This window comes from Amblyomma mixtum, chromosome 4 (assembly GCF_055824585.1).
Source record: "Amblyomma mixtum isolate Tamu chromosome 4, ASM5582458v1, whole genome shotgun sequence".
Taxonomy (NCBI): Eukaryota; Metazoa; Arthropoda; class Arachnida; order Ixodida; family Ixodidae; genus Amblyomma; species Amblyomma mixtum.
In genome coordinates this window covers 102,595,013-102,660,919 of record NC_143015.1, presented here as the reverse complement: position 1 = coordinate 102,660,919, position 65,907 = coordinate 102,595,013, and the positions used below count along the sequence as shown (strand labels likewise).

Sequence of the window (65,907 nt, the reverse complement as noted above, 5' to 3'; positions counted from 1 at the left end):
GCCATGTGGGCCGGACAAAAATATTATGGACGGAGAAACAGCCATGGAGGCGGAGGAATTGGGCGCTTCTGAGACTGATATCTGTGGTTATCTATGTGGTAAACTGTGGTATCTCTTGGATAGCTCGCCATACATGTCTCCCTATCATATTGTTACGTGGCGGCCAGCCGAAGATTGAGATGTGGTGAACCATGAGCAAGAGATGATGTAATGGCTGCTGGCATAGCGCGAGCGCTCCGTCTCGCGCCACTGCCAGCTTCGTCTTCGTCACACTACCCGGGGCCTCCGAGCGATCGTCCCGATCGGTGACGAACAGACGGCGAAATGGCGATGGTCTTGAGTGGGGGGGGGGGGGGGTTGAATAGTATGTAAAAGATGGTGCAGTGCTGGCCACCACGATGAGAAAGATGAGAGAATGAGTCCCGGTCCACGAAGCATCCGGGCCGTAGGGTACCAGGAGCTGACTGCCGAGGCCCTTGGATGCACCGAACGGCAGGGGCAGGGGGGCGATGTCCTCATGTGTGGGCAGGGTCTTGGGTCGGTCGGGTCTCGGGTCGGTCGGGTCTTGGGTCGTCGTGTCTTGTGGTCCGGGCGGGGGACGGGGCGCGTATTCGCCAACTGCAGCCTGTACAGCCACAAGGCTTGAAACCACGGTGAATTGATCACGGTGACTAAAGATTGTCACAACGGCTTACCTAAAAGGGATAATTATTCCCTAAATAATGCTTAAAAGTCTATACCAACCTATTGTTACTAACCATGTAATATTTAGTTTAAATTCAAAACTGATATTCCAGCGCTGTGAATAATCTGTGTAAAAGTATGCAGAAAATGTTTTGAAAATCTTAAACGGCGTTATATGTCACTAACCATCACGATTTGCGACCTAAAAGGGAAAGAAATTAAGAAATGAAATAAAGAAAACAATAAAATTACAGTACAGAGAGCGGAGTCGAACGGCCGACCTTCCATACGTAACACGTGCCTCTAATCTACTGCGCCATAGCGGCGACGTGAAGCCGTCGTTCTGAATGAATATTTATAACCAGCCTTAATGGTGGCTGCTACCTGCCGGTGGGCGGCGCTGTCATCGCTGGCTGTACCGGCTGCATTTGGCGAACACGCGTCCGGGGCTGGGGGGGAGCGGCGAGGTCGGTTCAGGTCAGGCGGGCTGGGGCACGGCCGGGCGGCGCGGACCAGGCACTCACGGCCGACGTCCACGGCTGGCGCAGGACACCGAAGCTCCGGGACCAGGATGGCGATGAAGGGACTCCGGCACCTCACACCAAATGTTCATCGTGGGGTCCCACCTGTTGTGTGTGCTCAGACGCTCGTACAGCGAGAGCCAGTCTTCGACGTCCACGTCATCGGTACCGCAGAATGTGCCCGGGTCTCGAGGGTGGGCTAGGACGACAGTTGGCGTGGCAGGCGCGTCGGTAGCTATCTCGACGGATCAGCTCGTCGGCTCGTCGGGTCAGCGGCATGGTGGCTCGAACCCGCGACCTCCACCAAGAGATGTTACGTAAATGTAGGCACACAAGGAGTAGTCACTGAGGGATGATGACAGCAGCTCAGTCGAACCACTCTCGGCCAACGGCGCACAGATCACACTTCGTTCTCTTCGCGCTCCGTGCACGAGCCCAGCACTGTCTTCTGCGTTGTCCACTGACAATATCTTAGGTCCTAGGGCACTAGAAAAAAGTAAGGGGGTTTTATTGGTAGAAGTGAGGGAAATTTTACTTTTAGTGCTTGACAGCTGAATCTTCAACTCAGCAGTCCGAGCAATGAGGTTGTGTAAGCAAGGGAAGATGTAGGAGGATGCATGTGTATGCCTTTAATGTCTATGGTAGCCAAGCAGAATGATAGGAACATTATAGGAGAGTGTCACGCCAGTGTGTTCACAGGGACAGTGCGACACTGTCGCTGTGAACAAATCACAATTTTGCAGATACCCAGCTCACATTCACAGTTGTTCTTTTGCTGGCAGCCTGCAGTTTAGAGGAATCACTTGAGGCAGTTCCTGTTCGTAATTGTGGATTATGTTTGCTGATCTTCCGCACCAAGGTCGCATCTTCTTTTACATCCGTGTTGTGAAATTAGTGTTATTTTATAAAAAGAAGCTGTCAGTAACTAGAGCAACACGATCTCTCGAGGCAGTGTTTCTTTATTTCTTTAAAATTAGTCGCAGTATAAGGACAACAGTGACGTAAACAGTACTTTGAAATCGCTATACATCTACTTCATTTTGTTGTGAAGTTAGCCTTTCTGTCACCGTCACTAATCGTTTTTTTTTGTTTTTTATTTCAATACGCAATCATGCAGCACCACCGGTAGCCGAGACACTGACCCCCTCTGGAGGTGAGCCATTAAACGAAATATGCGCTTTTTCCCGGGCGTAGGACACATGCCGCCTCCTGTAGTTTTCCCTATTTTCGAGTTTCCTCGAAGGAGATCGGACTTGAACTCTGTTGCGCGTTTGCTGCAGAAAGGAAACGCAGCAGTGGCTGCATTAGAATTACATATCTTCATTTTGATATATTGTACTACTTTTTTTCTCACCAGCTGTTTCGTCGGTTGCGTAGTGAAAATATGGTGCAATACTTCTAAGATGCTCCTTCAAAGATCGAAGATGAATCTGCACAATATATCGGCATTCGGAAGCTTGCAAAGGTGGAAGAGCGGGCTAGTTGGTAGTTCATCTTGGGGGAAAAACACAGCGCACTCCTGAGACACGGACAAAGAAAGGCAATACGATACAGCGCTGACTTCAACTTAAAGTGCCCCTCCGGTTCCTGCGAGCCTTTCCTTCGTGATTGCTGGGTCATCGCGAGAAATCCGCATCAAACAACACGCGAAATTATAGAAGCCGCCCACATTCTTAATTGTGTTAGCACACCCTCGATAGCGCTAACGAAACATGAGTTAGATTATTTGAGCCAGGCACAGAACAACTTTAATGTATAGGATTACGGAATACGTCTGCTAGCCTTTTTTACCTTTTGGACAAGGTTGTTTTCTGTCTTCTGCTTTTTGGTGGTCTTTTTGGCCTTTTGGTGCATTTTGTTCACTTGTTGTCATCTCCTAGTGTCTTTTTGTCTCTTTTACTGCCTGTTCGCGTCATCCTTTTAAGCATTATCCTTTTAAACGTCATCCGTTTATCGCCCCTCCACTTGTCATCTTGTTTAGTTTTCTTTTTTCGTTGCCTCCAAGGATCACCCTTGCCCTCATGTGTCTTTGCAATTTTAGTTTGGTATCTTTCGGTCGCGTGCAAATGCAGCAGCTGTTACCTATGTCCTCCCGCCCACTTTTCGAACGTATATACATGTTGCTCCACAATAAAATAATCAGTTGAAGTCAGCGCTGTATCGTTTTGCCTTTCTTTGTCCGTGTCTCAGGAGTGCGCTGTGTTTTCCCCCAAGATTCGCAAGCTCTTTGCAGTGACCAAAACTGCCTCAGTGTAGTGGCTGAGCCCGTTCTCCTGCGGGAAAGTGCAATAATGCGATGGCATTAAAAGCCTCTTCAGGAAACGAAATGTGCGGGCGGTCATAAAGTTTGCCCACTTCCTGGAGAGAAGTGACGTCACCACAACGGAACATTCGCATTGGCTGTAGGTCAGTGATGTCACCAGACCGAAAAATTCTCATTGGCTGGAGGAAAGTCACGTCACCAGGCCGGAAGGGGGGTCCCTTTCGGTAAATACAATAACAGCTTCCACTGCTATCGAATTTTCATAACTTAACGTATATAGGTGCCTGAATTCTTTGGTCAAGTAGGGAAGCTTTGTATATACTAAAGCCACACATTGGCCTCGAGTGACCCCACTATCCCTCTAAATTAAAAAGTCGCGTTCTAAATTATGTAAAACAGATGCTTGGGCAAGTTGGTAACTCATTTTCACCGGAACAGCGCGCTCTAAGACACGGACACGAAGGGGGACACGAAAAACACGAGCGCTGACTTTCAACTGGTGTTTATTGTTTGGAACGAGCCATATATACAGTTCCAACAACACAAGGAAAACAAACCATCCATTCATAGATTCATAGTTAATTCATGCATGTCACACTGAACAAGGACGATAATAACATCATCATTTTCCCTTCGCTAAAAACGCCAATTCTTTAGAACCGATTGATAAAGAGGGGCTACTGACGCATGCGTCTTTAGACCAGGCGATGTGCGCTGCTTCGATTATTTCGCGTGTTAATTGGTCACTGTGTTTACTTTAAATTTGTTGGCGAGTGAAGTCAGGGCGGCAAGTTTTGTTTCACAGTCTACAATGGATCCCGAGATGCCCTTTTACTGTGTTATGCACGTTATTATTGTGCTCCTTCAGGCGTTCACTGAGGCATCACCCCGTCTGACCCACATACAGCTCGCCGCATGACAAGAGAATGGCATACAGTACATCTTCTTCACATGACACGAATCGATTTTCATGCTTGATGTCGCAATCTCTGGGAACGAAATCAGTGTTAACAATTTTAAGGCGGAAGCCTTTAATGCCTCATCGTTGTAAGCAGGAGCTGTCGACAGAAATGTCACGCTTTTCAATTGGTCGAAACGGTTGTGACGTCACAGTGCGCGAATTTCAAACGGGGCCAATTGTACTTTCGCTACTGACCATGCAACCAATTAAAGGGATCGTATAGTGATGCTCCAAGTAAGTTTGACTGAGTTTAGTTAATTGCTTACTTAACGAATTAGTCTAATTAACCATTATAGTCACACCAGATAAATAAACAAAACCGAGTAAGAAATTCGCCGAGCTTAGGAATCGAACCCCGGTCTCCGGAGTGCGTCAAGTACGCTACCACTCCGCCATGCCAGCTCAATGTTTGGAATGAACAAAGGTGCGTCTAGTGAATACGGTGTCTTCGTTCACTCCCATCTTCCTCCCTTCCAGTTACGGCGAGGTTTAGGTGTCCACCGAGATATGAGAGAGAGCTACATTTCCTTTCCTCAAAAACCAATTCACCGACGATCAAGGCGTATTTGTCCGCGTTTCAGATTGATTCAAATTGTCGTGACGTCACCGCGCGCGAATTTTGACGGGTGTCCACCGAAATATGTGAGACAGTTACTGCGCAACTTCCTTTCCTCAAATACAATTTTCGACTAGTGTCTACTGAGATATGTGAGGCAGTTAATGCGTAATTTCCTTTCCTCAAATACAATTTTCCTTTTCTACATTACGGCCCCTCTTTCTTCTTTCACTCACACTTCCTCCTTTCCTGTAGGGTGAGATCAGGTGTCCACCGAGATGACAGAGAATTACAGCCCCATTTCCTTTCCTCAAAAAGCGTTGCGTTCAAAGGGCAACGCATCGCGCCGAACGGGTGGTGGCCTTCCTTACACTCCGTGGCAGCGCTACAGCACGCTGTCACGTTCCACTCCTAAAGGCGAAGCTTAAGCGTCATTAATTGGCAGTTAATTAATGCACCAACAAAATGTGCAGTGAACAATCGCGTAGCAGAATGCAGCACTCAGGCTTTCGCCTTTCACCACTTTAGCCGCTAAAGTTCCTCGTAATTTTTGCACATCTTCCCAAGCTTATCCGGAGCCGAAAACATAACCTTAACACGTGCTCTATTCGCTATCTTTTTTAGTCTGTGGGAGAAATGATGAATGTAAGGCACAACAGTAGTTTTTTCTTTTTCCTTCCGCGTCACTGAATCTGCCTTCCCCCCTTTTCCATTTTTGCTCAAGCTACTGAGAATAGATTCGGACACTGATACTAGTAGCTGCTTGGGATAACCAGCCTTAACGAGCCGATCAGTTTGGAGAAGGAAACTATCTTGCATGGAGTGCATTCAAGATTTGTTAAGCGCGTTGTGATAGCATTACTTCGCCACGGCACGTTTTACCAGCTTAGAATGAGATGACGTAAAAGAGAGCAATGGCTTTCTGCTTCGTGGCTGGTAAGACCAACACATGTGACGGTGCATTAATCTGAACTTTAGAACTACTTCAAGTGTATTTAACTTCTACCTTCATTTCCTGGGATGGTGAGTTTTACCTGCAAAAACGAGGAGTTTGCATCGGGTCATGCATAGCTCCCGTGCTTAGTGACTTCTTGTTAGCACAAAAGGGTAGAAGGCTTCAAGAAAAATTGAAAGGGTCAAAGGTTGTACAATGTTTTCGCTATGTTGATGACTTTCTTGTTCTTATAGACTCTAATGTGGAAGAATTTGACGCAGGCTTTACGCAGATCAAAGCTAACTTTGTTGAGTGCCTTCATCCCCTTATACTAACTACTGAAGTGCCAGAAAACAATGTCATCCAATTTTTAGACCTCAAATTCAGATTAATGCACCATCACATGTGTTGGCCTTACCAGCCACGAAGCAGAAAGCCATTGCTCTCTTTTACGTCATCTCATTCTAAGCTGGTAAAACGTGCCGTGGCCAAGTCATCCTATCACAACGCGCTTAACAAACCTTGCATGCACTCCATGCAAGATAGTTTCCTTCTTCAAACTGATCGGCTCGTTAAGGCTGGTTATCCCAAGCAGCTACTAGTATCAGTGTCCGAATCTATTCTCAGTAGCTTGAGCAAAAATGAAAAAGGGGATCAGGCTGATTCAGTGACGCGGAAGGAAAAAGAAAAAACTACTGTTGTGTCTTACATTCATCATTTCTCCCACAGACTAAAAAAAAATAGCGAATAGAGCACGTGTTAAGGTTATGTTTTCGGCTCCAGATAAGCTTGGGAAGATGTGCAAAATGGTTAACACTGATTTCGTTCCCAGAGATTGCCACATCAAGCAAGAAAATAGATTCGTGTCATGTGAAGAAGATGTAGTGTATGCCATTCTCTTGTCATGCGGCAAGCTGTATGTGGGTCAGACGGGGTGATGCCTCAATGAACGCCTGAAGGAGCACAATAACGTGCATAACACAGTAAAAGGGCATCTCGGGATCCATTGTAGAGACTGTGAAAGCAAAACTTGCCACCCTTACTTCACTCGCCAACAAATTTAAAGTAAACACAGTGACCAATTAACACGCGAAATAATCGAAGCAGCGCACATCGCCTGGTCTAAAGACGCATGCGTCAGTAGCCCCTCTTTATCGATCGGTTCTAAAGAATTGGCATTTTTAGGGAGGGGAAAATGAAAATGTTGTTATCGTCTTTGTTCAGTGCGACATGCATGAATTGACTATGAATCTATGAATGTATGGTTTGTTTTCCTTGTTTTGTTGGAACTGTATATATGCCTCGTTCCAAACAATAAACACCAGTTGAAAGTCAGCGCTCGTGTGTGTCGTGTCTCTCTTCGTGTCCGTGTCTTAGTGAGCGCTGTTCCTGACTAAATTATGTAGCAATGGCAAAGTTATGAAACGTAGACTTTCTTTATAATCATGGACGATGCCAAAAATGCACATAAAAAAATATGCACCCTCCAGGATGATTAACTCTGCACTTTCGGGCTTTCATAGCCCTCATCGTGCCTGAACACAATTTTCGTGGCTTGTTGTGCTCCTTTAGATGCATACCTGCCGCAAGAAGTTGCGAAAAGATATCTGTTGATATTTTCCACTTCAATGTACTTTAGAAAATTTTGAAGCGCTTATTCTTGCCAATTAAGAATACATACTCACCGGTGTCCATCTTCATTTCAGCGCCAGGCTTAAGATCTTCTATGCAACACTTTCAATATTTCAGCTCACTTTCATTCAAACCACGTTTTCGAACATTGCGTGTATGGAGTGTTAAATATTGTTTAGGTGGTGTTCATGAATGTCTCGGCACATGTCCAGCAATTTCGGGCCAAAATCTACAAAACTGAAATTTAGAATACTTTTACTGAAATATTGAAGGTAGTGGTCCGTTATCCTCATATGCAGCAAAATATTTTATTTCCATCGGTCGCGTCGAACCGTTAAGGCTCCCATCGAAAACCAAGGACGAACAGCTTTGACGATAGCAATAACATTAACAGAAGAAAAATTCAAGACTGCCACCGGGTGATCTGCGGATATAATAAATGTTATAGTGAAATCTTACATTATACGAAAAAACTGCGTTCATGAAAGCTTTCCGGCTCGAAAATGCTTTTGTTCAAAATTGCTGATTATGCAGAAGTGTTAGAAAATCAAAATGTTGAACGCAGTCTCCATCATACGTCCCTACTACCTGCTATACATTATTCCACGTAACTATTTAATGACAGAACGTTGGCGTTTCCGTTTGTCTTGCTTCAGTGACCAGCCCCGGGCCTCAACCAATCACAGCTCCAGAAACAAGCACAATGTCAGCAAGCCAAAGCGAATGGTCCAGCACTACCTTGAGCTCGAGCGTTCCTGCAACGTTCAGCACCGAAAGCTCATCGACGACGTCTACAACTCCGTCCACAAGTGCAAGTACGTCCCCGGTCACGGCTCCTCCGACACCTCCCCCTACAACGAAGTCTACCCGGCGTCCGGTGCCGCCGACGACAGCATCGACGGCTTCGACAACAGTGACGACGACTACGTCGACAGCGAGAACCACGACGTCGACCACCAGGAGCACAACACGGAGCACGACGCGTTCGACGACGACGACGAAGTCGACGACGACAACTAGCACGACTACCACGGCGACGACCACCACGACGAGTACAACCACGAGTACCACAACGACCACGACAACGACCAGTACAACGACTACCACAACGACGACGACAACGACGACCAGCACGACGACCAGTACAACAACCACGGCCCCACCGGCCACGACGCCTGGTTACGACTTCAGTAAGTACAAACATAAGCTGAACTGCCTCGACGCACTAAGAATCTGGGCACAACTCAAAGTGCACGTCAGAATCGCAATGAACCCTAGGTTCTCGAAATTTCCGGAGCCCTTCACAACGGCGTCCCTCATAGCCAGAGTCGCTTTGGGGCGTTTAATCTCCACAACCCCTTGTTCCATTGGTACATTAAAACGAAAGGACAATGTGTTTTTCTTGTAGGTGTGAATGGTGTGTGGAAAACAAAAGCTGGTAAGGTTGTGTGCTGTTCAATATCCTGATGCTGCACGGAGACTAGGAGGAGTGCTGTAGCGAAGGAACCCGGGTTAATTTCGTCCGTGTCTAGTTCATAACAAGGCTCCTGACCACCTCCTTCCTGAAAACTCGATATTCTCCGGTAGCTGCCAGGCATATTCGGAACGAAGACCAGAAAATATTTATAGATATATTACCGGCAGAACTACAGGTTCCAAAATGGGTATTTCGAAATTTCCTGTCGCCGTGGCTTCTCAGAGTCGGCTCCTCTCACAGATGCTGGCGAAAACCTTTGGCAAGCGAATTTTACGCCCTCCGTAGGGCCCCACGGAGTACACCCGGCCAAATCTTTAATTGGCTAGGGTGTTGCATCGCTAAATGCACCTTGTAAAGGTTCTTTTCAGCCACAGCGCTGGCATATTCATGCTGTAATTTGACGCGTGAGGTGGCATTTCGTGTTTGTTTTTGTTCCTACAATGCTTTAGTGGAATACTTGCGTGTTTGGCTCGAAGTTATCAGAAATATTCATCGTCTGCCACTACGAAGAGCCGAAACAAGCGGCATACGCGGCAATGTATCTGGTTTGATATGGCCTTCTCCTCTGGGTAAACTACCACTCCTTTCATGGCGGACAAGACATTTACCCAGAGTAAGAGCAAATGTGCCACCAGAACCATCGCTGCGTATTCCACTCGTCGTAGTTTCAAACGATGAATATTTGTTATAACTTTGATCTAAACACGCAAGTACTATACTCAAACATTATATGAACAAAAATAAACCACGAAATTCCATCTCACGCATCCGATTACACCACACATATGCCACCGGTGTAGCCGAAAAGAACCTTTTACAAGGTGCATTTAGCGATGCAACACCCAAGCTAGTTAAAAATTTGGTCCGGTGTACGTCAGACGCCTATAGCCTCGCCTCGCCAGTTACCTTTGGCTGCTCTTTCATTCCCGCTGCATTTATAGTGGCGCTTCGGGACGCTATAACCGATGTGCTCCTGGCGTTTGAGACACCGCCTCATTGCAAATACGCCTGCGCGTCAGGCACGATTATCGATGAATAAGCGCAACCTCCTGAATTCGCATAAGTACTCCCACTTCAAAGTTTCCAGTCTGTCACTAAACTCATGGCTTGAACCGGCGAACCCCACCAAGAGATGATAGGGTAAAAATGAAGCTTGAAAACCTCCTATTGATACGTGTTAATTAAAGCCAGTCGGAAATTGGAGTGATTCGCTTAACCGCAGCACCACTGTGCCAAGATTTGAATGATGAATACCAGCGATTTGTGAATGTAAGCAGAGAATGGTCAGTTCTGCATAATAACCAATAACCGATCAACGCTATCGTGCCATACCCTTAGGCAGACCGTAAGCGTCCCCCCAGATTTTCGTTTCACTTAAGCAGCCAACCGACGCTTCTACGGCTCTGATAGTCTTTAAAAAATGAAACATATATAGCCCGCACATATGTATCCCGTACCGCGCGAATGTTAGTTTTTAAACATGTATATACCACCGAATATAATCAGGGAAAATCGGTATTCTAAACTAATCCCGAGCCCTGCAGTACACTCTATCTCCGTGGAGCTTTGGGATGTTGAACTGCAGATCCATACCATATAGCATATCGTCATCAGTGATAGCGTGCGGAAAATGACTAGCGCTGTAAGCGATCACTGCGTTAAAGACAGCAGGAAAACCATCATTGAATCTGAGCTGTGAAATCTCCCCTCCGAACTAGTCGTGTACCGGCATGCACTGTGAACAACCTGCTTTTTTGAGTCCTCGACCCTTTCTCTCCGAGACTTTTGTCCTTCGCGTGGTCATTTGTTTCGATGACATTGCTATAACTACTTTTCATAGCGCATGATCGACATCTGTTCCTATTCACCTGTTAATTGAGAAGAGAAGCGCTGCATGAACATCCGCTCACCACGTGCTGCGTGCCGCTATTGCGCATGCACATAAGCTCTTGATGCGGACGGTGTTACCTCAGCTGGTCGGCATCTGCTGGCGCCCTCAGGGCCCACTACGCATGCTCAGTGGCGACGAGCTTTCAGCAGTAAGCGCTAGTTGTCATAGAGCGCACTTCGCTAAGTATGCCTAATCCTCTGCTAAAGCTCTGATGTTCATTCCTCTAAGTCAAGCACATCTTTTCTCATTTCTTACAGCCCCTACACCTGGGAAGCCAAACCGTAAGCGCACATTCTGATGTCCTGTTGCATTGTCTATCAGTCCTAGAGCTTTTTCAATAGGTTTTCACGCCGAAAGACTCCCCAAGGCGTCCTGACGGTATTTTTGTCATGGTAAAAGCTTGTGTAAGAAGCAGAAGCATCTTTTCATGCAGAGAAAGTTTATTAGCCTCTCAACAAGGGCAGGTCCAACGTCTTTTTTTTCTGTAGGAACACCGCTGTGGGCGCATGGCAATTTATAGGTGTAGCTTCGAGTATAGTAGCAGCAGTAGTAGTAATAGTAATAGTAGCATAGTAGTAGTAGTAGTAATAATAGTAGTAATAGTGTTGGTAGGAGTAGTAGTGGTGGTAGAAGTGGTAGTGTAAGTGGTAGTGGGTAGTGGCTGTGTAGTATTAGGAGGAGGAGCAGTAGTAGGTAGTAGTAGTAGTAATATAGTAGTAGTAGTAGTAGCAGTAGTAATAGTAGTAATAGTGTTGGTAGGAGTATTGGTGGTGGTAGAACTGGAATGTAAGGGGTAGTGGGTAGTAGTGGTTGTAGTAGAAATAGTGGTGGTGGTAGTAGTAGTAGTAGTTGTAGTAGTAGTAGTTCTAGTAGTAGTAGTAGTAGAAGCAGTTGTAGTAGTAGAAGTGGTGTTCACTTTATTTACGCAGCAAATTGAGCGCCGGCTTGGCACACCGAGGCCAGTTCATCCTGCTTGGTAGAAGATCCAACCGGGGACGCAGTGATAAGGGGAAGGGTGGAGATTACATAAGCGAGGATTAAATAACAACGGGGTAAAGTGGATTACAATGCTTACGGACATCACCGAGGGAGGCAGAGGAACGGCAAGAGAGATGGAGACGAGTGTGATAGAGGTAGCTAAGCGCCAGGGCTCTGAGGTTATTTGCTTCAACATTGCGAAATACGCGGGATAAGAGGGCAATGAGTGAGAGGTACGGCGCCTGGAGGCGGTTGAAACCCTCTCGAAACTGCTTTCAGGACCACTACAAGCTGTGTTTTTGGGCGCGCGACTGGTCACTGGTGGGTGCGCTGAATGAACGGATTACCGGGACCCGCTGGTGAAAACTGAGTTCAAGGTTCACCCTACTTTCGTCCTCGCGGCCGAAATGCATTCCAGCTCAAATAATATGCATCGCATGTTTGCATCCACGAATCTGATACAAGAAAATGCCATGATTCCCTACAGTTTATTGTGAACAAAAATCCCTGGCACATAGTGTTTCTTTAATATTTATGTTTCACACATACAGTAAGATAAACTCAAACAGTTTAGAGTCCTTTTTGCTGTGCAAGTATTGGCATCGAAATTGTAAAGATATCCTACTGTAAGCTGCTACTGACAATTAGTGGTCTCCTGTATGTCGGAGAAGCTTCCCAAGAAGCCTGACAAATACAAGGTAAAAAGTTGGCGGTACAGGACGCGCACGCACAAGACATAGAGCGCAAAGCGTTGTCGTCCATGCGTCGTCTTCGCCGTGCATTCCTTGCTTTGTGCATGCGTCCAATATCGTTGGTACTGTACCTTGTGTCATACATACTTCAACTGGCCCAACTAGCTACGTTTCTTCAATACCAGCCTTACAGAGGTCCACGAAACCATTCCGTTAATTTATACAGAAAAATAGCAAAGCGCTCAGGCAGCGTAGGCCTATGGAGTGTTAGCAATACCGATCGAATATTGCGTCATTAGCTGTCTTCACTATATCCGATACAAATTTTTGTTACATCCAGATATCTACTTTTTTTATGCCAACGCATACATCGTAACGAGAAAATTGTTTGACATCACTTCGAATGCAGTACGCTAATTAGTTTGGCTGTAATGGACGTTTGAAGTTTAAAGAAGTCACGGTTTGTGGAACACACAGGTCGTCGGCGCGAATCCTTATATTGAGCTGCGCTTTGATTCGACTAGCAATGTTATGCTCCGTACCGCGCTGAATCGTTTAATACCACTCCGAACATTTTACACCGATTAGGTGGTCCACAATCTGTGTACCAGTGGTACCACCCACTGGTCCCACTTCAGCGACCTTGAGTAGTGCCAGTATTACAGCTAACGCTCTAAAACAAGCTGAGCTTGTACAGATGTAATAAATACCATTCCGCGCCCTGTCCTCGTTTAGAAACGATTAGCAGGGCACACTGGGCTCTCGGTTCTTTGCTTTGAACTTGTAGAGCAGACTTAGTCCTTCCCCCCCCCCCCCCCCCCCGTTCTTGCACTGTTCTACTTACTGCTTTTGTGTATGGAGCGCACAGCATTTCGTGTTCTGGCCTGAAAGATCCCTTAGGGGACGTCATGTTTGTACTGTACTTGTTAGTTTCAGTACACAATAAATTCTCTTTGTGTGACGCTTTGAGTATAAAACTGCATAGGACGTAAGATAATGTGCATGCCCTGTCCTCGCAGGTAACTTCACACTCATATGCGTCTTCGAGTACATCAAGCGCCAGAAATTCATCTGGCCCAAGATTCACCAGTGCACGGACTATGTCTACATACGGGCGTTTACATACTTCAACGACAAGACAATCAACCACGAGCCGCTCGTGTTTACTACGAAGACAAAAAAAGGTAAGGTGCCATACCCGACCATTCTGGACAGCAGGATTTTTGAACGGGAAAGGGCTTATCAACGAAATTCTGTAGCATGTTTTAACATTTCATTATAACAATCAATGCATCCGCAGATCTCTCGTCGGCAGGCATATATTTTTATGCTAGCAACGTTTTTGTTATCGTCACAAATGGCACAAATGCAATTTTAACAGCTAACGGAGTTCAAGATTCTTGACCACTGGCCGCGGCGAACATCGGCGGTAAGGGCCTGCCAGGCCCTCCTAACCTAACCTAACCTAACCTAACCTAACCTAAGAGTGTCGGGCATGCACGCAGGCTGCAACTTTGCCGAAGCATTTTGGTCTTCTGCTTTGTGTTATCTCCCTTTTCTGTCTCACCTTTATATCCCCTCATCCATTTCCCCCAGTCAGGTTAGTAAATTGGTTTAATCTACTGCTTAACATCCCCGCCTTTCCTCATCCTCTTCCTACTCCTCCTGAACTGCTCGATTCGAGTGATGGAAACTCTCTAAAAGAAAGATTTTCTTTACATCGGTATAATCGGCCATTACCTTCTATATTTCCATAACAACTTACAATATCCCTAAATTCCAAATTTTGTCCAAGAATTTAGGACGCGTTCCACAAACACTCTCCGTTTCGGCTATGGCTGCCAGTAATATTAGGCATGAAATTCGTCCAGCTGCCCTTCTCCACGAACTAAAGCGAACATTCTCCGAAACCTCTAACGACCCTGAGGCAGAGCATTAGGCTTGCATGACTGAAGAAAGGGCCAAACGCTGAGACAGCATATGAGTATGAAACTTTAGCAATATCGAATGAATATTCCTTCATCAGACATATTCGCCATATCCAGTACAAATTTTTCGTTCTATCGGGATATCTACTTTTTTGATGCCAACGTATACAGCGCAAGAAGACAAATCGCTTAGCATCATTTATAATGTCGTACTGCAGTTATTTTGGCCGTAATGCATGTTTGAGGTTTCAGGAAGTTACGGTTTGGGAAAACAAAGGTCGTCGGTGCGCATCCCTGTGAAACGCTACGCTTTTCTTCGACTAATACTCTGATGTTACGTAAAGCGCTGAATCTTTTGGTGCCACTCCAAACATTCTACGCCAATTAGGTGTTCCACAACCTGTCTACCAATGGCACCGCTCACTGGTCCCACCTGAATCACCTTGTGTTTCATACTAACGCGTGTTTCATGTCATGAGTATTGGCGCTAACGCTGCAGATTTCTTGAAGTGTTCCACGAGGTGTATCCGGTGAAAATAAAAAAATTACCCTACCACAGCATTGGTGTGTCTGGTATCCGGACACGGGAAACGAACACGCGCACAAGCAGCTCGGCGTATACATTTTCCGGCAATGGGTGTGGGTTCCGGAGAAAAAAGAGAAGCGCTGATGATGATCGTACAGGCTGTAGGGAAAACGAAACTGAAACTTAGGCGCGGTACAACAAGCACGAACTCGGATTCGATACACCGCCGGTGCACACACAACTGCTTCGCTTTCCGGAGCATTAAGCAAGTGCAAAATATTTTGGAGAATTTGAGCTGGCGAAGGCCCTATATTTCTCGGATTCCTTTTCTTAGTTTTGGGGAATCAATTTCGAAAGCAATGGACGGAATTGGATACCAGTAAAAAGCAGGAAGCAGAAACCAAAACTCTGTTTCGACCAACGTATGTCAAAGAAGACCAAGATACGAACTCAAGGACACTGCGCAAGCAGCACATGTAATCGGCCCAATTATTGCCTTAATCGCGTCCATAAAATGAAAACAATTGAACGAAATTTTCGCCGAAAGAAAACACAGCTGGAGTGCGCGATTTTGTCCACAGAAATTTAATGGTCGGTTGTATAAAGTCCCGGGAAGGGAGCTGGACGCGGGGACACTTAAAGCCCCCACAAAGAGTCGGAAGTCGGAAACCTGTCCAGCTAAGAAAAGCAGCTTAGGTGGAGGTTGCCAGGCTGACTATGTTGGCTACCTAGCTTCATTAGAGACGGTCGCGTTCAGCACTCGAAGGAGCTCATTTCGTCATTATGGTGTCCCTGTGATAAGAAGCCAAAACAAACCAATACAAAGGTGAGGCAGAACCTCCCCAGCATGACTTTCACGTGCTCAAACCAATCAAAACTAAACGGGTGGGGGTTGGGGGGGGGGGGGGGGGGGGGGGGGGGGGGGGGCTAAAAAAAACTCGACAGGAAATTACGCAAGCTATTAAACAAAGGGCCACGTGATGCCAGTCGCGGAAGGACCAAGCGGAGGCCGGAGGGACGTGCAGAAGGTGTCATTTGTGCTTGGTGCCATGCAAAAAGAAAACAAAACATGTAAAATAAGGCTCTGAACATCCGGAAAGGCGACGAAAGTTTGAGTATGATAAGGAAAAAACGATCACGTCGATGTAGAAAATGAACGTAACGCCCTCCGAGTAGGGTCTATTGGTTTTCTAGCATTGTACCAATAGCCTCACAGAGTGGTGAGAAAGGCGGTTATGTAGCAGTATGAAAAGAAAACTAGAAAAAAAATTCTACGCGGGCAGTGCCAGTGATGAAGCGGAGTATGTAGTGTTCCACGTGGACGGAGCAGCTGCTGCAGACCGTGTGAGCGGGTGACGTGATCGAGTTCGTCAATCACGTGTGACATCCCACTCCCTGTCCACTCTCCTCACCCGCTCCAGCAATCTATGGTACACGCCATTTCCTTTTGAAACTTTCCCTCACCCGTAGCCTCCAACCCTTTCTTCGTCTTCTCTCTCCCCCCTTTTTGTCGCCCTTCCCCTCTATTCTGTAAATAAAAAGAACCGCGTTTCCCTCCTTCAACTTTGCTCCTGCTAAACCAGGCTTCCCAGGGATAGACGTAAGGTGTTTTTCCGACATTAGCGTTCGAATTCTAACGCGTCTAAACACCTTTATGATATATTAGTGATTATAAGCGCGGCGAGAGTTAGAGAATGCTCTAGTCACGACTTCTATCATTTCTTTAATCAGGGCGCATGTGCACGTGAATTTCTTAGGAGTTGCAAAGTCTTTCAGCCAGAATACGGAGATGGAGTGAATGGATTTATAGCAGTATGTGACGTTAGAGAAAGAATGCAAAAAGAATGAGGAATTCCAAGAATGATGGACAACAGGAACAATACCATGGCCGGTTATGAAATAAGGGTTTCGGAGCAGGGGAGGAAGATGGAACGTGGGTGGCATCAGGAACTCAGTGGTTCAGCTCTATGCCACTGTGAGATGATTGCCATCGTGCATACCATTGCGCAAGCCAGATTAGCATCTTACATAGCGTAGCTAAATATTTAAACATGGATAAAATGGTCAAGTAACCTACTTCGGCTAAACAGGTCAATTTTGGATCTATACAGCTAAAATCTGCATTGCAAAAAAAAAGTTCGGCACGACGGCGGCCCTTTAGGGCTATAATTCAGCAAATACATGCAACTCATATTCACTTCCGAACGAGTGCTATTTTTTCAAACTTTTATAGCCACACAGGAAGAATTTCTCAGAATTATCGGCGTTAAAACGGTTGGTTTATGGGGCTTAACGTCCCAATGCGACTCAGGCTATGAGAGACACCGTAGGGAAGGACTCTGGAAACTTCGACCACCTGGGATTCCTTAACGTGCACTGACATAGCACAGTACACGGGCCTGTAGAATTTTGCCTCCACAGAAATTCGACCGCTGCGGCCGGGATGGAGCCCGCGTCAAAATGTATGCGATCAACTTTTATGTCTGTTCTCCAGAATTCTATTTCCGATAGCACGAGACAGATTGCAAATCTTATCAACTGCAAACAAGCAACCTGTAGCAGTACCTATCTAAGAGATTTATAGCAAAATTTTGCGTTGAATGTAATTACTGCGCAATCAGTGATAAAAACTCTGGGACGAAGTGCTGCAATGTATTTGTAATGTCGTTTCATTGCTATCTAACATTTTTGCAACCTTAACAAGGATTGTATATTATTGTTCCGTGCTTCCTTGTCAGTACATTAACTCCCTTTCCTTCGTTTCTCTCTATTTCGCTTCCAGTGGGGGGTATCGACCAGTACTTGGATTCGAGCAACGAATACTGGCAAAATGTAAATGACGCCGACAGCGCCGTTCGCCAGGTGACTTATAGAGCATGGTACAAACACGCCGACTGGTACCTCGGCATGTGGGGATGCACCTATTTGCGGCTCCTGTGAGTTTGCCACTTCCTCTACGACCGCTTGCTCGCGTTGGCCTGCGCTACGGGCCTGCGTATGTGCTTTCGCCGACTACAGGAAGACTCCCGACACCTGGTGTCCTTTAAAACCATTAGAACTGTTCGTGCTTCTCGTTAATGCAGGCGATCGCTTTCAGGAGCAGCTAACATTACCATGAATAACGGAGGAGACGTTCTAGACCACTTGACATCCAACACATGACTGTCACGTTCAAAAATAGCACGATGGAATCGCCAGCGGCGTAACAACAAATGACATCCAGTTGGCATTAAAATTCCCAAAAACATCTTTACCACCACCTCAGGATGTCCATAACAGTTCCAGTGCACCTTGGGCAGTGACCGAGGGTGTGCAGAACAGCAGGTGATGGGCAGCAAGTCTTAGCAGCACAGGCTGGGCACTGTCCCTGTAATGCGGCGTTTTACGATAAAGCGGTATCTGAGACTTTCCTCAAGAGAGGGGCGAAACTTTAACCGCTATCTCGTGACAACTCTCAAGTGTCTCCCACTACCCTCGTCGCCTTCTTTAGAGTCGGAGCTCACCATTGATACCGTGACCACCCCCGCATGGACTCCAAGTGTTTCTTAGAACGTTTCCCTTCATCCTGTGAGAGGCGCAGTCGTAAAAAAACGCAGCAGGGAGCCAAGGGGAGCCCTCGAACACGCGGTGAATTAAGAGCGAGAACATGCGCACGAGATATCTATATATGTACACACTCAATTAGCATTAAAACTCTCAAAAACGTCTTTAGGACGTCTTCAGGTCGTCGATAAGAGTTAAAGCGCACATTGGGCAGTGACCGAGTGGGTGCAGTAGAGAAGTTGATGGTCAGCTAGTCTTTTGTGTGTGTATATATATATATATATATATATATATATATATATATATATAAGGGATAACAGAATCTTCAAGGACACTGATTAAAGATATAATAAGTTGGGGAAGTCACATTGAAAAACTTAACAGATTTATTCAACGTTTCGACCAGGGACTGGTCTTTTTCAAGAATGATCATACAGTGCATGGAAGGGTCTTCTTATAGCAGTGAACATGGCACACACAGGGCTTGAAAAAGAAAAATGAGAAAAAATCAAAGGGGAAAGAGGAAGACAGCCGAGACACGAAAAGTTGCGCCAGCAAAGGCGCCGCCGTGAAAGAGGTGAAAGAGGGTGGTGGGCCTGGGCGGGCACGCGACTAGTTAAGGGGGAAAAAAAAGAGCGTAGGGGTGGTTAACAAAAGAAGGCAAGTGCCTGCCAATTGTGTGCGTAAGTATCGCCTCTAGCCACCTCTGTGTGGCCCCGCGCGACTCCAGAAGAAAGCACGAGAACGCACAGGTTGCGGTTGAGCTAAGTGTCTCCACGGGTGGCACGCGGACCCCCAAAACCAGATGAGGTTGCATATGAAGACCATATGGAAAGCTCCTTGTTTACAGAAGTAGAAAAAAAGAATAAGTAAAGACAAAAAATGGCACTGCGATGGCCGAAGGAAGCAAAACCACTTGAGGGTCGCACGTGAGAACCACATGGATAGGCTCCTTCTTTACAGGAGTGGGAAAAAAAAGTATAAATAAAGCAGAAAATGGCACTGCGATGGCCGAAAGGAACAAAAACACACACACGCAGAGGCGACATGAATACACAGAATATACACAAAATTGTGTCACTTTTGTAGCATTCTTTAGCAGAGGATATGTGGGGAAATGCGTAAAAGCCCACAAATTATGTTAAAGGCAGCGCCAGAGTGTTAGAAAGTGTACCAAAAAGGCAAATTTCATTACAGGAAACACAGCTTAGGAATAACACAACAACAATATTAGAATAAATACAAATGGCACGCGAGATAATACAGGCGCCCAAAATAATAGAGTTCAAGAGTGTGAAAAATTGTCCCAAGAAACAAAGTTTACCCAAACGCCGTGATCAGCACCAACAAAATGATAATAATGCGGTGAATACACATGAGACGAGCGTCACAGAATTCGTGCTTAACCACAACAAAAATAATGTCAGTACCTAGACTAGAAATGAAAGTGTTAAATACGTAACAAATCGTTATGCAACTGTCATCATAGTAGATTTAAGAAACAATATTTTCGATGCAAAAGAGCTCACAAGGAAAAGAAAAACAAACAAACAAAACATTGCAGGAAGATTTAGCCAGAAAGGCAGGAGAGTTTGCCAGGGCTTTCATTAATGCCAGCAGACAAGGTGTTAAATTTAAATATTAGATATGATTCACAGGCTTCCCTGTCGTAATGTGTCTGGAAGCCAGATTGGAGTATGGTGGCCTTGAAATTTCCAAATGAATGGCCTTTTGTCGTTACGTGTCTTGAAAGAGGCAGATCTGGCAGTGATCTTATGTGTGCTCTGTGGTTATTTATTCTCAATCGGAAAGGAGTTTCAGTTTGCCCGATATACTGAGCACGGCACACACCGCACTCGAGGAGGTAGACTACGTTGCTGGTGTCACGGTTGAAATCTCCTCGAATTTTGAATGAGAAAGACGACGCTGTGCTGCGAGCTTCTGTGACCTTATTCATCATTGGACAAAGTTTACAGCGCGGTTTATTGCAAGGTGTGCACCCTGAGACTTCACCGTTGTCTAGTTTCGAGGAGGTTACGGCATCTTTGATATTTCTTGCCCTCCGATATACGACACGGGGTGGTTCGGGAAGCAAGCGCTTCATTTTGTCGCTCTGAAGGAGAATGTTGTGATGCTTTCTGAGAATAGCGTTAACATTCGGTGCTGTTGGAGAGTATGTTAATATCAGATTAGTTGGGTAGTTCGTCTGCGCAGTCTTGGTGTTATTTAGCATTGTACGGCGGTCTTGTACTGCAGCTTTTTCCAAGGCATCGTCGATGATAGGCTTCGGGTAGCGCTGTCGGACCAAATCCTTGCGGAGTGTCTCACAGTTAGAAGCGAAGTCCTCTTCACGGGAGCAAATGCGTTTAAATCTGAGAGCCTGGCTATATGGTATTCCTTTCTTGCAATGATTTACGTGGCTACTTTTAAAATGCAAGTATTGGTGCCTGTCCGTTGGCTTCCTAAACACGTGGGTGACAAGCTTGTTTTGCGAGATCTGAAGTTTGACATCCAGAAAGCTGATCGTAGTGGTTGAGTAGGTGTGGGAAAAAGAGATGCTTCTGTGAGCATTATTAAAGTTAGCGATGAATTTGAGTAGCTCTTCTTCACCATGGCACCATATAAGAAATATGTCATCTATAAACCTTCTATAAAAAAGGGGTCTTAAAGGGCCTGTGCCCACCCCAGCGCAGCAGACACTCTCTACCTCTCTTTGAGCGAGCCTCCTCTCCTTCCATTCCCTCCTCGAAATTCTTCTCTCCCGCTCCTCGTCGAGTAGGCTCGGCAAGGCAAAATCACCCCTTCTTTCTCCGGTGTAAGCCGGAGGCGTGGTGAATGTGGAGTGCGTCACAGGGCGACGTCATGGCCCCGCCTTCAATAGAATTCTTTTCTTGGTTTTTGCATTTTCTCCGCACACTGAACGATCGAGAGGCGCGATCGGCTCGACCACCTAGACTTGTTAGCGAGCGCATCCTTTCATACATCTGTTTGTCATTCCCAGTTAACGAGCCACCTTTTCATTTTCTTTTAGGCCTCCCCACCGTTTCACGAGCGGAGGGGCGGAAGTCGGTTGTGTTCGAAACACACGGCGAAGCGCGGACCCGGCAACCGCCCGTTTGCTTTTCTCCATGCGTGTTTGTGTTCTGTGTGTTTGTGTCTTTTCTCCGCTCCAAAGCATATGTCATTCATTGGAGCCAAGGCGTACGCAAGATGCACGAAAGATAAGCGGTGTGTGTGCGGAGCAGTCAAGTGGGCGAGCGAGGGAAAGGCTCTGCTGCACTACTAATTAAAACCTTGTTTTGGGGGGCTCGCATAGAAGAAAAGAAACTGAGAAGGGAGCGCGCACGCAGAGCGTCTCGTGACGTGATCGCGGGGGGGGGGGGACGAACCAACTCCCTCAGTTTTACTATTTTTTTACTTTTTATGGCTAGGGTTCAAAGCTGTCGCCGCACGCTCCCTCCGCAGTTTTTTTTTTGTTCCTTCATGCGGGTTTGTAGGCATGAGCCAGAACAGAAGGCGCTGCGGAAAGCCTTGTGCAGACGACGCGACGCCAAGGCTACGCCCAACCTTCTCCCGTCAGTCAGAACGATGCACCAATGGAGTGCCTTTAGCGAAAGTAGCCCCCCTTGACGTCAGCGGGGAGCAGAGTAGTGGGCCGGGCCCGTTTTTGAAGGAAGGAAAGAACGAATGGGCTTTGATTTGAATTTTCGCAGCTTTTCGGGGCGCGCATGGCTCTAGTATTTTGCAGAGGTTATCTTCGATGCCTCATCTATGCAGTGGGCTTGTTTTTCAAAAATGTCCGGACCCTGGTCAGTGGCCCTTTAAGAGACAGCTCTCTAGGTATTCAGTTTCCAGAATGCCCATAAATATATTGGCATAATTAGGACCTACTTTTGTCCCCATAGATGTGCCACTAATTTGCACATAGTGGTCGCCATCAAATTCAAAGTTATTATATTTCCAGAACCAAATGCAGAAGTCTTTCGAGGGTCGTGCCATCCACTGGTCTTTCCAGCTCTGAACCTCTGTAAGCTTTAGCGACCGCCCTGATCCCATCCGAGTGGGGTATGTTGGTGTATAGGGACGCGACATCGAGGGTAACGAGTGTGCTGTTTTCTGGAATGAACAGATCAATTATGTCAGAAAGAAAATGAGTTGTGTCTTTGACAAACGAAGGAATAGTTGGTGGTATGTCTCTGATTAAGCTGTCGACAAAACTGGAAATTTTTTCCGACGCGGTTCCTATTCCGGAAATAATTGGTCGTCCTGGATTATTTTCCTTATGTATTTTTGGCAGAAGGTAGAACCTACCGGGGATGGGAGACAACGGAAGCAAAGACTTGGCGATTTTATCAGTTATTTTGTTCTCCTTTACGAGGTCTTCTAGAGTGGTTTGGACCAGATGTTTGAAATGTGAAGTTGGGTCGGAAGCTACAGGTTTGTAAAAAGATTTGTTTCTCAGCTGCCGCTCTGCCTCATTCTTGTAGTCTGTGGTATTCATGACGACAATTGCACCACCTTTATCTGCGGGCTTTATAATTATGTCGGACCGTGTGGCGAGAGACTTCAAGGCAATTTGTTCCTTGTGTGAAAGATTTTTTCGGCAATATGAGCGCCTTTTATATTCGGACAGTATATCACTGTGCACGGCCTTTATGTAGAGATCGAGACATTTTTCGCGCTGTGGAGGTGGAGTCCAGTGCATAGTTGATGGAAGAGATGGCCCAGCGTCTTTGTTTTGAGACTTATTATCATAGTACTCTAAGAGCCTAAGGCGACGGGCAAAATTATCTAAGTCTTTGTAAAACTGGAGCTCATTTAAGTTTCCGCTGGCAGGGCAAAAGCTCAGGCCTTTCGATAGGATGCTCCGCTCTTCGTTGGATAGGTCTGAATCTGATAGATTAACTATAGAGACACCTTTCCATGCTTGTTCACCATCAGATATATGTTCACTGTTAGCAGGATCTTCGGCTATTTTTATTATTTCTCGACTCTCGGTAGGAACAGCAATACCGTCGCGGCTGAGTTTGTTTTGTTTTTTGGCAAATAATAGGCCACTTTTTTCGGCTTTGAAGTCTTCCAAAGTGAGCAGCTCCTTGTCTGTCAGAAAATTACATTCAAAAAATTCTTTTTCTTGTTGCAGCAAACGATTAAGGCAAGATTCATCATGTTCAATCACAACAGTCAAAAGCCCAATAGATGCGTCATTCAAAATCTCCCTCCATTTTGCCACGTGGCTTGGTGACAGTTCTGACACGGCTGGTTTCACATATATCCTTAAACCTTTTGGTACAACATTATGTCTCTTGTAAGAAGTTAAAGTGCTAACGTGGTGCTGATATCTTATTCTTTTTTCAACAATTTTGCGACCCTTTAAAAACGTTCTAGAAAGTTCAGAGCTGGAAAGTTCACCTGGGAGCACACAATGGCGTCAATTTGCAGCACCCTGGCGGGTAACGTCCGAGTATGACCTGCTAAGCAGGTCGTAGCGGCGCTCCGCTGCTGGCGGCGGCGGAGGGGGAACGTCCGGAGTCGGGCATCTTGGCGTCGTATTGCTCGATGGTTCGCACGAAGCCTGGTCCAGCCACCGTGCCTGGCTCCGTGCCGAGTCTCGTAGGATTATGTGCTGCAGATGGCCCGCAATTAGGGCGACGCCTTCAAAACTCGGATGAAGGCCGTCCGCAGCAAGAACCCGGCCAGTCGGAATCCATTGGAGCCCATGGTCGATATGCCTTCATCCGACGGCCTTCATCCGAGTTTTGAAGGCGTCGCCCTAATTGCGGGCCATCTGCAGCACATAATCCTACGAGACTCGGCACGGAGCCAGGTACGGTGGCTGGACCACGCTTCGTGCGAACCATCGAGCAATACGACGCCAAGATGCCCGACTCCGGACGTTCCCCCTCCGCCGCCGCCAGCAGCGGAGCGCCGCTACGACCTGCGTAGCAGGTCATACTCGGACGTTACCCGCCAGGGTGCTGCAAATTGACGCCATTGTGTGCTCCCAGGGGAAATTTCCAGCTCTGAACTTTCTAGAACGTTTTTAAAGGGTCGCAAAATTGTTGAAAAAAGAATAAGATATCAGCACCACGTTAGCACTTTAACTTCTTACAAGAGACATAATGTTGTACCAAAGGGTTTAAGGATATATGTGAAACCAACCGTGTCAGAACTGTCACCAAGCCACGTGGCAAAATGGAGGGAGATTTTGAATGACGCATCTATTGGGCTTTTGACTGTTGTGATTGAACATGATGAATCTTGCCTTAATCGTTTGCTGCAACAAGAAAAAAGATTTTTTTGAATGTAATTTTCTGACAGACAACGAGCTGCGCACTTTGGAAGAATTCAAAGCCGAAAAAAGTGGCCTATTATTTGCCAAAAAAACAAAACAAACTCAGCCGCGACGGTATTGCTGTTCCTACCGAGAGTCGAGAAATAATAAAAATAGCCGAAGATCCTGCTAACAGTGAACATATATCTGATGGTGAACAAGCATGGAAAGGTGTCTCTATAGTTAATCTATCAGATTCAGACCTATCCAACGAAGAGCGGAGCATCCTATCGAAAGGCCTGAGCTTTTGCCCTGCCAGCGGAAACTTAAATGAGCTCCAGTTTTGCAAAGACTTAGATAATTTTGCCCGTCGCCTTAGGCTCTTAGAGTACTATGATAATAAGTCTCAAAACAAAGACGCTGGGCCATCTCTTCCATCAACTATGCACTGGACTCCACCTCCACAGCGCGAAAAATGTCTCGATCTCTACATAAAGGCCGTGCACAGTGATATACTGTCCGAATATAAAAGGCCCTCATATGGCCGAAAAAATCTTTCACACAAGGAACAAATTGCCTTGAAGTCTCTCGCCACACGGTCCGACATAATTATAAAGCCCGCAGATAAAGGTGGTGCAATTGTCGTCATGAATACCACAGACTACAAGAATGAGGCAGAGCGGCAGCTGAGAAACAAATCTTTTTACAAACCTGTAGCTTCCGACCCAACTTCACATTTCAAACATCTGGTCCAAACCACTCTAGAAGACCTCGTAAAGGAGAACAAAATAACTGATAAAATCGCCAAGTCTTTGCTTCCGTTGTCTCCCATCCCCGGTAGGTTCTACCTTCTGCCAAAAATACATAAGGAAAATAATCCAGGACGACCAATTATTTCCGGAATAGGAACCGCGTCGGAAAAAATTTCCAGTTTTGTCGACAGCTTAATCAGAGACATACCACCAACTATTCCTTCGTTTGTCAAAGACACAACTCATTTTCTTTCTGACATAATTGATCTGTTCATTCCAGAAAACAGCATACTCGTTACCCTCGATGTCGCGTCCCTATACACCAACATACCCCACTCGGATGGGATCAGGGCGGTCGCTAAAGCTTACAGAGGTTCAGAGCTGGAAAGACCAGTGAGTGGTTGGCACGACCCTCGAAAGACTTCTGCATTTGGTTCTGGAAATGAATAACTTTGAATTTGATGGCGACCACTATGTGCAAATTAGTGGCACATCAATGGGGACAAAAGTAGGTCCTAATTATGCCAATATATTTATGGGCATTCTGGAAACTGAATACCTAGAGAGCTGTCTCTTATGACCCCTTTTTTATAGAAGGTTTATAGATGACATATTTCTTATATGGTGCCATGGTGAAGAAGAGCTACTCAAATTCATCGCTAACTTTAATAATGCTCACAGAAGCATCTCTTTTTCCCACACCTACTCAACCACTACGATCAGCTTTCTGGATGTCAAACTTCAGATCTCGCAAAACAAGCTTGTCACCTCCGTGTTTAGGAAGCCAACGGACAGGCACCAATACTTGCATTTTAAAAGTAGCCACGTAAATCATTGCAAGAAAGGAATACCATATAGCCAGGCTCTCAGATTTAAACGCATTTGCTATCGTGAAGACGACTTCGCTTCTAACTGTGAGACACTCCGCAAGGATTTGGTCCGACAGCGCTACCCGAAGCCTATCATCGACGATGCCTTGGAAAAAGCTGCAGTACAAGACCGCCGTACAATGCTAAATAACACCAAGACTGCGCAGACGAACTACCCAACTAATCTGATATTAACATACTCTCCAACAGCACCGAATGTTAACGCTATTCTCAGAAAGCATCACAACATTCTCCTTCAGAGCGACAAAATGAAGCGCTTGCTTCCCGAACTTCCCCGTGTCGTATATCGGAGGGCAAGAAATATCAAAGATGCCGTAACCTCCTCGAAACTAGACAACGGTGAAGTCTCAGGGTGCACACCTTGCAATAAACCGCGCTGTAAACTTTGTCCAATGATGAATAAGGTCACAGAAGCTCGCAGCACAGCGTCGTCTTTCTCATTCAAAATTCGAGGAGATTTCAACTGTGACACCAGCAACGTATTCTACCTCCTCGAGTGCGGTGTGTGCCGTGCTCAGTATATCTGGCAAACTGAAACTCCTTTCCGATTGAGAATAAATAACCACAGAGCACACATAAGATCACTGCCAGATCTGCCTCTTTCAAGACACGTAACGACAAAAGGCCATTCATTTGGAAATTTCAAGGCCACCATACTCCAATCTGGCTTCCAGACACATTACGACAGGGAAGCCTGTGAATCATATCTAATATTTAAATTTAACACCTTGTCTGCTGGCATTAATGAAAGCCCTGGCAAACTCTCCTGCCTTTCTGGCTAAATCTTCCTGCAATGTTTTGTTTGTTTGTTTTTCTTTTCCTTGTGAACTCTTTTGCATCGAAAATATTGTTTCTTAAATCTACTATGATGACAGTTGCATAACGATTTGTTACGTATTTAACACTTTCATTTCTAGTCGAGGTACTGACATTATTTTTGTTGTGGTTAAGCACGAATTCTGTGACGCTCGTCTCATGTGTATTCACCGCATTATTATCATTTTGTTGGTGCTGATCACGGCGTTTGGGTAAACTTTGTTTCTTGGGACAATTTTTCACACTCTTGAACTCTATTATTATGGGCGCCTGTATTATCTCGCGTGCCATTTGTATTTATTCTAATATTGTTGTTGTGTTATTCCTAAGCGGTGTTTCCTGTAATGAAATTTGCCTTTTTGGTACACTTTCTAACACTCTGGCGCTGCCTTTAACATAATTTGTGGGCTTTTACGCATTTCCCCACATATCCTCTGCTAAAGAATGCTACAAAAGTGACACAATTTTGTGTATATTCTGTGTATTCATGTCGCCTCTGCGTGTGTGTGTTTTTGTTCCTTTCGGCCATCGCAGTGCCATTTTCTGCTTTATTTATACTTTTTTCCCACTCCTGTAAAGAAGGAGCCTATCCATGTGGTTCTCACGAGCGACCGTCATGTGGTTTTGCTTTCTTCGGCCATCGCAGTGCCATTTTTTGTCTTTACTTATTCTTTTTTTTTACTCCTGTAAAGAAGGAGCTTTCCATATGGTCTTCATATGCAACCTCATCTGGTTTTGGGGGTCCGCGTGCCACCCGTGGAGACACTTAGCTCAACCGCAACCTGTGCGTTCTCGTGCTTTCTTCTGGAGTCGCGCGGGGCCACACAGAGGTGGCTAGAGGCGATACATACGCACACAATTGGCAGGCACTTGCCTTCTTTTGTTAACCACCCCTACGCTCTTTTTTTTTCCCCTTAACTAGTCGCGTGCCCGCCCAGGCCCACCACCCTCTTTCACCTCTTTCACGGCGGCGCCTTTGCTGGCGCAACTTTTCGTGTCTCGGCTGTCTTCCTCTTTCCCCTTTGATTTTTTCTCATTTTTCTTTTTCAAGCCCTGTGTGTGCCATGTTCACTGCTATAAGAAGACCCTTCCATGCACTGTATGATCATTCTTGAAAAAGACCAGTCCCTGGTCGAAACGTTTAATAAATCTGTTAAGTTTTTCAATGTGACTTCCCCAACTTATATATATATATATATATATATATATATATATATATATATATATATATATATATATATGGTTTAACGTAAACTGGGTAGACGTGCGCAAGCGTGTGCTTAGCCTGATTAGCTCATGGTTTCGCTTTGCTGGGTCGTCGGCACGCCTGGCATATTAGACTCAGGCTAAGCTCCTCCGATCAAGGTTCAAGTGCTCTCACGCACTTGAGCTTAACCTTCATCAAGTGCTCTCACGCAGCGGCCTGTGAAGCTGATCTGTTCGCGCCGCTGTGGATTCGACACCCATTCGTGGATATTGGTGTGATTTCTTTTTTAACTTACCGTTGTGTCGATCTTGCTAGGCAACCGCACATGATCCAAAGATCCCAATATTCTTGGTCGGCGTTGCCGAGCGTGTGAGTGCTTTCACAACAAACGCGCCGTGAAACATCCCCAAATATCTGGCCACGCATTGCACAAAAAAAAATTGCAATGTCTTGCAGCAAGGCTTTGTAATATTAGGCGGAACGCAGCAGTATCGCTTCTAAACTTCTCTGAAGCTTCAAACTCGATCCCTGTGAAGAGGGCCCCCGCTGTTCCCAAGCTGCGCTCGTATATAGGGCTTGTTAGTAGTAATAGCGTAAGTGCGACAGCGATCTTTGGTCTTTGGTCTCCGGGATCCTACCCTGCACCAAGAGATTAAGGAGGCGTGAGAGGAGTCGAGGCTTAAACGATCAAGAACGCTTGCCTTTCCTGAATATCGCGATTTTGATAAGCCGCGTTTAACTCACCTTTCTGGTTAATATTGATTTCTGTGCTTGTAGTTTAGCAAATAGTTTTATTGCTTCTGACTGGTCGTCTGTTTTGTTCATTCCATATTCGTGTTTGTATATGCATGATGGTGGCATGTTGTCTTCACTATTTGTCACATTATTTTCTTCGTTGCTTTTTTCTCTCTATGTCTTTTTATATGTTGATGTGCCTGCTTCCTTTTTGTTTGTTGGTTTCGTTCGTTTCAGGCTTTTATTTTGTTTTTCGCGTACCTGCCTGCCTGCTTTTGTGCTTCCTGTGCACTTTGTGTAGTTGTATGATCATTGGTCTGGTTTGGACTGTTTCTACACAAGCATGCTTGTTTTTTTCTCTTCGGTCTTCTGAACCCTTACTTGTTGGTTTTATTCGTTTCCTTTTCACTATTTTATGGACCTTTCTTGACTTCATGCTTATGACAGAATACAAATAATATCGCTGGTGAACGAAGTGAAGAGAAAATAGGAGCGAATTTCTTCTGCGACAGCATATACAATGTGGAATAAGAGCAGCCAGGTGAATTAAAGTGACATATAAAACGGTTGCATTTTAACCGATGAAGATAGCACCAAACAATGCCATAATGGTAATATTGACCAGTCTCGGTAAAGTATTCAAATGGGACAAGTGACCACGTAGGGCGAACAAAAAAAACAATTCCCCGAGTGTCTGATATATATTTACGCCATCAATTTTTTAGTTCAATTTACTTCTGATTTTCAACGCTTAGTTCACATTTCACGCACGCCTGCGATTAAAATCTGCATCAGCATAGGGCACTGATTTGGTCCAAAATAAGGTACTTTTCTGATGGACGGTGGATCACATTATTAGACGTGCACAGTTGGGGAGACAATGGTGAAAAATGCATGTAAACCTAAGAAGGTGTTTCACCTAAGATTTCACGTTATTTCTAAAAAAAAGGCTTTTTGGTCTGAAGACCACTATTTTCTTCTAGTATTGTCAGCGACGTCAGCGAACATAAGAATACAGCTAAGACGTACTAACGAGCAGGCCCTTTACCTAATATTGAATAGGTATCATTTTAGCTTGAGAAAAAACAGCGCAGGAACAGGGACACAAGAAAAGAAAACGACGGGAAATTTTAGCTATTACTGTTAAACTCATTAATTTTTGAGAGGCGTGTAGATCACCGTATTTAATATCCATATCAGTATTTATAATGTAGAAAATACGTTTACCTTTGGCGCTGTAGTCCAACAAATTTTAGCAGCATCGCACAAAAATACCTGTGCTTTCGAGAAGCTTCCAGTCAAAGGAACCTCTCCGGTGCACGTAACTCGTGGAAATAGCCAAAATTTGCTGGGCCACAGCACTGAGTGTAACAGAGCTTTTGAAGTTCTAAAAATTGATATTGATACTACTTACGGTGGGTTACACGCATCTTAGTAATTAAGGAACCTAAGAGTAATAGTTGGAAAGTTAACTATGTAATATCAGTTAATGATCATGCCAGTTACCACTTCTTATCTGTATTTTGATGTACTATGCACTTCTGTCAATGCTATGCCGAGAAAAGCGCTCTGCTAACTAAGAAAGCTTATTTTTAAAAATTGTGTAGTCTTAGGCGAAACAACCTGTATATTGTCGGTAGCATGTAAACATAATAAGCAATGCTGTCACGCTAAGGTCTCATTTTCAGTGGCCTTTATACAAATCAGACATTCCGCAATAAACCTTCTCTAGTATTTTGCGCCTAAGAGCCAATTTGTCCACGGCGTCCCCCATAACCTGAATCGCTCTAGGACGTTAAACCGTTTAAAAATAGCGGTTTACATCGAAAAGGTCCTTATTAGAGGCGAAGTTTTTAGACTATTGCACGAGACATTGTGGGATCACTCGTAATTAATAGTTTATATTTTATACATTTCATTTTATCTACATATATATTTTTTCCTTGCAGTGCGAGCTTCTGGGAACCCCTAAAAATACGCGACAGCCTACATAACTTTGTACGCCAGCCATTATTAGGATCGCTCAATACTTCTGTCTTTAACGGATTCGCTATCATCAATACAATAATTAGGGACACCAGAGCAGACCATCAGGCCGGCCTGACCTACAACGCAAGTATCTGGCTCGTATTTTTTCCACGCAGCGACGATAAACGTTGCCGATTTTCAAGGCAACCTTTTTTTTTGTTGCGCTATCACTATATGCCTCGCTGGCGTAAAAGCAGTCTTCTCTGCGGTTGAAGCCGTTCGCTTGCCAGCTGCCAGGGTAGGTATGTGGACTCCGCTAGCACTAGATGGGCCACTAGAGAAAACGGCGTCGTGTTTGCCGTGATTGGCAGGTCGCTTGTGGAGAGATGTTTATCCTGCTTCACATTTAGAGGAAATGGAAGAGCAAATAAGAAACGCAAAGGGGAGAGCGGGAAATCTCACTAGCGAAAAAGCCGTTATGTGTGTCATGGTGGAATTGTAAAACGTGCTTCGAGGCAGCCATGTCAAAAAAAAAAAATACCGAAGACACTTTGGAAATTCTAAAGTGTTCTTGGCGAAAGCCTTGCGGTCAACCTACTACTGCTTCCCCGAACCGCTTAGCGCAGAATCACTGGGCCGCTTCGGAGCCACGCGTCTCACTCACTCGACTGCAACGAGATGTCTGGCGAAGGAGCGGCGGTGCTCTGCCATCGACGACGCGCGCGGGCTCGTTCTACCGCTGTGTGACGTCACGGCTGCTATGCACAGCTGCGCCCCCACCGGCGCGCCGGTTGCTAAGGAGGGGATGAGGTTGCGCCGCTGTGCGGAGGAGAGGCCACAGTTGGCACGATTCCAGCGCACGGACGGACACCGCGAGCATGAGCCATTAAAAAACCTTAAAAGAAACCGGTGCACGCCAGCTCCAGCAATGTAGAACGGAGGTTAGCGCGCCTGCTGCAGCCTAGTGGAAAGGAGTCAAACCGGTTTCGCGGCACTTGCACCCAAGTGGAAAGGCAGAAACTGCGTCGCGCCACCTGCCGTTTACATCGTCTGTGAAACTGCCATGAGTAAGGCCCGCACGTATTTCGCATGCGCACCTACGTCGCAGTCAGTTTTAAAAAGTAAATCGGTGGTTGTTTGACGTTCAGATTTGTGTTCCCCGGCTTCCATGGCTCCTTAAAATGCGTACACTGTACGTGAATGTAAACATAGGAAGGGGCCTGTGTACTGTATATAATATGCGTAACTTAGAGCACTGGAATTAGGCGTGAAAAATAACTTGTATGACAATTCTACCAGTGCTTTGATTATCACAACGCCAACCAGGAGTTTCATATGAAAGAAATATCATCATAAAAGCATTCGGGTAAAAAAACCACTGCCTACGCACGATGCTCGCATCAGGTTAGCTGATGGTCGATCCAAATTTTTATTTTCATTCTTTACAAGTTTGTACCTTTTTGTCCGTAATACGGCTGGAAACAGCGTTGATATTATCAGTTGGAAAAGGATGGTTACCGAACACGAACTAGAATTATAAGCCTAGAAACAACTCCATATTCCGGAATGTTTCCTTTGCTTTCACTGAGTGAATCCGCGCGGTAAAATGGACCAAAATAATTTTATAAACAAGCTTCGTTACGTGCGATTTCAGCAAGGCATTTACAACAAGAATCGCTAAAAAAATAAATGCGACCGAGACTTCAGTGAATGGGAGGACCGCAATGGCTTCCCTAAAGCACGCAACATTAAATCCAATCAACACCATTATTAAGATGATCAATTATTAGAGTATAATCCGTTATATGTAGCTTTCATAGCTTGAAAGAATGACTCAGTTCAAAGATGAGCGGTTATTTGCGCACTGAGTGAGGAGGTTGTGAAGAGTGAAGAGGCATATGTAAAGTTTAGAGCGGCTGCAGCGCAACTATAGGCTTTGATGGGGAAAGTTATAAACTCCCTGTGAGGAAAGGTGCGAAGCGGGAAAACATGATTTCACTTTTATCGACCCCATGCTGACAAGAATGTCTAGATCTTCATGTTAATATGAATAAATATATAATCGCCAATAGTCCCGGGAAACCTGAATAGCTTACTGTAGTCAGACGCTTTGGAAGTTGTCCGAGACTGCATCTACTTAGGGCGTGTAGTAACCACTAAATCCAGCCACTGGAGAAATATAACAAGAAAAAGAATGGATTGGAGTGCACTGATAGCGCTCTCCGGTCATGAATAGCAGCTTACCAGTATCTTCCAAGAAGAAAGTATACAACAGCTGTATCTTGCCAGCACTTCGGCTAAAAGGCGCAAACCTTGACGTAACGACGAGGCTTCAAATGCAGTTAAAGACAGCGCGGCCGAGCTGCGCAATAAATGATAGGTGCGAGGTTCATAGACAGGAAGAGAGAAGACTCCAGGTCGAAAACGCAACGTAAGATTTCTGCTGTCGCTACAGATTTTCCGCGAAGTTTTTGACTGAAATTTGTAGCAAGAACAAAAATTTTTATAGAAACAGCAGAATTTTGTGTACTTACTGCAGAAATGTACTATGGAACTACAGTCGACAGAAAAGTGTCACAGAAAAGGAATTACTGGGCTACAAAAGATACAGCAAAACAAAAACAAAATTTATCGTTGTGACCAAACAGCAAAATATTCTGTCTCATTTCTGACCCGGTTCTTTCGTTTTTTCGACTGGGATGGATCAGGAAACAAACATGACTTAATGATATCCTAATAAGGGAGTAACTACTCATTGGCGTCTATCCGACCACCGCAATGCGGCTTCAAAAGCAAGCTATACTGCTTCTACAGAAACTTTGTAGCTAAATAAAAATTCGTCCTAGTTAGTGTTTCGATGTCGGGCGCACCGCTTCACTGGAGCAGTCGCTCCATGTTCAACAATTTCGGACAAAAATTTCGAAAATTGAAAAGTAGGATACTTCTGCGGTAACATTCAAGGCAATGGTCCATTCTTCTTACATTGCGCAAATATTTTTTTTAAAGTGTTTTCTCGATGGTATTGGACAGTTAACACAACGATAGAAAACCAACGAGGAACGTTTTTGACGACAGAAAAAACGCTAATGGAAAAAAATTCAAGACTGCCGTTGGGTCATTTGCGGATGTATTGATTGCTGTAGTGGAACCTTTCATGATGTGAAAAAAAATTGTGCTCAATAAAAGGTTTCCCGATCAAAAGTGCTTTTGTCCAGAATTGTTGGATATGCTACCATGAGCTATGCGGGACGTCCAGCAACTACAGGGTGTCTGTAGAAGCTCTATATAGCTTTCCTTTCAAGCCGTATGGGTGCGCTTGGGTGTATGCCAGTGAATAAGTACTCCTTTTTTAGAAATCTACTCCACCTTGGAAGGTTGCCATGTACGTTTGACCATTAATGATATCGTAGTTGAAATCAATAAGAGGAAATGACCATGAGGGGAGCATGTACTGCGAAGACAAGGTAACGGATAACAGGCAAGATAAAAAGATAAGGCAAGCGTTGCACGGAGCGGCAGAAAGTTGGGTGGTTGCGTGAGATTGGGATGTTACGGCGATAATGTGGACGGAGCAAGCGCAGGAGAGGGGAATTGGAAGGATATGGGGCAGACCTTTGTCTTGCAGTGGGCTTTTCTTGGTTGTTGATGATGATGATGATGGAGAAAAGTTCTTGCAAATGCGAGTAGAAGCAGGGTGACGCTGAAACTGGCGTGAAAATGCGCACACGCTCCTTGCATTTCACTTTTTCATTTTCTTCGTCTCTTTCAGTGGACCATATTTCGTGGCAAACAAAATCCCATCGTACCACCAGATTGGCGGTTCCTACACACAGCTGCCGTCTGGCCCGTAGGCCCTCGAGGTATACCAGAGTTACACGTCAAGAACTTCATTGGGTGAGATGTTGCAACCTGTCTGTTTCGTCCTTTGCGGTGTCAGTGCACGTTAAGAGCTCCTCGTGGAGATCTTACGCGAGTTCCGTTCTCGCGTAGATTTTTATCTCTTTCAGATGAATAAAACTTAGACAATGCTTAACCTACCCTCAAGAGTACCATGCGATAGTATCATAGCTTCGTACCGTACAAGTACTGTTCTTTCAAAGATTCAAAGATCGCATCGAGTCCTTATACCACAACTGGCGCAGTGGGGAAGCTGTTTAGCGATACGCCGCTGCACGGTAGGTGGATGCTCCAAACAAAGCCAGCAGTTGGGCTTGATAGACCGAGGCCCATAACCCGTCGCCCACCTGCCCACCGTGACAGGTGCGTCACCTGCCTTTTTGTGACAAGGAACGGATGAACGCCGGCTTTTCATGCGAACGGGGCCTGTGAACCTATCGCATTGGTAAATAATGCAGAAGAGGTTGCCTGGGTAAAAATCCCTTGCATGTGCAACTTGGATAGGCCAATGCAACCCAATAAAAGGAGCAGCTCTGTCGTCCAAACTGGCGAAGAAAAATTAAAAAAGTTAGCAATATGAAACCGCTTCTAAGGAGCAGTAAAAAGCCTCAGCAGTCACAAATCACAAAAAGAATTGAAAATGATCCTTAGCTTATGTTTATTTAGTTTAGAAGCTCATGCTCAATACATAGCAATTTGTTTTTAGCCCGGGCCGGAAGTGGGATGGACCCGAATTAATCAGCAGCATTCCACTATTGCGTTCTTCTTAACCCACGTGCACCGGCAAGACGCTGAAACTGACATAAGTCATGTGATTACGCTTCAACGGGTTATCGAACCTGACCATGGGAACAAATCGTTCGAGCTTACTTGTTTTTGACCGTAAACCGTCTTAACCAAACAGCATAATATGCCACTTCTGCAGCAGTGATTGGATCCGCTCTGAACCAATGGAAAATTCTTGCAGCTACAAAAGACTTGTTGTGGCTATTTGACTTCACTGTCGTCCAAAAGACGTTGCTCACTCCACTGCTAGGTTTTAGGGCGATATAAAGTCGCATTCCCTGAGAGCAGCTTGAGTTTAAGGACACATGTGAGCTGGCGCATTGTGGACATCAACATACCTGCCAGGAATTTCCATGAAGATTCTCGTTGAATGCCTCACGTAATGCGGTAAATGTTAAGAATGTGTCTCCAAAGTATAATGCTCTAAATGCCCGCCCTAAATATTACAATGTTGGGGACCAAGTGCCATGCTTACTTTTCATGTACTCCTTCATTGGTCTCCGGATCATGGTGGTACGCAGGTTTCGCAGCATTCATTAATTCCAGAATAAAGCTCTGCTCTATGTGTCCTAAGCATGAGTATACTAAATTTTCAGAACTGTTAGCGGAATGTTTTTAATTTAGCAATAACAAGTATAGGCACTTACCAGGAACTGCCGTTTGGCCTCAAAAAACCCTAATGAACGATTCTGATAACGACACCAGCCTCAATATGTGATTCCTGTACCAGTTCCCCAGCTGTACCAGTGATTTTTTCCCAATGACGTTAACGCCTCGTTTCATCTAAAAGTGCTTCCTTGGGTCGCCCTGAATTACACACTTTCAGTTGATTGCTCACCCTATTAAGCCAGTTGGCCCAAACCTGTGCTTTATAGTAGGAAGGCGCGTCATCACTTCACCAGCCATCATGATCTCATCGATTTCTTCAGGCTGCCTTCTTTCCTTTGCCCACATTTATTCACGAAACAAAGCTCGAAGTCTTTCACTTTTTTTTATAGCCACACCGTACTGCGCTTGCCACCCTGCGACGTTCGGTTCACACTACAGATTCAAATTCCACTGCAATGTTGCGCCGGAAAAGACATGACCAACTCGCACTGGCTGAACATACTTAGGTAGAAAACCAATTGAGTACCCTTTCTACCAGCTACCATGCTTCTATACGGCATTTTTTGTGCTTCTGATCAGACTGCGGCGCAGGTCAGGAGCATGCAACAGTCAGACAAAAAGAAGACACATAACTGCATGGCCCTTACGTTTGGTCTTTTTTGTAACAACCTGCGACACCAAGCTGGCAGTGTTTGGCTCGTGACAGCGGTGTCGTGATTACTTTTCTACACCATTAATAGTGCAGCCTTAACTTTAATGGCTTTTGTACTCGATTATGGGACTACTCATTGGTTGGCCATCGTCCGCAGAGTTGCCGACATCGTGGGACTGAGCACGAGTAACACGACGGACGAGCCCAACCGAGTCCAGCAGACCCTTTATGCCCCCGGATTATACTGGACTTCCCCACCAAACCCGATTCGGCCGCCCAACGACAACATGCGAGGAATGGTGAGTTCCCACGGTGGCGTTATGAATAAGTACAGGCTTTGGCAACTCCGAAAAACGCGCAGTCCTTCTGGAAAATTATATTGGGGGGCCGAGGGAGAGTTTGTTAGTACGTCTCGGAGTATTGTGAACCTATAGCTCTGTATCCTCCTCCACACGCTTCACATTTATGAAGGACAATACACCTGGTGCTTGAACTTTTCTACGTAATTATTCTTTTAGTATCTGGGGAACATATGCCCGTATTTTCTATGCCGATGGATTGCACAGGAAGGCAGACATTACGTGCGTCGAAGTACAATTAAAAAATGATTAGTTCCATAAAATTTGAAGCGAACCACGACGGATGCGCCTTATGTTGTCCAGGCCGATGGAGATGAGAACGATTAAGCGGCTCTGCGTTGCCGTGGCCGCCCGCGCTTGGACTGGCTGTCCTTTAAGCTGCCCGTTGCTGGACACTGCGAATTACATCCGCCGTTTTCTTCATTACGAACACTGAAAATTGCTTGAGGGACCGGAATGCTCCCGTTCGCAAACTTTCCCGCCGATGCTCCTGGCAATAACCATGCCTGAAGACTCAGGGCCACAGCCCCGGTGTCTAGCTGCCGCCCATCCTCTGCGCTGGAGCTTCGTGCCTTGGGTGAGCACCCGTAAAAAGCGGATGATTACCCTAAATTGAGCACTGTTTTCAATATTACGGACGTGGCGGACATGGCCGATATAGCATTTGGGTGGTCTTCGAGAAGAGCGTTTTCGACGTCTTCGACCGCACTGCCATCTGCAAGCTGCGCGCGGAGGAACTTTCACAGTCATACCGAAGAGGTCGTGTACCTCTACAAGCGCCTGCAAGCTATGCCAGAGAGCGCCAAGATCAACAACATCCTAAATGACATTGACCATGATAAGTTCCAATCGGTCCTGGACAAAACTTCAAAGACCATTGTCGATGTTATCAGTCAATGCTAGAGCTAGAATGAACTCCGCCAAAGACGCTTTGCTCAGTCGTTCTCCGCTCTCGCAGCCGGAGCCTCTTGCGGCCCTGACGTTTCACTCCGAACTGACGCCACTACTAAACCATATCAAGCAGTCCGTTCGGGAGGAAGTTGCACGTCCGGTCTCTGTAGTGCCCTGGCATCTCGACTCTATTTTTCCTCTGGTGTCGTTGCAGCAGGTCTTCCGAGCCAAAGTCGCTGAAGCCCTTCCAGCTGCCTGTCAAACTCCTTAAGTCGCTCTCCTTAACCTACACTGAAGCTGCTTCCAGGTGTCACCACGCCCTACAATCGTCGTCTCCTTGACATACGCAGAAATGTTAGCAGACTCAGTGTTCCGGTTTTTCCAACCAGTGAGCCTCTCCCGTGAACAGGACTGTTTCTACGAATGGCTCCGGTTCCTCCCCCCCTCCCCCCCCCCCCCACACACACATACACAAACACACTTCCGCATTTTTGCAACCCTTGGCACAGATCGGACACCCTGTTTGTTTGCCCTGTCGATTCCGAGGGCATGTGGCCCGCCACTGTCATCGCCGTACGGCCAAATGTTCCGACGCTTCGCCCCCTGTCTGCCCACCTCAGCTGCTGCGTTCTGCTTGTCCATCCTCGTATTTAAATCCACACACAACCACGATCCGTTCATCCCCTTTCTCTCGTCGCCGCTCATTGTCACCAAAACGCTCTCAACCTATCTCCATTGAGGAAGGAAACCAGGGGTGGTATACTGTAGGTGTCGCCTCGGTAGCGATGTCTGTTTCTGTCCGGACTGATTCGCTGTACTGAGGCGAGAGGCGTCGGCCTGGGAGCTGCCTTGGCTCGGCAAAAACACCGTTTTGGAGAATGCGTCCTTACGTATGCGAGTAGCGTGCTAACGGAAGTTAATGCAACTACTACATTAAGGAGAAGTAGGGCTCAGCTATTGTCGGAGAGACCAAAATTTCGACTCTCTAAATTGGGCGGCCAGTTTGGAGTCGCCTCTCCGTATGGCCTCTCCGCATTCGGAAGTTTGAAATTCGCGTAATCTATCAATTTGGTCGCAAGCACATGGAAGCCAGTTCACATGCAAGCCGATGCAAACACATGGATGTCATGGTTGCCAAGGACTTTCGTGGCAACTTCATGAAAGTTACGGCGTGCAGGGGCGCCTCATCGGTTCCTGATATGCAGCTCTGTGGACATGACAAGGGATCCATGTGTCGGGCTTCACATAAGTAAATCGGTCGGAAGGAGAGTTGGTAGCCGCTGTACCCCTCCACGGTAGTCTTTCAAAGCAGTCAATAGCGCCAAACAATGTCGCCCCGCTCACTTGTGCGGCCATTGATAACCGGGAACAGAGTACAGGGAGACGATATTGCTAACGGTTAAAAAAAAAAAGCAGCGTCTGCTTAAGATAAACAAAGGTTATATTGGTATGTGCAGCTTAAGAACCAGATGTCGCCGCACGCCGATGATATAAAATACTTCGATAGGTTCAAGGGTGCGGGAGGACTACTTCTTCGGGAGTAGATGCGGAACACAAACTATTTTGTGAACTATTTTTCAGCGACCTATGAGAGTATACCGTTTCGGCGTCCATATTAAATCACTCTTTTTGCACCGCCACGAACTTCTTCCCCTGCTGTCGAAGATTACAATCTCCACTCAATAGTTAATCAGTGTTGGTAGAGGCCTTTGTAAGGAAACCGCCACATTGGCGTTAATGTTGTTTTTGCGCTTTTTGTAGTCTCTAGACAGCACTATCAGCGCTGTTCTGTCCCTGTTTCCACTTGCGGAGTTTCTGCTAGTACCGCGGCATTTGCATAGACACGTCTGCTTTCATACTTTCTGCAAATGATGGGTGCAGACTGCAAGCAGACCAGGAGGCGCCCGGGAACGCGCCGACATTTTTGCGCCCCCGTGACTGGTTATCGTATATAGATTATCATACTGTAAAATATTGAGTGAAAGTTTTGATGCACTTGATCGCCCGCAGGTGGTCTTTCCTAAACAATTTTCGCTTTAAAACTTAAAACTGCTTTGCAAGGCTTTCACTCAAAACCTGAAAGCTTGGGCGGACTTGCATGCTTGTATACAAAAGCATACAACAACAGTATCTTACCGGTACTCACCTATGTGGCAGAAGCGTGGAGGCTAAGAGAGTTCAGCTTAAGTTATGTACAACGCAGCGAGCTATGGAAAGAAAAATAATAGGTGTAGCGTTAAGAGATCGGAAGAGGGCGGAGTGGTTGAGGGCACACACGCGGGTTAACGATATCCTAGTTGAAATAAAGAGAAAGAAATGGGCTTGGGCAGGGCATGTAATGCGAAGGCAATCTAACCGCTAGGCCTTAAGGGTAACGGAGAGGATTCCAAGAGAATGCAAACGTATTAAAGGACGGCAGAAAGTTAGGTGCGCGGATGAGATTAAGAAGTTTGCGGGGATACAGTGGCCGCAACTGGCAAAGGACAGGGTTAATTGGAGAAACATGGGAGAGGCAGGCTGATGGTGATGATGATGATGGTCAACTACCGCCACTGTTTTGTTCTGTGTTCTAACAGCCGAAAGCAGGCAGAAATGTTTCAGCGAGGCCACCTTCTGTTCCCTTATTCTTTTCCCTTAACGCAGAGAGCACATTAATAGTTGTAAATTGGAGCTTGAAAATAACGGAGAAGCTTGAAAATATTCTGACGACAGCCCGGCGAGGTACGGATTCATAGTTGTAACGTTAATACCCAGGTAGCACACGACGGCGGGCCAATATTGGAAATCCACTGGCAAAGCGTGGCCCTAACTAGGCCCAGAGTTGCCAGTGAGCATCCGATATTGGTTGTGCCACTCCTTAGCACATCCAACAATGGCCCTGGTTGTCCGTCGCTTTACCAGTATTGGCTGAGCCCTCATTAGATCCTGGCTATCATGGGCCAGGTTAGCCAGGATTGCCCCACTGTTTGCCATTGCTGGCTGTGCCATCATCGAATCATGGCTATCATGGGCCATGTTAGCCAGTGTTGTTCCACTCTTTGCCAGAATTGGCTATGCCATTTCCGGGAGCTGGCTATATTGGCCTAGGATTACCACCGCTTATCCAGTGTTCAAAGTATACTGGCAAACGTTGGTAAACATTGTGTCATCCATTAAAATGGGTTCAAAATTAATTTTATTGTCGAGTACCATATCGGCAGTTCATAATTTTCGAACGCGCTAAAACATGCGAGTTCAAAGATTTGGTTTTATTTATTATTATATTTTAAGCGAACACTTTTGCAGTTTGTGAGCAAAGCTACCCATGATTCCGTTGGAAAAACTGCACTCTGGTTGCGCAGTGAGCAGCAATAATACGTTTAGAATTGCGATCGAAGTCCTGTTGATCAGAATTAACGTTCTGATTACACCCGAGACGCCTTCAACAAAAATTGTGAACAGGTGCCTTCAACAAAAATCAAATAAGTTTCATTTTATTAAATTTTTGGAATAAAAAAATCAGTTTTTTTTATTCGCTCTAGGAATTCACTGCCGCAGTGCGCAGCTGGTGTCTGCTTCAGGGAGATCGCGATACAAACGTAATAGATTAGCGCAAGTGCATTCGCTAAACCGAAATTGTGCTCAGTTTTGGCAACGTCCAGAAACGAAGCAGTCGCCTCGTAATTTCGAATTATGCGTTGCGCTCGTGAAATATTAGGCGGGTGCTTCATAAACGAACGCGGACACGTGCTAAGCGGTTCCTACGCTTCCCTACGTCGTGCCCTGTGATTGCGCCTTTCCCGTATTTTCTGATTTGCTATTTCCTTCCTTTTCTGCAAATCGTTGTGTTGGAAATTGTTGTTTTTGACCATTTTATTCTTCTGTTGCGTAATTTGCATTGGGGGCAATATAGCTCTTGCTCACGTCCTTGCATATTTACTCGCAAGTTTTTTTTTTCTTTCGAACATGACCTTTATTGATGAAAACCGTCGAAAGTAGTTGCGAACCACAATTCAACATGCCTTTGTTTGTTTTTGCTTTTTTGCGCGAAACTTCCACACCAACAAACAATTTGAGGATTCTTCGACGACCACTGAATAAATGGACTGACAACTGGCGTTAGACGCATGTTAACCTAGCTTGTTTGGCGCATGTACGGTACATGAAACTATGAAAGAGCGCGCATTCTGCTTGGATATTTTTTTTTGCTTTATATTTTTGTTATTATGTGGTAACATTTTAAGCTATCTTGAACTAACAGAAGCCACATCATACGGCCCCACAAAATACGCGAGTGTCTCAAGTCGTTTTGGCGAAATGCATCTTGAAGCTCCAAGTTTTTCACTTCAAAATTTTCAGGCTTTTGCTGCAGCTTTGTAGCAATACTTTGACGCTTCCGTGTTTCCCATCCACTTGTCTCTTGTAGATATTGCTTTCTGTACTGCCTGTGGCCATGTGACTCATTCTCCAAAAATTCCAAACCCTTTTCACGTGTTTTGGCCTCTTTCCCTCTCTCTTTCAAGTCTTCAAGTCCAATATCTCCCCACCTGTTCTCCCGGCCGTGCCCTTTTCCAGGTAGCGGGCTAACCCCCCACCCCGCGAAGCGCTATTTTTTCTTTTTGGTTGTCACTTTCTCAAACCTGTTTTCCCTCGCGCGCAGCTACGCGCTTCGCTGTTCCTCCACCTCCCTGTCTCCACCTTTCAGCTCGAGGACTTTTCTCGGAACCACAAAACCTGTGTAAAGGAAAATTCCTCTCTCCCCTCCAGCCAACCCCCCACACACCATCGTCTCCACTGCTCGTCTTGGAACCGCGCGACTCATCACAATAAGACATTCTTGACTGCACGGCGGAGCTCAACCACGTGCAAACCAACGCGACGAAAATGCATGCACACTCGAGCTAGCACCGTTCATAGTCTGCGCACGCGAAAAGCCACACTCATATATTAGGAGAGCTCCGACGCGGTTCGTACCGCCTGCAAGATCTTTTGTAAGTACTAAAACTCTTTTATCTTGATATACGTCTGGAAGTTAAAGTGGTTTTTGTAGTAAATGTTGCTTTGACTACACGCGCCTTTATTTTTTCGGCAGGAGAAGAGAGCGAGCCAAAAAGCACGAGGACGACTTCTGTGTACCCACTCTCATTGCGAAATGGCTTGCTTGACGTCGTGCGCAGTGGAATTGTGGCCGAATGGTGAGAATTTAATTTTTCGTCTTTGGTGAGATGAACTCACTAAAGATTCACTACTTTGGCTAACAGCGGGTTTGAACTCATAAGAATTGAGATAGGATGCATTCGGGAATATGTCCTTTACCGCTTATGCACGACGGAAATCAGAACCGCTTAATTAATTTTCCACTGCAGACTAGTTGGTAAGGATATGTGTAATACTTCCGTAGTGTTTCTTTTTGCCTTCTACTCTTGCAGACTCAATAGAAAATCCGCAATTACTGGTTAAAGCTTTTGCCCAAGTTCTCTCGCAATGAAAAAGGGCATTACTCTAGACTATCAGACTAGTATTTTTGTGCGGTTTTCAAGTTGCAGTTTCGAATCCAACTATAGCATGCATGCGAAGCAACTAAGGTAAAACAAAGGTGCCCTGAGTTCCTTGCGTTCAGCGTATTTCGTCAAAAGTCGCAAGCCGCATTTTTGACCCCATTAAATAAAACTAATCAAAAATGTTGTTTTGACGTCCATGTGGAAGAGACGCTACAACCTGTGCATATTTACTGGAATAAAAAATTACCTCGCAATTTAGAGACACTAGTTATGATATTAAAACAAAATAATACATTAATCTGTTTTCAATATCACATTAATTTCCTTATCTCGCATTGAATATATTTACTGGGAGTGCGACACGACGCATTAAACTAAATTAAACCATTTGGTGTAAGGGAAGTTTAGTAAATTAAATTCCACTTTGTGCAACTAATGTGGGGCTGGTTCTTAAGAATAAATTAAAAATTATCCTGTAAAATATGTTGCTAGTATCTTCACGATTACTGTGTTTCACAAAATTCGGTGTTATCTTTGTTATGTTTGTTTTTGTTCTGTGATGGCCATAATTCAACTTACCATGACATCATGCATCTCTTTGCAGGCTTGGCACTTCGTGAGGCCATCGTGCAAGAACTGGACGAGGAATTTGTTTGAATGCAGTCCAGCAGCCCCCTTGCAAGTGGAGTGCAACGATTACTTCGGATATGACTGATCAGTTCACTGGAGGACAGCTCCGCTGAGCGCTTTTTGGATGCCTTAGCCGTGCCGCAGCAGCTTGCCGAGATGCTTTGTCCAACCAGATCGGCACTCACCAAACTTGAAAATAAATTGTTTTCCCACAGCCTCGGCCACCATGCTCTTGGGCCCCTTTTCTTTACTCCCCAGGGTGGCTGGTGGTAGCGCAAACCATCCTGTGTGCGCTAGAAGCGTGATTCTTGTAACTCAAAGCAATAAACGGGTCTTTTTTCTTGAATTCTTTCGCACCCTCATTTATGAATATTTGCTAGGTAGAATGTTATGTATGTACATCTATCCACAGTGCCGGTCATTGGCGAGTGGGTTAATTGCATGTGCCAGCGTTCGAAAGCTGGATGCCATTATTCGAAAGCTGGAAACCATTATTCGAAAGCTGGATGCCAATATTCGAAAGCTGGAAACCATTATTCGAAAGCTGGCTACCAATGTTTGAAAGTTGGCTACCAATGTTTGAAAGTTGGATGCCAGTATGAGACCTTTGCTGGTCCATGCTGCAGAACGAACATCGGGACTGCGTTGGCCGCTTGATCGGCCGAGCGTTGGCCCAAAACTGGCATGAAAGTAAGGCCAATGTGTGAAGTGGTAGCGCTCGGCCCAAATGCCAGTGTAGGACCGATGTTCGTGCCAAGTTTTGCCAACACTTGCGCGACGTTCGGCCAATGTTGTTGTGCTGCCTGGGTAGGAACACCGCATAGTGGGTCAGGGAACAAACGAGAGTTGATGATATCCATGGTGAAATCGATAATAAAGCTTGGGCAGCACATATTAAGCAAGGAAAGATGACTAAACGCTTCTTTAAAGTAGCGGAAGCGGCAGTATTCGTATGTGGAGAGAACATAAAATCAGTTGCGTGGATGAGATCCGAAACTTGTGGGATTAAGGTAGACCTGGTTAGTGGGACCTCATCAATAGTAGAGGCTCCTCAATCAATAGTAGACATGCACTGAAGAGCAATCTTAACTCATATTTTGCCGCGGGAACTCGGTCTACATGTTCCCAGCACGCTTAGAATCTTCGACGTATTGCCCTGTGCGGCTAAGTTCCCTAATTAGATAGCATTAATGTCCGGTTCCCGCCTTTTTTTTAATTCCCCGCATACGGTGGGAGGAGTCGACCAACGCATGAAGTGCATTTTAGCAGTCGTGTGGCCACTTTGCTTTTATTTTGTTTCTTTTAAGTTTCCGGGAATAAATACGTCTAGTCAGAGACTACATAGGTGGCAATTAGGCGCACGGAAACAAAAAAAATAGGCGTGGACTCTTTGCTTTCACCGATCACTACGTATCACTGCGCCGATGGCAGAGCGGCAAGCAGTCACGGGTCTGGGTGAAAGGTTGGTCGACTCTTCCCACCGGAGCCCGACGTTTATCTGATTTAAGTTAGGGAAATCGGTAGGCCACACAGGGCAATAATTCGAAGTTTTCAAGAACGCTCGGAGCGTGTAGGTCGAGTGCCAGCGGTAAAAATCCGCGTTCAGATTCCACTTCAGTGCACCTTAAAGGACGTAGTTAACCAAGGGGTAATGGTACCTGTGCCGACTGATAATGGAAAATGCTCGAGGTGTACAACTTTTCTTCCTATACTCTATGACGAAATTCAAATTGCTAACGGGTGCAAGGACATGCACGCATGCGCCCCTGATTTTGCCTGTCAATGGCCTCACTCCTCGACGCGTGCGGCTATTTTGCACAGCTTGACATCCTGCAGGAGTTTCCTCACTGGAAGACTGTGCTTAACCGCAGCAGGATCTGCTTCTCCGTCTCTACGGCGATAAACTTCGCCACAAGCAGCTACATAGACATCGACTTCATAACGGAGCTGCCAATCGCATTTCCAGACCGCGTCCAGCGCTACAATCGCATCAGGGTAAGCAGCCAGACGACAGCACTTCCTCTCGGGCAGTCTATGCAGTGTGAAGCAAAACATGCATTATGGCCTGATCGTCGCAAATAGCGTGGTTCTATGCAGCCACGTCTGCAAACTGTCATTAGCAACTTGGACGTTGAGGGCGTCCCATTCAGCCTGCAGTTCATCATCATCATGGCCTGCTGTGTGGTACTTGAGTAGTGTGCTAAGGTTTCTCTGCTTTGTCCCCACAGTGTTTAATCATTGAACATTCGTAATGAAATGAGCTGTAATGGCAGCTTTTTCTCTACTTAAAAAATAAATAAAAGATACACTATGCATACGAGCGACATCTGGCATCTTCGCGATTTTCCGATAGCAGTCATAAAGGCTCACATTCATCTTGCAAAAGTGCACTTAATTTTGGAAAATGAGGTAGTCATAAACTTTAGCTCTTTATTGAACCACGAGTGCCATTCATTCCGTTGCGTAATTCGCACCAGAGTTGCCGCATTAGGATCGATTACTGCTTGGATAGATCATAAACACATGTTTGAATTTGAGTGGTGGAGGAGGCCACTTTTCTGAATTGGCATATACCGGTTGTTCCCCGTAACATGTTCTGCAATTCTTCTTCAAAATAGGCTTCATGAGTTAGAAGAGCACTTTTTCGACATAGCATTGTCAGCGGTGTAGCGCATCAGGATGCAGCTAAGACATGCTAACTAGCAAGCTGGTTAACGTTTTACCTTCTGAAGTTAATCTCCTTATCGATATTATTTATGGTATTCTACACTCCCCTGAATACATGCAATTTAGAAAACGCAGTGCAGCGGGACTCTTAAGCACATTTGACGTCTTAAACTTTCGAGGGTTGAGTACCTATGTTGAGATTAGGGTCCCTGAGTATGCAAGAGCTGCCGCGGTGGCTCAGTAGTTATGACGCTCGGCTGCTGCCCCGAAAGACGCTGGTTCGATCTTGGCCGCGGCGGTTGAATTTCTGTGGAGGCGAAATTCTAGAGGCTCTGTGCGATGTCAGTGCACGTTAGAGAACCCCCGGGTGGTTGAAATTCCCGGTGCCCTTCACTACGGCGTCCCCCATAGCCTGAGTCGCTTACGGACCTTAAACACCATAAACGAAGAGCACGAAGAGGAGCAACGCTGCAAGGCTCAGAAGCAGATCTCTTTGATATATACTTCTCACAAAGACTGCTACTTATTCTCACATGTGAAATTGGTGCCCTATTTGTAGAGATCTCGTGAGAACACGCATCCACGACTTAACTGCGATATTCCTAGTCCAGTATATCGCACAATAATAGCCTTTCTTTAACCTATACGACGCGCCCGTCCTATTCAGTGGTTAAAGAGAAAGCCACTGTCTTTGCACGGCCAATTCATAGTAGGTTCACTTGCTTGCACCCGCGTGAACTCCTTGCTGGTTCTAGAGGCCCGTGTGCTGTGCGATGTCAGTGCACGTTAAAGAACCCCAGGTGGTCGAAATTTCCGGAGCCCTTCACTACGGCGTCTCTCATAGCCTCAGTCGCTTTGGGACGTTAAACCCCAATCAACCAATAAACCAATCTTTGCTGTAGTAATGCCCAATCCGGCGTGATGAGGAAACAGCGGTCAAGCCATGGCACCGACAGAACAGTCCGACGCCACAGAAGCAGTAGCCTTTTAATGTCACAGAAAAGGAGCGCTTGTCACGAGCTAACGCGGATTCGTGCTCATTAGTGGCTTGTCGAGGGTATAGCGAGTGAAGTCCTTCATCGTGGCGGCGGCAACGTGTTTTAGCCGCCTGCATTTAGGAACAGCACATCCGCTTAACGTATTCTGAGGACTCCGCACACTGGCGTGTGGTATAAACCACCACAATGCAGCGTAACTAGTGACGCCCAGCGGTCGCAGCGCGATCATTCATGTCATAATCATCGTGAGCGCCACATCTTTTCTGCTCTGGGGCGCAATGGAATGGCAGGCGCTCTGTAAACCTTTAGTTAATTTGGTTCACAGGCTGTTTTACGTAAGTGCCTTTATTATACCCCAGAACAACAGCTTTTATTTTATATATTTATTTCGAAATTTTACATATTCTTTCTCATTTGGTACACAGTTTTCATGTTTTGTTCTATCATTTGTTATGTTGCGGCTGGGTGTCCAGAGCAGTGCAAAAATTGCAAATTACGAGGTTAGTTGGTGCACTGATATGCTTTTTAAACGTGCCGCCGAAGAAAACATTGCAATGAGGCAAAGTCCTGCTAACAACGTTGGCAGCAAACACAAGTACGTGCTTTGGATAGTGTATCGCTGCCGCGGAATTTATATGGCCGGCGAATCTACCAACACGTGTTCATGAACGCCGCTTGACGCCTGTTCTTGTTGCGGAAAGCTGTCACGCCCAGCCAACACAGCATCATCCTGTCTTGCTTCCCTCCTGCTCTTTTTTGTCTATTTGTGCGAAAGCACTTCTTGTTGCGTTCTCGGCGAAACCCGTGGCATGAGTAAAGCTTCCTGGCGGGTCACGTGGCTCAATTTGTAGCGGCTGTGAAACGGCTGTGAAGAGGTTCAGTAATCGCCCTGAAGGTTGACGATGGGATTATGGCATTCCCTGAAGTAGTCTGTGCCAAAGTAAGGGCATAGACCACCCGATCTTTGCCGTTGAAATGACTTTTGTCGAATCGGAATGGCGGTGAATCTTGGTGTGCTCGGGTGGAAGGCAGGCTTGAACCTGTCTCATTATGAAATTGCCCCACAATCAAAAATTGGCTCGGCCCTTACCCCCAAAAATTAGAGAACTGATTTGACCCACATGAGGAACCGACCTGGGACATCCCCAGCCTGGGTTTAGCCGACCCCCAAAATTTAATCCGCTTTAAAAATTTGGGAACCCCACCCCTGAAAAGCAGAAAATTGACCCATGTGCGAAAACGACCTGGGACATTCCAGGAATGTGGCCGACCCCAAACATTTGTGTCCCACCCCAGAAATTTGAGTGTCCCACCGTGCCTTCGCACAATATTTTGTGCATAGCAATAATAAACCATGCGCCATTATTTTCCTTGCTGTGAGAAGCTGCTGGAAAACAATTTGGTCTGGCAACTCGCTGACGTGTTGTTTGCGAACAGCTTTTGCTGGTGCTAGTCTAGGATTTCCGTCGCTTTAAAAGTACTTCAGGTGCGCCGCACTCATTGCCTCAGTGTCAGAACTGAGAAATAGGAATGGCAAACGCGTTCAATACAAAGTTCACGAAAGTTCGTTCAAAGGAACTACCGCGTTTTATTGACGAAAAAGCTGCGTACACTCAACTGAAGCATCAATAGCTCTGAAAAATTGAAAGAAAACAAATTAAATACTGACACAAGACGTTTTTGTCAGAAAATTTTAGCAACGTCAATGCAGTCTTTCGCGGATTCGAGCGCCAATAATATACACTGCCATTCACTGTCAATCGGTACCTCTTGAATTTGACATGCCGCGGTTCCACCCAGGGGCAGCGAAAAGTGTTCTGCATTCGCCTATACTGTTTTAATTAATGTCGATTTCTTTCGATGCCGAACAGCAGCAAATCCGGAATGAACCATATGATCGATTTTTGCAAAGAGGAAAAGATGAATATAACATTTCCAGGGCGTCCCTTATCGCTGTCGACAGAAGGTTGCCATCATAGGTGTTAAGCTTTTTCTAGTCAGACCAGAACAAATATCTTCGTGCAAGATAGGATTCGAACTATCATCCTTGCGTTCCGCAGCCGAGCGTGGTAATAGCTACCCTACTTCCGGCCAACGCGCATGTAGTTCTCCTTGTCTAGGGCGCTGGAGAGTGTTTGCAGAAAGGCGTCGAATCAGACGGATGCCTCCCAAACGCCCTCCAGTGTCTCCAGCATTCAAGATTCACAAGCAATTGTGTACTTAATTAACATGTTAACCACACATCAGTGACACAAGCAGCAACATGGCGCTGAAGGCTTTCGGTTTGGTTTGGTTTATTGGGGTTTAACGTCCCGAAGCAACTCAGGCTATGAGGGACGCCGTAGTGAAGGGCTCCGGAAATTTCGACCACCTGGGTTTCTTTAACTTGCGCTGACATCGCACAGTACACGGGCCTCTAGAATTTCGCCTTCATCGATATTCAGCCGCCGCGGCCGGGATCGAACCCGCGTCTCTTAAGGCTTTTGTCTCACCGCACTTTAGGTCAAGAAAGTGCCCTCCAGAATGTTTTTTCCCTGTGTGTTCGTCAGGATGTCTTGAAACCTGAATAACTTCTATATTTGCTTTCGGTTTGGTCTGCCCTTGCATGCCGTGTCGCCAGTTTACCTCCCGCACCAACGGGACGACGTATCCGGTGGAGCACTACGGGATGAAGTACGAGTTCGACAACCGGTCGCATAGCCACTTCTGGAAACTTTACTTCCACACGGGTGGGCTGAACGCATTCTTCGCCTACGACGACGCCGAGACGATGAGATATAAGGTACATACCTAGCTTAATTTACTTTATTTGGGATTAATTTCACTTCGACAAGGGTCGCTATCAAGTAGCACACAATAATATAGTAATGCTATACGAAACATATCCAATAGTTCTGAACAAGAGCGTTTTTGAGAAGGAAACAGTTTACGAAAGCACTTTTTGCATATGATGTAAGATTTTATTCTAACAATCAATGTATCCGCAGATCACTTGACAGCAGTCTTGCAGCAGTTTTTTTCAGTTGTTTTTGCTATCCTCAAAAACTGTTGTCCCTTGGTTTTCTACTGCAGTCTTAACTGCTCCATGTGAGCGATTGAAACATTTTAAAGGAAGATTTTGCCATATATCAGAAAAGTGTACCATTGCTTTCAATATTTCCATAACAGTATCTTACAGTTTTCCAACTTTCAAAATTTGTGGCCGAGAATGTTGGACATGCGTTGCGTAATACGCAGTAACGATACACGTTAAATTGAGAGGTTAACGTAATGCTAAAAGTAAATATAAACGTAAAGTTAGTTACAAGTTTACAAAAGCATATAATGTTAAAGCACTGGTTTTCTGAAATCATGACTAAAATTATGCTTTTTTGATTGCTGTGTTAGTAATTAGTTTCATTATTGAACATGTCCAGCTTTCTTGCGTCCACTTAACTGTAATCCAACTAATCATAGTTAACAATATCTTACAATATTCCACAGTTGGTTTTCAGTATATTTTAGGTAATTGTCTAATCATCGGATGCATAGCAATATCTTGCTTTTAAAGTGTTTACTGCGCTTGCATCGGGTCGTTAAACTGGCGTGGATAGCAAGTGGGGTGTGTTTTAGACAACAACTAGCAGAGAAATACAAGCATCCCTAGAGCGAATCTGCGGATATAAAGATTGTTGCCGTGGAATCTTAAGATGTGCGAGGAAAATGCGTTCATAAACAACTTGATTATAAAAATCGTTTATTATACCCATTCATTAGCAACATTTATGGGGCACCCTTGGTGACAGCGTATTTAAAGGGATGATGTGCTGACTTTTATCGAAGATATTTGCAAACTTTAACTTCGGGTACACCATATACAGCTAGCATAGTACATCTACAGGAACTCTAAGGACGCGACGAATGCCGACAGTTGCCGCGATTGTTGCAACGTGCACGGGCAATACAGCGCATGATATTAATGAACATACGCACATTTTTTTTAAGCTGCAGTTTGGGAAGTTTAGAAACCGCGCAGAAGGACGCACACACTAGCGTTAGGTTACGTGCACAGAATAGAGCCCAATGTAGAATACATATGCTCAGTAGAACGTTCTCGCAGGCTAGCTGGTTCATTTTCGAGAAAGGTTAGAAAAAGCGCTAGATGGCGAAGACAAAAGACAGACAAAACGAACACGACACCGCGGGCACGAGTTTGAACATCTTCGTTTTTCTCCTGACGTCGCCCCAGGATGGTACACGATCACAGAAGAAAGTTAGAAGGGCAGCAAGTAAGCAGTCTTAAGGTGCACCCCCCCCCCGCCCCCCCCCCCCCCATGGTGCCCGCGCAATTTTTGTAGCGAGAGCTACACTACGCCAGCTCTTCGAGCCTTCAGCGTGGCACCCCTTGAGCTCCGTGGCCTTGAGCCGGTTGGTCACGTGGTGCGGAGCAGCTGCGGCTGCCGGCGGCGCGGCGCACCGCCGAAACCGAGCTGCACCAGCTGTGCGCATGCGCCGTGTTGAGTGAGGGGGGTGGGGAGTGGAGAGGTGGTGAGGTGGAGAGGTGTCGCAGGTGTATAAGTAGGCGGCTCGGCGGAGCTCTCGCGTCACTCCAGGTTTAACCAGAGCTAAACTACAGCCAATTTTTGCTTTCTCCTTCTTTGTATGAGGGAGCGGAGAAATGGCGGAGGGCTGTTCTAGTGCGAGGTAGACAGGACAAGCGAAGATATGAAAGCGCTTATCCTGTCTACCTCGTTTCTTTGTGTCGTGTCTTTTGCGCAAAAAACCCACAATGCTTAGGCACCAACTAGCCTGCAAAAACATACTCGCTGTTCTAGTGCCCTAGCACTCGATGCATCGTTAGTGAGAAGGCCGTCCTGCCTGCGGATAAAGCCTGCACATGGCAGCAGTCACCTGCCTCTGCTGGCAAGCGGATTGCGCTAGCACTAAGTGGGACATTAGCGAGAAGGCATTTGTGTGTAGTGGCGAAGCCTGGTGGTGTGTTGATAGAAGAGAACTGGTTTCGCTGCGATGAGAGGCAAGAGCAGAGTATATACAACGAACACTGGCTACTAGAAACGACACAGTGTACGTAGACGCCGCTACATACACTGAGGAGAGAAACCACAAGAAAAGCAAAGTGGCAACACTGATCAACTCGGACCTAAAAGAAATCACAAGCGCATCAATCCGAAACTGTACGGTAGTCGAGGCCGAAGAGGTAGCCGTGGCTTTAGCGGCAGTGGAGGGCTACCGATCCAACAGCTCTTTAACCATGCTCACAGACTCACAAGCTGCATGCCGCAAATACCTAAACGTCAGAATCAGCCACAGCGCGCTCCGCATCTTCCGCTAAAGTGGCAAAACCGAAAACAACCAGGCCAAACACACGATAGTTTGGGTGCCGGGACATACCGACATTACAGGAAATCAGGAGGCGGATAGGGTAGCTCGAGGGTGCGCAACAAACCGAGAATCCAACAATCCCGACCCCGCTGAGGAACCCGAGCCGGTTGCCCAAAGCTATACAGAGGGACCAGACGAAAATACCCGCTTCCACACAAATAACTAAATAGAGAAGACGCCGTAGAATGGCGAGAAGCTAAAAACGGGAACATTCCCGTGCCTAAACATGCTAAGCAAAATCTACTCCACGCAGTACGAGAGCGCGTGCCCGTGGTGTGGAGACAAACCAATCCTATACCATACCACATGGGCTTGCCAGAAAATAGACGAGCTAGCCATAACAAAAAACCTTACTGCGGAACAGTGGAAAAGGTTGCTATCCAGCGACATCCTGAAAATCCAACAAGAACTCCTAAAGCGTGCACGCAGGGCCGCTACCCTCAGCGGAGCCCTGGACTAGGGGAACCGGTCCTGAAAAGAAGATGGAAGAAGTTGAGATTCCCTTTGCCTTATCTGATAGAGGGGAATTACAGAAAGGATTGATGAAGATTGTTGTAGGATGCTTCACGTCTTGCAGATTCGAATTGCTCTATCACATTGCTAGAGGGCACTTCTGGAGATGTTAACTTTTTATAAAATTAAAAGCACAAAGGAAGATACAAGCAAGGAGAAAACACATTTACACTTGACTGTCTCGCAATTCTACGTGACGAAATTCCGTGCATAATTGTGTTAGCGCACCTACGTCGGATTTTGGTTAACGAAGTAAATCGGGGTTAAATTTTTCCCCCTTGTCTATGGCGCTGCGTAATCCAAAAACTCTACGCTAGTCGCTGAGACATTTCGTGGAGCTCTGGAAAGGCCAAGCTGCGCATGCGCGAGGAGCGGGCGACGTCACACGGCGCACAGCTGACGCGCCGGGGCCACGCGCTCTCCATTGCCTCGCCGACAATCTCTCTCTCTTTCTCTCGCTCCGTCTTCCTTTCCCCAAATACAATTTTCATTTTCTTCACTACAACCTCTCTTTTTCTTTCTTCTTTCACTACCACTGCCTCCCTTCCTCTAAGGTGCGGTTCGGGTGTCCACCGAGAGGACAGAGAATTACTGCGCCATTTCGTTTCCTCAAAAAGCGTTGTGTTCAAAGGGCAAGGCATCGCGCCGAACGGGTGGTGATGTTTCAAGGACTCCCTCGCAGCGCTACAACACCCTGTCGCGTTCCACTACTAAAGGCGGTTTAAGCGTCATTCATTAGCAGTTAATTATTATTTAGTCATTAATCAGTAATGAACCATTAATAAGTGTTTCGTCATAACTTCGTAAGTAGTCATTATTTATGTCTGACGTCATACCGTGCAGGCGTCACCAGTGCCACAGAGGCAGTCAAAGTGGTGCGGAAAATGCTTTCGCCTCTACTCACTTTAAACAGTCAAAGTGCTCTTGAATTTGTTTGCATTGATATTTGATGATTCAATATCTGTCAGTATTTGGGGGTTTTGTTATTCTCGGTAAAAAGCAATGCGGGGCCCCTTAAGAGCCATCCTGCGAACGCCAAGCAAATGCAACTTCATGCTGCACTGTGTTTTCCTTCGGGCGTTGTGAGTTCAGCTCTTTGTGTGCCGCTTCTTCTTCGTCCCTTTAGGAGAATTAATTGCTGGGCTAGTTGGTGATCATACATACTAAAAATAGTTTGCGCCAAGACAGGTACACACGAGAAAGAATACAGCACGGCAGCTCCTTTTTTGTCCGCTGGCTTTTCTTCAATGAACGTCTTATGGCTGGCGGTGTACATTCCTCGGAAGAATGCAGGGCTATAAAGCTTTACCAACGCTATAGTATCTTTCGCCATAAAACGATAACAAGGGTTTAAACAAACATAATCAGTGCTGTTTCTAATTGAAATATTCCATGCCCAGGTTTTCAGCCAGTGTTCTGTCAGTCTAGCCTGAGTCACTTTCAGACGTTGAACCCACATAAAGAAAGCCGAGATTTCCCTCTGTGCCTTCATTACCGTTGCGCTAGCTATCCATATCGAGTTATTAGACTCCTTTAGCATACCGTGTACCGTGTTTACGTTACCGGTACCAGGGTACCGGGAGCCCATGCGCAGCCAATACGCATGCGTAAATCGCCTTGACGGCGCCAGATGGCGCCAGTGACCTGGTAGCTGCGCGTGTGCCTGCAGCATCAGGACCAATCAGTGGGTGCTCACCGGCGGTGGGCGGGCTTCCGGTACTCCGGTAACTTAACGGTAACACGGTACATGGTATGCTAAAGGTGTCAATTACGAACTTGGCCACTGTACAGTCTATCCCAATAACCAACATGTTAAACGTATCGTTGGATACGTCATCCTTCTAATCGCGAGGGACATGTGCAGATGCAGGAGCTGCTGAATGCCTATCCGGACGACAGGTGCGTCGTTTTCGACGACCTAGGAGACGACCTCCACGAGGCGACCTTTCAATATGCCAATAAGACGGTCGAGTTCAAGAAGTATGGGATGCTGGCCGAGGTGGCCGGCGCCATGGTGCAGAGATACGGGCCAGCCTTCCCACCGCAGTACTACTAGAGGACGCGCACAAGCTCCCGGACATCATGGCCTCCAACATGCATCTGTCTCTAAACCTGGAGCCGGAGGCTTTGAAGACTTTCGGGCGTCGTAGCGAAGAATATAAGGCTCAAAGACGTGTTGTTTGTGTGAGATTTTGGCCGGGGGTGAGAGGGGGGGGGGGACGCTGCGAAGGAAAGCAGTGTGAAGCATTGGGTGAGGACGTGTCCTTTGGAGGTGCTGTCTTCTATATGAAGACTCCTCCTCTTTTGCCCTAGGAGAAAATAAAATCTACAGTTTTCGGCATCCCAAATGTACAAAATCTTTTTGACGTTGCATTCGAAACGGACTTTTTAGTTACACAATAATCTGAATTCTGGGGACTGGAAAAGTAGTTCAACAAACATGCAAGAAAATAGAGGGGATAGCTGCCATCCTGCATAGTTTATTTCTAGTATTCTGGGTGCCACTTAAGTGCAATGCGCTTAAAGCAATTAAAACACAGGACAGGTAGCTCAAAAACTGAACTCAATGTCGGAAAGAGTGTACAATTACAACTAGGACTTTCTTACGTCCAGGAAGGCCACTCTCAAGATAGGCGAAGACACCATCGAGGACATAAAATTGAGTGACGCCACAGGGCTCAGTATTTTTTCCGACCTCCTTCAACATTGCGATGTTGAGACTCCCCGAACAGTTAGCGGAAATTAACAATGTAAACCAGAACATAAACGCAGATGACTTAACATGGATAAACGAGGGAAGTGATAGGCAAATTTAAAGCTCTCTGAAAACTGAAATTGACATCATTAAAGAGTACCTGAATCCCAAAGGACTTAAAGGTTCGGCCGAATAGTCGTAAGCACTGTTCCTAATGCCCCCTGAAAACTGACGGCTGCACCAATAGATACCCGTGGTCGACAATATCCGCGTCCACGGGATAAGAATTCAGGCAAAGCGGAAGAAGCGAGCGCAAATCAGACATGTCGTCTTATCAGACGAATAGTGAACAGGCGCTTTGGGATGAAGGAGGCGAACCTCTTGAGACCTAATCAGTAGGGTAGTGTGAGTGGCACCCTACCTCAATCTCAACGGAGTTTGGCTGAGCATGTCTGTAGTTATCGGCAAAAGTGTCAAGGTCACGCTTGGACTCCCCTCAACAAGTCCACTGAGTCTTATGAAGCTATGTTTTGGACACACTCGCGGAGCTGATTGAAGCTGCCGTTACCACTTAGCATTAAACACTAATCTTTGCACCGTGCTCGGATCTAAAACACGGAGGAAAGGGGTTCATGAGCATGTGCGCTGAAGAGACATACCGCGACAAATCATGGACAAGATTAAAATTCCATCGCTGCCCAGAAACATGCACACTGGTTTTCACGAAGGGGGACGTAAAGACAGGGCAAAGGCATTACAAGCTAGGTGTACAGGTCGACAGGGCGTCCTATATGGACGCTGTAGTATAAGAGAGCATAACGGCCGATGCGGCCGTGGCGGTTAGGGAAGACTAATCCTCGGCGGCATGCTGCACAGTCCATGGCGTCGAGACGGTAGAAGCTAAGGAAGTCGCCATAGCCTTAGCCGTCAGCCAAGGGTGGTCAAGGTGGTCATCAGTGACTCTGAAAACGCTGTAAGAAATTACGAATCGAGGAGGGCGATGGAGACAACCATCCATATATTAAAAATGAGATGAGGACCCAGAGAGCTGTTTCTGCTCGTTTGGGCGCCAGCTCACCAGGGACTCAGAGGAAACGAGGACACTCATTCGATCTCCCGAAGTCTCCCGAGGTCGATCTACCGGTCGACCCCTGGAACCTCCCAAGTCCCCAAAACTATAAACAGCAGAGAGGATATGTGCGCATACCAGGAAATGACACTATACTACAAACTAAATCCACAAATTTATCCGCCAGCGGAGAGAACGCTCATTACGAAAGGGGAGGTTATGTGAATAAAATAGACGGGTTTCTCCCAGCCCAGTACTCTACAGCAGGTGGCATCCTGAAGTCTTCAGGTCAAAGTGCAAATTTTGCGACGAGGCATCAACATTGGTCCACGTGGTGTGGAATCGCTCGACTAAGTACAATAGCTCGCACACAGAGGATCCTGGGAGGCTTTGCACTGCAGCCCAGACCCTCCAGCTGGACATCATTGGTCGAACCCTTGCTGCTAATGTCCCAAGAGATTTCGGCCGATGGCTAGGGGTGATGGGGGAGATGGAATTTTCTCCTGGTGTTCATTGCCAGGTGTTTCAATAAAGCTTTTTTTTCTCTCTCTCTCTCTCGAATGTGGAGAATAAAATAAAAGCAATAAGTTCAAAGACAATGGTAAATACGACTACAGAGTTTTCTTGTTAGGCTGGCTATTCCACTCGTATTAGCTAAATTCAGCCATGGTTTCAAAATATACGGCAGCGCAACAAATGAACGCAGCTTCTATTGTGTTGTTCAACACTACAGTCTGTTCAGAGCATACGGGGTTTCCTTCTAGGCCTTATTGGGGGGCTCCTGAAGTATTCGTGGAAGTCCTACTCAATGAAGGCGGCAGGACCCGATGCATTCTTAACTCCAGATGATTTAGAACGCTCAGTATAACGAGATACGCGATGTGGCTCAAGAGATAACCCCCTTATTGGGGGGCTCCTGAAGTATTCGTGGAAGTCCTACTCAATGAAGGCGGCAGGACCCGATGCATTCTTACTTCCAGATGATTTAGAACGCTCAGGGTAACGAGCTACACAATGTGGCTCAAGAGATAACCCCCTGGACTCTAGTTCTCGTCTTTTTGAACTGTTGCGTGCAAGGAAAAGGTTGCTTTGGCTGCATGCGTTTCGAAAATGCATGTATTTGGCACGATGTAACCAAATTTTGTCAAACCACAGCGGAGAAAATAATCTCGTCTCTGAAATTGTAAAAACTGATATCGCTATCCCAAACAACCAGCAAAAAATCTCTAATTAGAACAAGCGGCCTAGCCCTAATAGTTAAAACGTTAATTGTTTGCTAGTTAACACGATTAACCGTTTTTCTGCGGCCCGAAAACAGTGGTAACACCACACCGCAAAGCCAAATTTTTTGCCAAAAAACGCCTGTTTTTTAAAATTACTTCGTCTTCCCTGAAACACCTGATATGTAAAGTATTACCAGGCGTTGTTTAGTGTTGCTGTTTACACAGGTGTCGCAGCTAAATGCAGCGAGTGTTTTAAAAAAAGGCAGTATCCTAGCCCCAGTGAAACCAACTGAACAGCGTTTATTTATTTATTTATTTTTTATTTACAGCATTTTTCTCACCATGCTGTTCTCTCCACTGATGCTTCTGGAAGATGTGAGAAGGCGGCGATTAAGATATATTCGCAGGATCTGGCTTTCAGCTATTCCGTTCGTATCCCTGATTATACTCCTGTATTCTTTGAAGAGTTTATGGGTATTGGTTTGGCTCTTAAGATTCCGAGGAATGTAGCACGGGCTCTTATCCTTGCAGACTGCGTTTCAGTTTTAGTCTCTCTCCAAACTTCCGGCACCTCTCTATTAAATCGTTCCCTTAGTTTTTGTTCCGCGCACAGTGAGGGAGGGCCGCTTTGCCTCGGTACCTGGTCATTCGGGAATCTATTTCAACGTTGTGGCTGATTTATTGGCAAGGTCAGCTCTCACTGCCCCTGTACCTTATCCCGTACCTCACCTCATTCTGTTGGAGACTTCCCGTTTCCAGCGGTTCCAGCATATGTCAGCCAGCTTGGTAATCCGGTGCTCAATACCGTGGATTATCAACGTTTAAAGTTCCCATGGAATGTCCGATCGTGTAAGTCAAGCCTGTGTGAAGTGTGCATAACTCTTTTGCGATGCAGAATCCCCTACCTCTATTTGTACCTATGTAGATGCGGGTTCCCTACGACAAACCTTTTTAACTCGTGTGGAGAAGTCGAAAGAAACGAACATTTTCTCCTCTCTTTCCGGCGGTTCGCATTTCAGAGAAAACGGTATTTGGAGCTCCCTCTTTCGAGGTTAGGACTCCTTATGTCCCTACCTGTTCTCTCGTTTGGTGCGATCGCCACAGGATTCTCATTAAGCACTATTTGTGGCTACCTTCATGATTATATTACCACAACGGGTCGATTACCCTGCTAACTCCATATAAAATTCGACCGCATGCCCAAAAAGTGTATTTTGTTTCATCCCTGGTAATTTTATCCATGGTAAAACAGCGTGGAAAAAACACGAGGACGGAACAAACACGACAACACGTGTTGTCGTGTTTGTTCCGTCCTCGTCTTTTTTCCGCGCTGTTTGACCATGGATAGTAATAACCAACTTTCCCACCTTTCTGTACTTCTGGTAATTTTAATTTGGTTAATTTATTTAAAAATTTACATAATATATTTTTCTAGTTTCAGTCATTCTACTATTCTACTCAGTTGTTTCTTTATCGCACATATATTTCCTTGGCATTCACCACCATAATTTGGCTAATCCCCCCGCGTGGGTGTGTTCTATGTTTACTGAGGAGAAGAAGAAGAGTAGACTGGCCCCCCACGTGGGTATGAGCCATTAAAGAGAGGCGAAGAAGAAGAAGAAGTATTTTTCCATTCCAGAAGGTGAACAACAACAACAATGCGCCATTTTATTTGAGGCCAACCAACCAATCAATTGTGGCACTGCTGCTGGCCGGCTTTGTTTCTGTGACACGGCTGTTAGCAAGCTCCATGCTTTAAGCTCAGGTGACCACGGACAGTCCTGGAAAGTGCTATACAGCTTACCTGTGCTACAGGCGAACGCTGAGACCGGACGTCGGCTGCATTTTCTGAGGGACTCCGGGAAAAGGATAAGACGCAGGTTTCAGGTAGGTTTTCTTTCGTGATTGGCCCCGCGCAAGCGCCGTTTACTGCCAATATGACGGTGCGATTGCACCCGTATGCACCCGTGCGCCATTCTACGAGGTGAACAACAACAACGCAACGCGTAGGCCACGAAGGGTAGTTGGTTCAAGCGTGTTAGCAGATTGGTTTATTGGGGTTAATGTCCCAAAGCAACACAGGCTATGAGGGACGCCGTAGTGGAGGGCTCCGGAAATTTCGACCACCTGGGGTTCTTTAACGTGCACTGACATCGCACAGCACGCGAGCGTCTAGAATTTCTTCTGCATCGAAATTCAGCCGCCGCGGCCGGGACCGAACCCGCGTCTTTCGGGTCAGCAGCCCAGTGCCGTAACCACTGAGCCACCACGGCGGGGCGAAGAGGACCTGATAAACGCATTGTGGTGTGTTTACTTACTGACGTGTGTTTGGCATCTGCACTGGTCTTATAGTATTAAAAAGAAACATCAATATGCTAAATATTCGCCAGAAATTGTGCGGAATGAAAAGGCGGTGTCATGGTGCTTCTTAGTACGGAAACAAGTTATGCGTATGAGTGTGTAGTGACATAGTATACGGTGCCGTGTAACTTATATAGTGACTAGTTATTGGTAATGGATAATTGTGTTTGGCGATTGATAATCGATAATGCCATCGATAATTTTCATTGTAATCGATGACCGTGATCGGCAGTGTGCTTGCTAAACGGTGGCTGGCGATTGGTTATGAATAGTTGTAATAGATATTTAGGTTTGTTATATGAAAATTAAATGGCTTTATATTTGGTAATACTTTTTGTTTCGGAAAGTCGGTAAGTGTTGATTTGCAACCGATAATTGTGAATTCGGAAAGTGTCGACCTCGCGGTGGCCGCCGGAGATGGTGGGCATGCCAAAGCAACATGTGTGAAAAGATTTATTCGTGCGCGCCACTAAGGGCCCCAGAGCGAGCGCTGGACGTAGTGTAGCCGGACGCGCGGAGAGGAGGAGGAGGATAAACTTTATTTGCGCCGGCTAAAGTAGCGGATGAGGTGGGACTATAGCCCAATCAAGTGGCCACGAGTCCGTGGCGTTCGGCGACTTCTAGGGCTCTTGTCACAACCCAGATCGGAGTGTCCGAGTCGTAACTGAGTAATGCCGCCTCCCACTGGTCTGGATTCGAAAGCTGCAAACCTGGAAGAGGGGAGCCCCGAGGGCAAGCCCAGAGTATGTGGAATAGAGTGGTATGTTGGCCACGTAGTTGACAGGAAAGGGACCCACTTGTGATGGAGTCGGTTGCGCCTTCTCGTGCGTGAACTTCTTCCGAGTTTGTGCCTTCCCTCGGAGGTGGGGGTCAGCCACGAAGAAGGCCGTGCAAGACGCAAGCAGAGAAGGCGGACACCAAGGCTCGGTATACTTGAAACCAGGCGACTTTATCGGCGTGTGAACTTCAAAAAAAAGGAGAATAATGCGTACGAGAAGCGGCGAAAGCGTCTGGAGGATGCCCAGACGCGAGTTACGGAAGCCGAGACCGAGAGTCTTAAACGACAGGCTGATGCCTAAGTGAAAAAAAAAATTTAGCAACGGCTCAACTACTGCTGAACTTGGTTGTAGAGCGAAAGCTATGGCGTATCGGGCAACTATACGCGGCATGGCGTCTGTGCTAGGTTGAGTGCGTTCCGGACACTGTATTGGCACCCTGGCAGGTGCCAGTTAATGGTTTATTGGAAGTGTTTGCTCGCCCAATGGATGCTGCGGCCTATTGCTGCAGTGGCGCGTGTCTGCCACAACGTTCCAACCGCTAACGCATGCAGCCCACATCTCTCTCTCACCACCCCACGTCCCTGAGAGCGCGATTGAGACCTTCACTGACCCAAGTGGCCAGTTATGCGCTTTTCCTTTGCTTTCGAAGCTGCCGAGAACCTCAAGGTGATTTGAAGGTGAAATTTGGGCCACCGCAAAACTGGCTTTACCTAGCGTAGTAAAGCTTTCCCTTCAAAAGGCGCCCGTGCGCTGCGTGGTGTAAATGCAGGTTAAAAATCGCAGTTGGTCGAAATCATTCCGGAGCCCTCCACTACGGTTCTTCTTTTTCTGTTTCTTCTTTTACTCCCACCTTCTTCGTTTCGCTCACAGTGAGGTTGAGCGGGTTGAGGTGGTGGTGGGGGTAAAAACGTTTATTTCCTCTGAAAAGAGGGAGTTACATGGAGGTTGCTCTGGAGTCAGGCTTAGTGCCCTTCCCCTCACAAACACTAGGTGGAGTCCCTAGTACGGGACAACGTTACTAGAGTAGGTTCTAGTAACGTTGGTACGGGACCCCAGTGGTTTCCGCAGCCGCCATAGCTCGTTCGACCTTTGCCTTTTGGGCTTTCAGGTTGAGGTGTCCGCCTAGAAGTTACAGTGCAGTAAATTGGTTTTGAGGAAAAGAAATGGCGCAGTATCTTTCTCACATAACTCGGTGAACACCTGAACCGCGCCGTAAGGGAAGGGAGGGCGGTAGGAGTGAAAGCAGAAAGAGAGAAAGAGGTGCCGTAGTGGAGGTCTCCGGAATAATTTCGACCACTTGGGGATCTTTAACGTGCGCTGACATCGCACAGCACACGCGTGCCTATTGCGTGGCGTCTTTCATTCCGGGACAACAAATGATTTTTTTTCTCGCTCGGTTACGCCGAGGCCGGCGCCGAGGCACGCCCCCGAACGCAGCACAGGAGCCTGTTCTGAAAGAATGACAAAAAGATGAAGAGGCGATATGACATACACGGTCAGTCACACTTAGCGGGAACACGGCTCCGCATGGCCACGTACCTGAGGAGGGCCATTGCATCAAATCCGATCATGAATGAATGCAGAGTGGCGCACGTGTACAGGGACCTTGACATGGCACTTCGTGTCATCTGCTCGTTTGCCATTTCCACATGATTCCCACCGGCTTGGTCGCAATATTCCCCGCGTGTGCGCAGCCACGTAAAGCCATGTTCCCCCTAAGTGTGAGCGACCCTGTACAAGCAAGGAGCATGGATCTTATTTATTTCTTTTGTGATGGAGTGGCGCAGGATGACGGGACAGGACAGAATGCAAGTGCGCGCATGCGACTCAGTTTATTGCGAAGAAACACGTCTTCTTACCCCATCTGTGCAACCACATGCGTCACACCTGTATTACTCATGCGCTCTGAAATGTCTCAGGAAGTTTTGTAATCATGGAGATGAATCAGTGAAATAAACTGGGTTGTAAGTCAGCGCCTGTCTGCTGTCTTGCCCCGTCGTTCTGCGCTGTTTCATCACAACTGAATAACCAACGTGCCTGAGCTGCTCTCGTGACAAATTTTATTTGTTTCTTGTGGTATCATTTTATTATTCCTTAGGTCTTGAGGAACCGCAAAATATTTTCGCATGACACCGGAGTGACCACGTACGCAGAGGGTGGTCGCCACGTCTAATTGTGCAGGGTAGCCAGAGGGTGGTCGTCCACAGGTTGCAGTAGCCATAGGGGGACCTCAACGCAAGCGCGGCAGACTGCATCCGGCCAGATCTACCGCCTGTTCCGTATTTGTCTGTCCGTGTTAGAAAAAATTCTCCTGCTCAAACTGCTGGACTATATGTGCTCAAACGCAAACTACAAGGTAGCTTATGATGGTCTTCCTCTTTCGATAAGTAATTTAACATCTAAACTTGCAGCATTTTCGGGAATCGGCGAAAAACTGCACTCGGCTGAGGCAGCACTTTTCGTCCAGGCGAGCAAAGAAGCCATTTTGACAGGCTGCGCCATCTGGCGAGCGGTGATGCAGCCGATGTCACGGCTTGGGGCGGGAATGGCTTCGAATGTGCGTGTCGCCACTTGTGGTGCTTGTGGTGCCTGTTGATGCCTCACATCGGGTACCTCATCGTTCGCCAGATGGCGCAGCCTATCAAACTGGCGTTGTTCTCCCCGATGAAAAGTGCGGCCGCTGTCGAATGCAGTTTTTCACCGATTCCTAAAAGTGCAGGCAACTTTAGATGTTACGTTACTTATTCAAAGGCGAAGACCACCATAAGCTACCTTGTAGTCGGCGTTTGAGCCCATATAGCCCACTAGTTTGCGCAGGAGGATTTTTTCTAACACGTACAGATAAATACGGAACACGCGGTATAACGGGGGTGAGGGAAGCACACGTAGGGGATGAACGCGCCGCATGAGCTCAGTGACGAAGACGAATTGACGACGAAATAAGAAGCGGCTATATGGCCGCGATGTGACAGGAGACCGTGGTTAAGGCACCTGTGCCACCTCTGACGTATGCAGCCAGCGATCTAAACGAGCCGCCTGTTATGACGCACGCTGACGGAATTAAATCCGACACGCCCGTTTAAAAGCGCGACGCAAGATAGCACCACAGTACATGCAGCGAGTTCTACCACGATGAGCGAGGCAGATGGAGCCGCTAAACGCGCTGGTAGGCGCGCAGCGATGTTCTGCCTCACACATCTCATTACCCCAAGGAGTCATTCCGCCCGAAGCGTGCCATATTCCAAGAGCAGTGACCATCTTTCCTTTTGAAAAAAAAAAAATATCGCCTAGTTGGCGATCGTATGCATGGAGTTTCCGGGTAGAAGGAAAAGTTGTTTACACTTATAAATTTTTAAATGTTATGTGAAACAGGGCAAAGCGCGAAGTTTAATTTTTTCAGTATTTCACTGCAATGTTCTCTCTTGTGACTTTCTTGATGAACTCATACAAAAATTTCCCGCTTTTGACTTGACAGAGAACGCAGAAATGTATCGTTTTAAAAATATTTGTGCGTAACAGTCTTTAACAATTCTGCTACGCTAGTTTTTTGCCGCTTTCACCAGTTCCTGTAGTTTATAATATAAGTAATTTCAAATTGTTGAACAGCATACTTTTAAATTTCCAGAGCCCACAAAAGTGACTTTTTTGCTGAGATTTAAACCCCAGTAAAGAATCATGCCTCTCTAAG

General features: G+C 46.2%; 1 protein-coding gene across 1 annotated transcript; it reads left to right on the top strand.

Annotated features, from left to right (window-relative positions):
- Window positions 1-8,254: 8,254 nt before the first annotated feature.
- On the top strand, window positions 8,255-56,148 carry LOC149347645 (uncharacterized). The gene is made up of 8 exons (XM_089541620.1): window positions 8,255-8,741; window positions 17,826-17,979; window positions 31,210-31,376; window positions 34,998-35,088; window positions 37,330-37,471; window positions 46,354-46,527; window positions 50,818-50,979; window positions 55,957-56,148. The coding sequence occupies exons 1-8, from the start codon at window positions 8,255-8,257 to the stop codon at window positions 56,146-56,148; spliced, it is 1,569 nt and encodes a 522-aa protein (XP_089397746.1).
- The last annotated feature ends 9,759 nt before the right edge of the window (window positions 56,149-65,907 follow it).

What these genes read in the sequence shown, in the direction of transcription:
- LOC149347645 (XM_089541620.1), top strand. Translation starts at nt 8,255, where the DNA reads ATGTCAGCAAGCCAAAGCGAATGGTCCAGCACTACCTTGAGCTCGAGC. An exon ending in GACGCCTGGTTACGACTTCA is followed by an intron (nt 8,742 to 17,825) that starts GTAAGTACAAAC and finishes TTTCGCTTCCAG; the next exon opens with TGGGGGGTATCGACCAGTAC. An exon ending in TGCACCTATTTGCGGCTCCT is followed by an intron (nt 17,980 to 31,209) that starts GTGAGTTTGCCA and finishes TTTTCCTTGCAG; the next exon opens with TGCGAGCTTCTGGGAACCCC.